At 41.9% G+C, this 60,948-nt stretch overlaps 2 protein-coding genes and 1 non-coding gene across 9 annotated transcripts; all 3 read right to left on the bottom strand.

The window, feature by feature from the left end:
• Positions 1-4,429: 4,429 nt before the first annotated feature.
• On the bottom strand, positions 4,430-4,884 carry LOC133058489 (peptidyl-prolyl cis-trans isomerase NIMA-interacting 4-like). The gene has a single exon (XM_061145191.1). It carries the CDS (start codon positions 4,843-4,845, stop codon positions 4,450-4,452), a length of 396 nt encoding a protein of 131 aa, XP_061001174.1. The 5' UTR covers positions 4,846-4,884; the 3' UTR covers positions 4,430-4,449.
• Positions 4,885-18,390: 13,506 nt separating this feature from the next.
• LOC133058744 (placenta-specific gene 8 protein-like) lies at positions 18,391-49,895 on the bottom strand. 7 transcript variants are annotated; one of them, XM_061145643.1, is made up of 7 exons: positions 49,765-49,793; positions 48,934-49,016; positions 48,236-48,295; positions 29,674-29,802; positions 27,067-27,191; positions 20,749-20,863; positions 18,391-18,602 (listed from the first exon to the last, which is right to left on the bottom strand). In XM_061145643.1, the coding sequence occupies exons 3-6, from the start codon at positions 48,285-48,287 to the stop codon at positions 20,759-20,761; spliced, it is 411 nt and encodes a 136-aa protein (XP_061001626.1). In that variant the 5' UTR covers positions 48,288-48,295; positions 48,934-49,016; positions 49,765-49,793; the 3' UTR covers positions 18,391-18,602; positions 20,749-20,758. The 7 variants fall into 7 exon arrangements, with proteins under 7 accessions (XP_061001626.1, XP_061001629.1, XP_061001630.1 ...); XM_061145646.1 differs by lacking the exons at positions 48,236-48,295; positions 48,934-49,016; positions 49,765-49,793 and adding exons at positions 45,495-45,592; positions 46,383-46,454; XM_061145647.1 differs by lacking the exons at positions 48,236-48,295; positions 48,934-49,016 and having other exon boundaries at positions 49,765-49,895.
• On the bottom strand, positions 18,775-18,847 carry TRNAG-UCC (transfer RNA glycine (anticodon UCC)). Its single transcript has one exon. It is a non-coding gene; the product is annotated as a tRNA-Gly (tRNA).
• Positions 49,896-60,948: the final 11,053 nt, after the last annotated feature.

Raw genomic sequence — 60,948 nt, 5'->3', positions numbered from 1 at the left:
AAAGAAGGAATTTGAGAACAATTTCAGATGCTAATGATAGCAAATTATAGTAACCACTTAAGAACCTGACAACTGCAAAATTGTCGCAAGAAAAATTGTAAATGTATACTTTCAAAAACATTTTCATTTTTCTTCAAAGTGAACTTTTTTTTTATTCAGTGGCTAAGTTGTGTCCAAATCTTTTGCGACTCCATGGACTGTAGTCTGCCAGGTTCCTCTGTCCATGGAATTTTCCATGCAGGAATACTGGAGTGGGGCGCCATTTCCTTCTCCAGGGGATCTTCCTGACCCAGGGATTGAAACTGCATCTCCTGCATTGGCAGGTGGATTCTTTACCACTGAGTCACTAGTGAAGATCATACAAATAACTGAACTTTTTCAAATAATACAGAAGGTTTTCATAACCAGAGAAGTAGCAGTTTTCTGTTCCACCCTTCAGTTGATGCAATCTTGTTCCATAGAGCAAAATCATGTTAACTCAATCATTTTTTGTTTCTGTTTTTAGTTTTCTGGGGCTTATCTTCATATCTCTCATAAATATACTACTCTTTATTAGTTAATAATTTTAGACATTATCTCTGACTTGCTGTATGATAGAGGATTACACATTCTCAGTGTCCCTTTTCTCTCCACTCTCGATATAGCACTGGTACTATTTTAAATTTCTTTGTTAATTCCTTCATAACTTTATTTTAAAATTATTTATTAATGGCTGTGGTTGAACTGAGGCGTTGGAGAAGACTCCTGAGAGTCCTTTGGACTGCAAGGAGATCCAACCAGTCCATCTTAAAGGAAATCAGTCCTGAATATTCACTGGAAGGACTGATGTTGAAGCTGAAACTCCAATACTTTGGCCACCTGATGCAAAGAACTGACTCATTTCAAAAGACCCTGATGCTGGGAAAGATTGAGGGCGGGAGGAGAAGGGGATGACAGAGGATGAGATGGTTGAATGGCATCACCGACTCAATGGACATGAACTTGGGCAAACTCTGGGAGATATTGAGAGCCAGGGAAGCCTGGCGTGCTGCAGTCCATGGGGTCCCAAAGAGTAGGACACGACTGAGCGGCTGAGCTGATGATGATGATGATGATGTGGTGGGTCTTCTTTGCTGCATGCGGGTTTTTTCTAGTTGCAGCAAGTGGGGGCTCTTCTCTTGTGGTACATGGGCAACGTGGTGGCTCCTCTTGTTGTGGAGCATGGGCTCTAGGGTGCATGGACTTCAGCAGTTGTGGCACATGGGCTCAGTAGTTGTGGCACACAGGCTTAGTTGCCCCTTGGCATGTGAAATCTTCCTGGACCAGGGATTGAAACTGTGACCCCTGCATCAGCAGGCAGATTCTCAACCTCTGGACCACCAGGAAAGTCCTTCCTTTATGATTTTAAATGCTGTATATAGACCTTTGTTTTTGGTTTTCTCTACTTGTGACCGTATTTCCCAATTTTGCCTTTTGTGAGATGAGTCATGCCACTACCATGCCATCCTGCCTTCCTTCCCATTCCTGCTCCCCAGCTTCTGTCCTTTCTGTTTTTACTTTTCCATTTTTGAAACTGATACAACTTACATCCCGTTTTGTGCCCATAATTAAGAAATGTGTATATTGCCCAACTGTTGTATCTAAATAGTTTTTTTTAAAGCAATATTAATATTACTATGACTATATGACTTTTTGAAGGCCAGAGCCAAACTTCATTTTCCTTTACACATTTAATGCACCCTTATTAATTGTTGGACTCTTTTGTAGTTGCTGTGCAATTACTTAGTTCTCATGACAATTCTATAAAGACAGACTATAATTAACCTCATATTATGAGTTTTGAAACTGCCAGGCAGAAAAGTTAAGCAACTAGCAAAAAGTCACAGAGTCAGTTAACTGAAGAGTCAGGATTTTTTTTCCTCTGAAGTTTCAATTCCTGTATTTCTTATGCACTTTAATCACCTTCTCAATGCCAGTTTCAAATCTTGGGAATTCTGTTGGACCTGGAAGGGCTCCTTCCTAAAACCCTCCATCTTCTTGTTCCAATTTGGACCAGTTGTTCTCTTCTGTTCTTGTTGTTCAGTTGCTAAGTCACGCTGACTCTTTGCGACCCCATGGACTGCAGCTTGCCAGGCTTCCCTGTCCTTCACCATCTCCCAGAGTTTGTTCAAACTCATGTCGATTGAGTCAGTGATGCCATCCAACCATCTCATCCTCTGTTGCCCCCTTCTCCTCCTGCCTTCAATCTTTCCCAGCATCAGGGTCTTTTCTAGTGAGTCGGCTCTTTGAGTCAAGTGGCCAGGGTATTGGAGTTTCAGCTTCAGCATCAATCCTTTCAATGAATAGTCAAGGCTGATTTCCTTTAGAATTGATTGGTTCAATCTCTTTGCAGTCCAAGGGACTCTCAAGAGTCTTTTCCAGCACCACAGTTCGAAAGCATCAGTTCTTTGGTGTGTTTCTATTTACTCAAATCTTTCCTTTATTTCTTCTCAGGAGGTTTCAGATTCTAAGTCATCCTTTTTCGTGGTTCACGCTCTCATTTAGCTCGATCACACTGAATGGGACTTCCTAAGACAAGAAGTATGGGAAGTTCATTTTTTGAGTCTTTCTACATCTGGAATTTTTTTTTCTTCCTTCATACCTCATAGTTCAATTAGACTTATAACTACATTTGAAATAAATTTCCCTTAGAAATCGAAGCTGCAGGAGCTCTGAGGATAAAATATGAAGAATAGTCCTCTTGAAGGTGCAAGTCAATGAGTGGGTGAGCCAGGAGAGGACCCCCTCATATAACCTCACCCCACTAATGCACAGCTCCATCCCCTCCCCCCCAGCACGGATACTTGACAGCATCTGCGCCAGCACTTCATTAGTTTGTCTCCTGGGCTGTTTTCCATTTGCTCTATCCATCTTTGTCTTCTCTTCCCAAACTAAATACTACGCCCCTCGAGGGTAGGGACCAGATCCTTTATTTCTTTATATCTCTGTCCGTACTTAAAACAATATGGACACATCTGAGCTATATGTGCCTTGTCATGGTGAGTTGAAGAAACCAGAGATGGAGCAAGAGAGAAAACACATCCTCTAATGGGAACAAGTCACAAATGAAAAATAGAAACTGCAGCTTTGCTTTGTATGGTACGAGCTGCCCAAGATGGAACTGTTAAATACATGGAGAATGTAACTGAGCTATTTATGGGAAAAAGTGAAGTGAAAATGAAAGTCACAGTCATGTCCGACTCTTGGACCCCATGGACTATACAGTCCATGGATTTCTCTAGGCCAGAATACTGGAAAAGACATGCAATAAATTATCACATTATAAATTAAAAGAAAATTCCTATATGAAGGAGGAATGAGATGCAAGGAGAGACAGAAGCCAAAGGAGGCAAGAAAGAAGAAGGAAAAGAAAGAGAGAAAAACAGAAAGCAGAAAATAAGATGGCAGATTCCCCCTCCCTCAGTTGTATTACTCACTTTAAATACCTCAATTAGAACAGAAAAAGATGAGATCAGATGTTTAAAATAAACAGATAAACCTAGCCACACATTCTCATCAAAATTTGCAGCAACATAATACACAGAGAGTTTAAAAGTCAAGTGATAGATAAAATCTACCAGGCAACTAGCCAAAAGCAAGATAGTATCATTTTAGTACTATGAGACAAATAATATTATAATGCAGTGAAAGTAGGTAAACCTCAGAGGTCAGCACCCACATGGGTGAGCTCAAAAACACATGGAAAAAGCACGTCAAAAGGATACACATGGTAGGAAGATATTTATAGAAATTTCACATAATGAATGTGTGTTTTATAGTACATATTTCCAAACCAAAATTTATATCGGTCACCAAAATACACATCAGTTCAATTCAGTCGCTCAGTCGTGTCTGACTCTTTGTGACCCCGTGGGCTGCAGCACACCAGGCTTCCCTGTCCGTCACCAACTCCCGGAGCTTGCTCAAACTCATGTCCACTGAGTCGGTGATGCCAACCGAGCATCTCATCCTCTGTCGTCCCCTTCTCATCCGGCCTTCAATCTTTCCCAGCATCAGGGGCTTTTCCAGTGAGTCAGTTCTTCTCATCAGGTGGTGCATCTTCACTTCAGCTCCAAAATATTGGAGCTTCAGCTTCAACATCAGTCCTTCCGTGCTTCCTAGGACTGCTTTCCAAGGGACTCTCAAGAGTCTTTTCCAACACCACAGTTCAAAAGCATCAATTCTTTGGTGCTCAGTTTTCCTTGTGGTCCAACTCACATACGTGGTGAAATTATAATAGAAATCAAGAAAATGATTAGTGCAAAATTCAGATTGCCTCTGGTGGGGAAAGAAAGAGCAGGACCATGGTGGGGCTGGCAGGTGTGCCCCAAGGACTGGTTTATAGTGTCTTCAGTGAAGTGGAAGATTCATGAGTGTTCATTTATTATTATTTTATTTTTTTATTTTTTATTTTTTGTCTTTCATACAATTTTATTTTCTCCCTTCAACCATTATAATATGATACCCAAATTTTGTCTTTACTGGAGGGTCTATAAACACAGCCTTATCCAGCACACTTATAGGCAAGGCGAATGCTGCTTCTTGAAATGGTCCCACCATGGACCCTCTGGTCATCCAACCCAAGTCACCCCCTTGCCTGGCTTTATCTTCACTATATTGTGCAGCCACTTCATTGAATTTCATTCCAGACTTTAACTTTTCCATGGCTTCCAAGATTTTTCCATGTTTTTCACACAGAATGTGTCTAACCTTTACTGCACTGCCACCACCTTTGGGACCCTGAGCCTTCTTCTCAGAACTCTCACTCCCAGAAGCTGCTTTTCCTTTTCCCCCTTTTCCAGAACCGCTTTTTCCTTTCGGTGGCATTTCCAGAATCTGCCGTTGAACTCTCAACTGCTTAGGTTGCCGCACCTATTATTATTTTAAAGCCAAGTTTGTATGTTATATGCACTCTTGTCTATAAATATCCTTTGGAATTTTGAAGGCATTGCTCCATGGTCGTCTTCTATTTGATGTGACTGAGATGTCAAGCTAGTATTTATTCTTTGGAAGCAACGTGTCTTTGGAAACTTTTAGAATTTTCTTTTTTACGCTTATGTTTCTGAAGTTTTATAACTTCAGGTGTCTAGCCGTAGCTATTCCCCCTTTCATTGTGCTGGGTCCTGCGTGGGGTCCTTTCACTCTAAAAACTCATTCCTTCAGGACTAGGAAAATCTCATGTTATTTCATTCAGCTATTGCTTCTGATGACAGCGCATGTCTTAATTCCATCTCCCATTGTTTTCAATATTTCTGACACAGTCTTCAGGATTTTATAGGAAAGAGCATTTCCCACCACTCTTTAGCTTCTTAGAAGACAAGCATTCTAGAATATAGCTTCCTTTAGTTTTTCTTCAACTACCATTTTCTCATCTACTCTAAGTCTAGAAATTCATTGAACTCTCTTCTTTTTTATGATGACCCTCTTCCCAGTTTCTTGATTTTAACTGTAAGTCTCCAGGAATTTTTTTAAATTAATTAATTTATTTTAATTGGAGGCTAATTACTTTACAATACTGTAGTGGTTTTGCCATACCTTGACATGAATCAGCCAGGGGTGTACATGTGTCCCCATCCTGAACCCCCCTCCCCCCTCCCTCCCCATCCCATCCCTCAGGGTCATCCCAGTGCACCAGCCCTGAGCACCCTGTCTCATGCATCACACCTCCAGGAATATCTTTTAAATGCTTGTTTGTTGACTCTTCAGCACACAACTCTGTCAGTTTTTCTGAGATGCAGAGAGAAAACCGAACCAATGGGAGAGGATTGACTAGAGCTAATGGAACTGAAGTCCGAGCCTGGATGAAATCATATCTGCACACCTGAATGAGTGCCCCAAAATACCCTTTACTCACTAACTCCATAATCTAGGACAGAGAAGTTGATTCTCTTATCTGTGCTTTAGTTTCAAATAGAGGTAATAATACTAGATATGTTGTTGTTGTTGTTCAGTCACTAAGTCGTCTCCAACTCTTTGCAATCCCATGGCCCATAGCCCGCTAGGCTCCTCTATCCATGGGATTCTCCCAGCAAGAATACTGGAGTGGGTAGTCATTCCCTTCTCCAGGGAATCTTCCCAACTCAGGGATCGAATCCAGGTCTCCTGCATTGAAGGAGGATTCTTTATCATCTGAGCTATCAGGAAAGCCCCACCATATTTTGATGAAGACCAAGAGAGGCCACATGTGGGTGCTCTAGGCAACACTCACAAGGCCCTCAGTCAACAAGCCAGCATCAACCACCAGATATGTGAATACATGAACTTCAAATGGTCCCAAATCCTGGCCTTAGAGTCTTTCAACTAAAGATCAGATATGATGGAGCAAAGATAAACTGTTCATGTTGATTCTGCCTGAATTCCTGACTCATAGAAACCACGAGGTAGAATACATGATGATTGTTGTTTTAAACCAGTAAGTATAAGAAAATTTTGTGCATGAATAGGTAACTAATACAATGCACAAAGCTGTTTATGAGGATTTTTTCCTTTTTGTAGAAAGATGTGAGAAGTTGGAATGATGATGAATATAGTCATATTTATGATCTGCAAAAAAAAGAAATCTCAATACTTTTTTTTTGATGTTGATGAATGGAGTGATATTTTAAAATTATCATCTAGTAAGGTGCTTTAAAAAGCCAAAAGCAGAGTAGCTGTCATAAACATAACTAACACTCATGGACAGCAAGGAGATCCAACCAGCCCATCCTAAAGGAAATTGGTCCTAAATATTCATTGGAAGGACTGATGTTGAAGCTGAAACTCCAATACTTTGGCCACCTGATGCAAAGAATGGGCTCATTTGAAAAGACGCTGATGCTGGGAAACATTGAGGGAGGAAGGAGAAGGGGATGACAGAGGATGAGATGGTTGGATGGCCTCACCGACTCAATGGACATGAGTTTGAGTAAGCTCTGGGAGTTGGTGATGGACAGGGAGGCCTGGAGTGCTGCACTCCATGGGGTCGCAAAGAGTTGGACGTGACTGAGTGACTGAACTGAACTGAACACTCATGTAATATACCCAAGACTTAAGAGCTCAGAAATTGGAGTAAACTGGGATGTTAAAGCCTACAGAATGGCTTCACAGCTGACACTAGTTAAAGAACTTGCCTGCCAATGCAGGAGATGTAAAAGACGTGGGTTCAATCCCTGGGTTGCAAAGATCCCCTGGAGGTGGGCATGGCACCCACTCCAATATTCTTGCCTGGAGAATCTCATGAACAGAGAAGCCTGGTGAGTTATAGTCCATGGGGTCATGAAGAGTCAGACATGACTAAAGGGACTTAGCCTGCAAAGCCTACAGATAATATGAGACTAAGTACAGAGCAGAGCCAAGCTTCCATTGACCCAATAAGCAGCAATATTCACACTTTGGTGTGTCTCCGGGTCACCAGTAAGTGTGCTGGAAGTGCAGCTTCCCTCTCCCCACCCCCACCCGCCCTGCTTACCCCTCTGAGTATTTTCTTGTGAGGTGGGGTTTGGGAAATCAGGATTTCTGCAGTCTTCATGCAGGTTAACTACAGACAGCGCAACTTCATCCTATATTGGAAAACCTGTTTGAATTCTGGCAGTGCAGATAGCTTAGGCCGAGGCAGCCGTGACCAGGCTGGGCTCCTGTCTGAGCCCTTGAGAGCAGATGCCATGCCCCCTGTCCACAGAACACACTCAGGGGACATTGGCTGAGCAGAGAGGAGCCCATCACTGTGGGCGCTCCTAGAATGGGGCATTCCCTCCAGTTTCATAGGGTGACTGGCCCCTTGCCCGTGCTGCCAAAGCAAATCCTTCCATTCCAGAGAAATCACTCATTTGAGAGTCTCATAAGACATTTCTGCTTTGTTTTCTTTTGTTTTTAATGAATAGAGATGGGAGAACTTACAGGGAGTGAGCAGTACGTGTGTGTTAGTCGCTCAGTTGTGTCCGACTCTGTAGCTTGCCAGCTCCCATCTCCGTCCATGGGATTTTCCAGGCAGGAATACTGGAGTAGATTGCAATTTCCTTCTTCAGGGCGTCTTCCCCACCCAGGCATTGAACCTGGGTCTCCAGCATTGCAGGCAGACTCTTTACTGTCTGAACCAGTGAGCAGAGATCTAGAGAAAGTACAAAGGGAAACAGTTCTGTACAGAAATTGTTCTAGAAGTTATTTACTCATTCTATAATACCAGATTTGCATTTAAGCTCCATGATAATAGAGTCTTCTTCTTCCTTTTTTTTTTTTTAACCTACCATGTCCTAGAGCGTCAAATAATGCTTGGCAAATGACAAGAATGATAACAAAGGCAATTAACTTTTCTTGGGCACCAGGAAATCAACACTGAATATTCCCTGGAAGCTCTGATGCTGAAGCTGAAGCTCCAGTACTTTTGCCACCTGATGCCAAGAGCTGACTAGCTCTAATCCTAGCTTTCACTGGAAAAGACCCTAATGCTGGGAAAGATGGAAGGCAGGAGGAGAAGGGGGCGACAGAGGATGAGATGGTTGGATGGCATTACCAATGAACATGAGTTAGAGCAAGCTCCGGGAGATAATGAAGGACAGGAAAGCCTGGTGTGCTGCAGTTCACGGGATTGCAAAGGGTCGGACATGACTTAGCAATTGAACAACAACCACATGTTAGATACGCTTTTAAGCACTTTATATATATTTTCTCATTATATCTTTACATCAGCCCTGTGAAGTAGGTACTAATATTATCCTCATTTTGTAAGTTCAAAAACTGAGGTACAGAGAGGCACGTCATAGGCACTCTGCAAAGACTTGCTGAATGAATTATCTGTGGAGTGCTTCCTGCATGCCAAGCTATCTGCGAAGCTCTAAGGAGGGTAAAGAAATGAAGACAGGATCCTTTCTGTGTGATTCCTGATCACACTGCTGGGAAGGTGGACAGAACCTGCCTCCCTCCATCCCCTGCCTCCCACCCTGCCAAGAATGATATTCTTGGCTGAAACTCTGAGAAAGCAATGCAGGTCAGCACGTCTTTAAAAAATGACCCAAGGTTGAGATGACAGCCATATCCTGTAAAATGCCAGAATGATGATAGTTTATTTCTAAGGAAATGCAGATAACTAAACAATCAATCTTTTGCAAGTGATTGTTCAGTAGAGTGGGCCCTTGGGACTTGACAGTGAGCCACGCCTCTAAAGCTGAGTTCATTTTAGGGACCCAAGGGACATTTTCTTTGGTTTAGTCCTCTCGTTGTCTCCCTCCTACCTTCTCCCCTTGCTCCATTCATTTTTCTGGGCTTTATCACCCTCAACATGTAGAGAGGAATGATCCAGCACTTTCATTCCCCCAAGATGTTTACCCTTCCATAGTCAGCTCCAGGGGAAATCATTTGCTATCCTTTCCCAGCCTCCTTCAAAATGAGAGAAACTCTCCAGAAGGTCTCTGTGTGCGTGCTATGTTGCTTCAGTGGTGTCCGACTCTTTGCAACCTTAGGGCTGTAGCCCTCCAGGCTCCTCTGCCCAGGGGATTCTCTAGGCAAGAATACCAGAGTGGGTTGCCATTTCCTTCGCCAGGGGATCTTCCCAACCCAGGGATCGAACCCATGTCTCTTTATGTCTTCTGGGTTGGCAGGCATATTCTTTACCACTGGCACTACCTGCTCAATCTGAGTGTCTGCATATTATTTGGTTTCTCACTTTTGAAACACTCTCCTTTTCTGTCTTCCTTGGTTTTACTCTCTTTACACAAGCTGTTCCTTCTGAGTTTTGCTAACCTTTCCTTTTGTTTTTAGATTTTTTTTTTTTTGATGTGGACCATTTTGAAAGTCTTTATTGAATTTATCACAATATTGCTTCTGTTTTATATTTTGGCTTCTTGGCCTCAAGGTGTGTGGGATCTGAGTTCCCTGACCAGGGATCAAGCCCACACCCCCTACATTGGAAGGTGAAGTCTGCCAAGGAAGTCCCTAACCTTTCCTTTTCCAACTGATTTCCAATCTTGGAGTTCTTCAGTGCTGGCCCTCAACCCTCTTCTTCTCTTTTTGCTTTCTTGCTGAACTCATTCATCCCCATGGATTCAAGTGTCATGGAATCCTAAATTTGTGTTTCTCCTCTGAGCCTCTCCTTTGACTGACAAATTCTTGACATCTGCTCTCTTGACTCGCCTTGGACGTTTCACTTCAAACTTAACAAGTCCCCAAAGAGCTTGCAGTGTTCTTGTTCTTGAAACTCTTTCCCCACCCTACTCCAGTCTCTTCCATTTTGCTTAGTGGCTGCTTACGCTGGAAAACAAATTATCCTGAATTTCTTCCCTTTTTTTCACATCCCTCAGTTAAATCCATTAGCGTTTAGCTTTTCTTGATTGTGCCTTTCAGAGTTTGGACCTACATGCTTTTGAAAGCTGGAAACCTTGAAAAATGGCTGTTTTTTAGCTGCCAGAAATTTGTATTTTTGCTGTCAGTAAAAATTGCAAATTTATGAGAAAGGGTCCTCTTTTGTCCTGGAAGAAATACTTCTGTTTTCAGTTTTAGGGGAAAGAAAATCATTTCTTGGTTTGAGCAAATCATCAGAGGTTTTAAATGTATTAATGTATCTTCATCAGACACATCTGGAGGAATGAGAAGAAGATAAATGGTTTGGTTTTAAATGTAAGTAACCAAACAGTTGATCAAACAAGTCAATCTTTAGGGAAATCAACCCTGAATACTCATTGGAAGGACTGATGCTGAAGCTGAAGCTCCAGTTCTTCGACCACCTGATGAGAAGAGCCAACTCGTAGGAAGAGACCCTGATGCTGGGAAAGATTGAGGGCAGAAGGAGAAGAGGGTGTCAGAGGATGAGATGGCTGGATGGCATCACCGATGCAGTGGACCTGAACTTGGGCAAACTTTAGGTGACGGTGAGGGACAGGGAGGCCTGGCATGCTGCAGTCCATGGGGCCTCAAAGCATCTCACATGACTGGGCGACCGAACAGCAACAACCAAACGGTATTGTCTGAAACTGAACATGCCAAATAGGACGTGGCTCACCCACCAAATAGGGAGTGCTACCCCACCCGCCATTCCTGGGTTGTTCTAGGCCACACTGAAAGATTCCGTACTCATTATATCTGGAAGGAGAAAAACAACTCAGTTAAAAAATGGGCAGAGAACTTGAATAGACTTTTTTTTTTTTTCAAAGAAGACACACAGATGGCCCACAGGCACGTGAGGAGATGCTCCACATCATTAATCATCAGGAACATCTCAACCAAAACCATGATGAGATATCACCTCACACCCATCAGAACAGTCAAAAAGATAGGAAACAATAAGTTTGGGAGAGGATGTGGAGAAAAGAAAACCTTCACGCACAGTTGGTGGGACTGTAACTTGGGTATAGTTTCAGTTTTACAGGATGGAAAGAGTCCTGGAGGTGGGCGATTGTGATGGCTGCAGCACGATGTGAATGCACTTAATACCGCTGAACTGAGCACTTTAAAATGGTAAATTTTATGTTGTGTGTTTTACCTCAGTAAAAAATATGGGAAAAAATGACTGGTAACAGATTTAGAACCTGCTCTGCTCTGCTAAGTCACGTCAGTCGTGTCCGACTCTGTGTGACCCCATGGATGGCAGCCCACCAGGCTCCCCCGTCCCTGGGATTCTCCAGGCAAGAACACTGGAGTGGGTTGCCATTTCCTTCTCCAATGCATGAAAGTGAAAAGTGAAAGTGAAGTCGCTCAGTCGTGTCTGACTCTTAGCGACCCCATGGACTGCAGCCCACCAGGCTCCTCCGTCCATGGGATTTTCCAGGCAAGAGTACTGGAGTGGGGTGCCATTGCCTTCTCCGTTAGAACCTGCTGCCACGTGGAAATTTGTGGCATAATGGAACTGAACTTCTAGCTCTGAAGCAGAAGTTCTATGAAAGCCTGAGGCAGAAGAAACTGAGTGAGGACAAAACTCGGGGATCACCGGCATCAGGTTCTAAGAGTATCTGGACCAGGCTCCAGTTCAGAAGTTTTTAGGGGTATTCTGTACTAAGAGAGTACTGCAAAAATACCTCCTCCAGGAGAAGACCCCCAACAATTTGGAGCAGAAAGCAGCCGCTGTAAAATTAAAACCTCGACATTCTGGAGAGGGTGGAGAAAATTAGACTGATTAATGGGAGGATGAGATTGTGGGAAATGCAGAAAATGACTTGTTATAGAAGGACAGGGAAGCCTGACGTGCTGCAGTCCATGGGATCGCAGAGTGGCGGACACGATTCAGCCACTGAGGAACAATATTGTGTTATGCCCTGTTCCTAGGATAGGGTAGGATAGGATAGGATAGGATAGGATAGGATAGGATAGGATAGGATAGGATAGAATAGGAGTAGAATAGAATAGGAGTAGAATAGAATAGAGGTTTTGTCCCTACAGAGAGAACCAGATTGCCAGGACACAGGACTCAGAGCAGAAACGGAAAAGAAAACTAAAGTGGAGAGGGCTGAGGAAGGAAGCAGAGGGTAAAACAGCGTACCCCAGCTCAGAACTTCAACCCCAGCGCTGTAAACATGGTCTTTACCTGAGTTACCACATTTGGGCTCCTTCAATGACTGTTGACTGGCAAGCATACTGGTCTCACAGCAGAGGGACAACCTGCATCAGAAAAACTTTCGGTCCTTTTTCCTAGAGACTGTCATACAGAGTGAGGTAAGTCAGAGAGAGAAAAACCCATATTGCATATTAACACATATATCTGGAATCTAGAAAAAGGGTACAGATGAGCCTATTTGCAAAGGAGAAATAGAGACACAGATGCAGAAGACAAATGTATGGACACCAAGGGGAAAGGGAGTGGGTGGGAGAAATTGGGAGATTGGGATTGACATAACACTTACCGTGTATAAAGCAGATAACTGAGAAGAACCTATTGGACAGCACAGGGAATTGTCCTTAATGCTCTGTGGTGACTGGAATGGAAAGGAAATCCAAAACAGAGGAGATATATATATATACAATATGGCTGATTCATTTTGGTGTATAGTAGAAACTAACTGTAAAGCAACTATATTTCAATAAAAATTAAAGAAAAAGAAAACTTGTCATCCTTTAAAAAATTCAGACTCCTGGATCCCACCATAGATCTGAATGAGAATCTCTGGAAGAATAGGTCATTGTTGTAAGCTTCAACCACATTTATGCTCTGAAGTCTTTTCAATGTCACCAGGAAGACTTAGCCGGTACTATGGAATTTATGCCATCATAACTGACAACCCGGGCTGGGCAGCATGCCATCGCTTTGCCTCAGCCCTCCAAGAGGAACTTTACTGAGAACAGATGGACGGCAGCTCTAATCCAAGACACACGACATGGAGCACTTCAAGGCATCTGTGGCAGATTGCATTTTCCCAAATGGCTGCAATAGTAGCTCTGTCTCTTACGTTCTTCAAGCACTTTGCCACACTCCGTTAAGAGTTAGAGGAAGAGTTCCCAACCTCCAGGATCTAATGCCTGATGAGAAGAGGTGGAACTGATGTAATAATAATAGAAACAAAGTGCACGCTAACTAATACACTGGAATCATCCCCAAACCATCCCCCCACCTCCATCCATGGAAAAATTAGTGTTGGTCGCTCAGTTGTGTCCAACTCTTGGCCACCCCATGGACTGTAGACCACCAGGCTCCTCCATCCATGGGATTTTTCCAGGCAAGAATACTGGAGTGGGTAGCAATTCCCTCCTCCAGGGGATCTTCCTGACCCAGGGATTGAACCCACGTCTCTTTATGTCTTCTCCATTAGCAGGCAGGTTCTTTACCAACTGAACCACCAAGGAAGCCCCTGCTGTCTCTCACAAAACCAGTCCCTGGTACCAAAAAGGTTGGGGACCGCCAAGTTAGGGTCTGGGGTTCTTTCAATAAGAAGTTGTTCTTGTTTTCCCTGGATGCAATAAACTTTCTTTAAAAAAAAAAAAAAGTAAGAATCTGTGTCCCCTTTCTCTTGAAACCAGGAGGACCTTTGCCACTTCCTCAATAAAGAGAGTTCAGCAGAAGTGAAGCTGTGTGACTCCTTAAACTAGATCATAAAAATGTCACTCACTTCCGTATGGTTTTCTCAAGATGCTTGCCCTGGACACCCAACAGCCCCACGGTGAGACAATCCGAGCAGCCGGTGGTGTGGCTAACATGGAGAGGAACCCAAGCCCTTAGACTCAAGCTGAACCACAGCCAAGAGGCAACACTGTTTCCCAGCCCTGTTTGAGCTTTCCCAGTTCACACTGTGTGAGCAGAAGCCAAGTATCCTACCCAAAGTATGAAAGTCACTCAGTCGTGTCTGACTCTTTTCGACTCTCTGGACTGTAGCCCACCAGGCGCCTCTGTCTACAGAATTCTCTAGGCAAGAATACCGGAGTGAGTAGCCATTTCCTTCTCCAGGGGATCTTCCCGACCCAGGGATTGAACCCAAGTCTCCTGCATTGGCAGGTGAATTCTTTACAATCTGAGCCACCAGGGAAACACCAAAGTATAAACTTCAAAAAAAATTAATTTATTTATTTTTGGCTGCATTGGGTCTTGGTTGCTGCACGTGGGTTTTCTCTAGACATGGCTAGCAAGGGCTGACTCTCTTGTCGCTGTGTGCAGGCTTCTTGTGGTGGTGGCTTCTCTTGCGGAGCACAGGCTCAGTAGCCTTGTGGCATGTGGGATCCTCCCAGACCAAGAGTTGAACCTGTGTGCTCTGCATTGGCAGGCGAATTCCTATCCACTGCACCACCAGGGAAGTCCCACAAATTGTTGACTCTTGAGTAGAAGAAATGGCTGTTGTTTAAGCCACTGAGCAGCAACAGCTGACTCTGATAGAGCAACCACGGCAGATAGAATGTGTGGATAATCATGACATACCCTGGAAAAGCGAAATGAATTCTCTTCTGCTGTCTTTGGCTTTGTCAATTTGTAAATCTTCTATTAACACTTGTCTTCTCCCCAACCTCAACCTCCTCTGAGGAGTTGCTCCTTCTTGTCTCTAGCAATTTGCTTCTAGCATGATGTAGCATTTAAGGAGTTTTTGATTTAAGGAGGTTTCCCTGGTGACTCAGATGGTAATCTGCTTGCAATGCAGAAGACCAGGGTTTGATTCCTGGGTCAGGAAGATTCCTTGGAGAAGTCGATGGCTACCCACTCTAGTATTCTAGTCCCAGGGACAGAGGAGCCTGGTGGGTTACAGTCCATGGTGGTCACAAAGAGTCAGCCACGACTGAGCAACTAACACACACAGGAACTGGCCTGGTATGAGGGAGCCTTAGCCACTGGGAATGTATGGGAGACAGCATAATATCAAGAGTGGGGAACTGAGACTACTAAAAACTGTCATCAGCTACATCAAAGATTTTTAAAAAACATTTTAATCTATCATAATTTTAAAGTAATTTAAAAATAAGCTACATGGGAAGCACATTATTTTGCTCAATAGCAGAATTCCACACCGATGCCAATCAACCCTGAGTGTTATTGGAAGGACTGATGCTGAGGTTCCAATACTTTGGCCACCTGATGCAAAGAGTCAGGTCATTGGAAAAGACTCTGATGCTGGAAAAGATTGAAGGCAGGAGGAGAAGGGGGTGACAGAAGATGAGATGGTTGGATGGCATCACTGACTCAATGGACATGAGTTTGAGAAATCTCCAGGAAGATAGTGAAGGACAGGGAAGCCTGGTGTGCTGCAGTCCATGGGGTCGCAAAGAATTGAACACAGCTAAGCGACTGAACAACAGCAAGACCCATTCTGCATCTCTGGGGCTGTGGTTTCTGGGACTAGAAAGCTGAGATGGAACTAAATTGCTCTGCATCAGAAAGGTATGTGGGCTTCACCCCCATGGTCACTGCAGCATATTTACAGTAGCCAATACATGGAAACAACAAGACAGATAAATGGATAAAGAGAATCTGTGTGTGTGTGTGTAAACATGTACACTTAAAGGCATTATGCTCAGTGAAATAAGTCAGACAGAGAAAGACAAATATCATATGATCTCACATACTTGTGGAATCTAAAAAACCAAACCAAATCAAAACCCAAAACACCCAAATTCATAGATATAGAGAACAGATTTGTGGTTGCCAGAGGTGGGAGGTGGGCAAATGAGGGTGGTCCTAAGATACAAACTTCTAGTGAATAAGTCATGGGGATACAAAGTACAACATGCTGACTATAGTCAATGACATTGTACTGCCTATTTTTGATATTTACTAATATGAGAAATCTTTCATAATTTGTGGTTAAGCCATAAAACAAAACAATTTATAAAATAGTATGCACACAACCCCATATTTTCATAAGGAAAATGACTAGGAAAAAACTCCAAATAGTTCCATTTTGCATAAATGTCTTATCTGATTACAATTCTTGCCACTTTTTATACCTTTGAACCTAATCTAGTGACTTCTTGACACAATATTTTCCATGTGCTGGGTGAGTAAGAAGGAAATTAGGACAAATATGATCTGTCTCTGTTTTCATGATGCTTATCAATTACCATCGATGCAGGTGTTAAACCAAAACACAGAAAGATGAAGAGTGCTAGGAAGGCAAAAGACAGGGTATTGTATAAGTTTATAGTAGCAATCCTCGGAAGCCTGAACACTAGGGCCAATTTTTAAAGTTTTATTTATTAATTTTTGGCTGCACTGGGTCGTTGTTTCTGCGTGTGGGTTTTCTCTAGCTGTGGCGAGCAGGGACTACTCTCTAGTTGTGATGCGTGGGCTTCTTACTGAAGTGGCTCCTCTTGTTGCAGAACACAGGGTCCATTTCGCGCGGGCTCAGTACAGCTACTGTGCATGAGATTCCTTGCCCCGTGGCCTGTGGAATCTTAGTTCCCTGACCGGGGATAGAACCTGTGTTCCTTGCATTGCAGGCGGATTCTTAGCTACTGGGCCACCAGGAAAGTCCTAGGGTTAATTTTTATAAGGAAAAAAAAAAAGACTTTTGTGTACTGTCATGAACAAAATAAGACTCAAAGTTCTGCTATTTGGACCCAGCACTGCCATTCTGTATATATTGGTGACCTTGTAAATGCCATTTCACTTTTCTTTATTGCATATTTGAAAGTTGCTGAGAGAGTAGATTTTGAAAGTTCTCATCACAAGAAAAAAATCTTGTAACTGTGTGGTGACGGATGTGAACTAGAATGACTGTGGTGACCATTTTGCAATATATACATGTGTCACGTTTTTATGTTGCATATCCAAGGACAGAGGAGCCTGGCAGGCTACAGTCCATGGTGTTGCAAGGAGTTGGACATGACTGAGTGACTGAGTGCACACACATACATACACACCCCTAATGCAATGTTGTATGTCAGCTCTATCTCAATTACAAAATGAAATAAAATGCCAAGTTAACTTGGAAAAAAAAGAAAAGAAAAATTAAGTGGAGTTCTTGTGGCTGGCTTGCTACCAGAGACGACTTGGGAGAGGACAGAAACATGCAATGGGAATTTTAATTAGGTGGTTTGTTGTGTGGTTTATGGTAGAAATCCTCCCTGTGTGTATAAAATCTACAGTAAACTCTGAATTGCTAGGCAATTAATTCCTGGAAATGATTTACTGTGAAGGCCTGCCAAAGGCAGATGAAACTCCCTGGGGGAGGAAACCGCACTTTCCTGGGGTGAGGGGCCTTGCAGGGTAACACCTGGTCTCCTGGTGCAAGGAAAATCCAAAATAACAAATGCCTTTTGACAACATTTAAAACACTTTTAATACTGGACATTTTCAAACTTATGTAAAGGTAGAAAAGTAGAATGAAGCATCTCTACATACTCATCATTCAACTTTGACATTTTGACAAACTTGGCTCATTTTTTAAAAGAAACCTATTGTGTGCTATGTGGCAGCCTGGATAAGAGGGCAGTTTGGGGGAGAATAGGTACATGTACATGTGTGGCTAAGTCCTTTTGCCTTTCCCCTGGTACCATCACAACATTGTTAATCAGCTAGGACAGGCTCAGTTGCTCAGTCGTGTCTGACTCTGAGACCCATGGACTGTAGCCCACCAGGCTACCCTGTCCATGGGATTATCACAGCAAGAATACTGGAGTGGGTTGCCATCTTCTCCTCCAGAGGATCTTCCCATTCCAGGGATCAAACCTGTGTCTCTTGTATCTCCCAAACTGGCAGGTGGATTCTTTACCATTGAGTCACCTGCATGAATGCTAAGTCACTCCAATTGTGTCTGAGTCTTTGCAATTCTATGGACTGTAGCCTGCCAGGCTCCTCTGTCCATGGGATTCTCTAGGCAAAAGTACAGGAGTGGGTTGCTGTGCCCTCCTCCAGGGGAACTTCCCAACCCAGGGATCAAACTGATGTCACCTGGGGAGCCCCTAATTGGCTATACCGTAATACAAACAATGACAACAACAAAAACAGAAGCATATGGGAATGTTAATTCCATGATGAAGTATTTAAAGACACAGGAATTGTTGAGGAAATTAATTTTTAATGGCAGTCATCTTAGAGAAGGGCACTGGAAACGTATTTCTTTCAAAGCAAATCAAAAATTTAAAATGTTTTGAAGCCATTTGAAGCCATATGATTAGCTGAATTAGTTTCTAAGATTTAGGATGAGATAGCACTGAATAGATGCAGTATTTCATTGAAGCATTTTCTTTCACTACCATGTGAATTTGACCTGTAGAAATCAGAAAAAGAAAGACCAAATCAATGAAAGAATTCCATCTTTACATTATCCTTGTTGCAAGTATCAAAACTTTCATTCCACTGCTATCTTACTGCCAAATTGCTACATATTTATTTATTTCTAAATATTTATTTATTTGGCCACATGGCATATGGAATCTTGGTTCCCCGAGCAGGGATTGAACCCACACCCTCTGCAATGGAAGTGCAGAGTCTTAACCACTGGACCTCCAGGGAAGCCCCCAAATTGCTACATATTTAAAATCTATATCAAATCATGACCCCTGGTTCAGTACAATTTACTCAGTTGGTCAAGAAATTCATTCAGGTTTTTCCATAAGATTTTATGAACATTTTGGTCAACCCAATATTTGAATGAGTCACAGCCACTAGCTAAGATTCAATGAGTCTCCTAGGTTAGAGCTTACTATGCTTCCTTGCTTGAAAGTTGCATCTATTTATTCACCCACAATAGTTATTAAGTGACTACTATGTCAGGTACCATTGCTATGTTGTTAGGTAAACCAACAGAATGCTTTGCAGATTGCCAGAGATAATTTCTCTTATCAAATGTCAGTGAATCATTATTTACACTAAGGCAAGAGACTCTAAAAGGCAGAGATCCCAGAACAATCTTTTTCATTAACTGGATGACTGGACCAGTAAATTGCCACATTCTATGTAGGGGACTACATACATATTCATTGGAAGGACTGATGCTGAAGCTGAAGCTCTAATAATTTGGCCACCTTCTGCGAAGAACTGACTCACTAGAAAAGACCTTGATTCTGGGCAAGATTGAAGGCAGGAGGAGAAGGGGACGACAGAGGATGACACGGTTGGATGACATCACCGACTTGATGGACATGGGTTTGAGCAAGCTCCAGGAGTTGGTGATGGACAGGGAGGCCTGGTGTGCTGCAGTCCATGGGGTCGCAGAGTCAGACACGACTGAGTGACTAAACTGAACTGATGTAGGGGACTAGGGTTACTTTGGCAAAATTCTGAATCGCATTGGTAACAAATGGCTTTAAAGAAACACCACTGCTTTGGAAGAGAAACAATAGTTGAGTCTCAGGAGGCAGGGGTACAAGGAGGTAAAAGAAGAAGAAAACTCACCGTGTTGACTCTGCTTGTAAATGGGTTAAGCACATCAGTCATTGAGGAAAGCAGTCAGAAGACAAATACTAAGATACTAAGATGGCACTAAAAGAAATGAGCTAAAATGTTCATGAAGAGGACATAATTTTGTGCTGCATGTGGCAAAAGAGCTGAGAGAGAGACAGATTGTGCCCATGTCAACTGTTCGCACAGATGAATGCAGTGTCCTGATCAAACGCTCTCGAAGACCTCTCAGGAGAATGGACTTTTAGAGAATAGCCTTTTCCAGGTGAAAATAAAACTTGGATGATGAATTCCATGGGACTGGCAGTAACAGACGGAAAGATAGGACTGAGTAAGCCATCATCCTCTTGCCTAAGAAAAATAGGAAGAACTAAGAAGATTAAAAATGTGACCAGGAGAGCTTAGGAAACTAGGCATATGAGCAGTTGCCCAGCTTTGACAATATCACCGCCGAAAAGGCAGAACTCTTCTTCCTAAATGGGAGCTTTGGGCATTTTGGATAACTGGTTGAATTGTCCACACTTCATTCATAGAGCCTAAGGTAGCTTTGTGGTGTTGACAAGAACATATCACCAGATACATTACATCATCACGGTTAGTGTGACATCTCAGTGGGTTACTGTTGACAGCACTGGACCTGAGATGTAGGCTTTGGGCAATGAATGTTCTGTCGTACACATATCTCTGCTACCTTCAATCATGATGCTGTGAAGATACACATGGAGGATATGTGGCACGTTTATCTGGTACATCATACGGCCACTCCACCTGTGGCAGACATCCTAACAAATCCCAGAATTCTTTCCCATCCAATCAGGGCTAGCCCTCTCTACCCAGGCTCTCTGGGAAGCTGAGTCCCAACTGATTGGTGCAGGCTGGCCATTGAAAATCATCTGCCCTCCCTTTGTCAAGGGCCATCTCATGGATCTGTGAGATAGAGAACCAAAGAAATCAAAGATACCTTTGAGAATTTCTTTTGCTACTCACAAATCAAAGAAGTCCCGCCAACTTACCAAGTATCTTTTATAAAGCATTCATTGCTTTTCTCTTTTCAATATCTCGCTTGAGTTGGCAAAGGGCACAGTGTGGTAAAAATGCCAGACACAGGAAATCTTTACAAATGGATCCCTGTTAGAAAACAAACAAATGGATCAACAGGTAGCCCATGAATAGTCACACAATTCCCTGCACTTGTTTCACTTTTCAAACTTCTTTAAAACATGCATTTTATGTCACTTGTTTATCATGTTATCTCTATTTTTCTTTTTATAAAAAAGTCATTTATTTATTCATTTATTTTTGGCTGTGCTGGGTCTTCGTCGTTGCGCAGGCTTTTCTTTAGTTGCGGTGAGCGGGGGCTACTCTCCAGTTGTGCAGGCTTCTCATTTCAGTGGCTTCTCTTGTTGCAGAGCATGGGCTCTGGATGTGTGTGCTTCAATAGTTTCGGCTCCTGGGCTCTAGAGCACAGGCTCAATAGTTGTGACGTGCTGGCTGAGTTGCTCCATGGCATGTGGGATCTTTCCAGATCAGGGATAGAACCCATGTCTCCTGCATTGGCATATGGATTCTTTACCACTGAGCCATCAGGGAAGCCCATCTCTATTTTTTTGATGACTAAGTGAAGTTAACTGACTCACTAACTAAATCACACAAACTGGTGGCAGTGACTGGTCTTTCTCAAGCCAGTACCCTTTTCATCATAACCTACCATTTCAAATGATCTGCAGGTTACAGTCATAGCCACGGTTCTCTATTATCTGTTCTGCAAGAGTTCTCTTTTTTTTTTCCTTTTTAAAAACCTTTTGATTTACTTACTAATTTTACTGATGTGGAATGAGTCCCTTTAAAGCCAGCTGTGTAATGCACCAATTTTTCCAACTGACTGTGAGTATAGTGCTAGATCACACCTCACCCTGTACCCCTCGAATCATTTTCACTGACATCTCTCATGTTCTGCAAGGGAAGCAGTCCATAGTAAGAGAGGATATATACATTATGGGCAAAAGAAGAAATTAGAGAATGAAGAGTGTCTAGAAAAACTGTAGAAAGAACTGCTTTGCAGAGTTTTGAAGGCCCTCTCCACGGGAGGTGCAGTTGGGTCTTCGATGACCTGTGGGTAGAGATGCCTTACGAGGGACTCCTGCTCTGTACGTCAGCACTGGGTGACCCGAGGGGTCTAATCTGATGAGCAGGTCACGTGACTGTGTGTCTTGACTGACTGAAGTATTTTGCACTCCACTTTTGGATAGCACTTATTTTTTAAAATGTTGAATTTAGTACAATTCCCAATTTCCTGTGTGAACAGAGAGATGGAGAGAGAGAGAGAGAAGGAAAGAGAAAGAGAGTAGATTTAGCCTATAAAGTTTGGGAGTTCCTAAGTGGTGAGAAAAGTGATTCAATTTTCATAAACTTTTTTCATTGCTATAGTGATTTTGATTTTCAAATAACAGAGAAAGTGTGTGGAATAAAGACTGAACAACAAGATAACCATGTTAGAAATCTAATGTTGTGTCCCTCATCAAATAGAGGAACAGATACTCAGTTTGAAGACAATTTGGTCCCTTGGCCATTTCTTTTTCCCTGGAAAATCATCCAAACCCTTTAACCCTTCTCCAAAGTGCTTGTTTTTTTTCCATGCTTCAGTTCATTGTTTTTATTCATCTTTTAAGCCTTCATTAAACCAACATTTATTTAATATACATAATATGTTATTAATATAAAAAAGAAAATATTCAACAAGGATGTAACTACTTTTCTGTTCCAGCATGTCTATACCTGTCTTTATCTCAGGAAGTTTGTAGGAGAAAAAAGTCCCACTATTATTTGCTGAGAAACCTAGGGAAACCTTTAGAAAACACACCCTAATTCTAAGTCTGTTTCATATACAGATATAGAGAATATTGAGAAGAAAAAAAGCATTCCTTTTTCAAATGAGAGGACATGAACTACAGGTTTACACCATGCTGAAGTTAGCAAGGGACATAAATGCTTTGGCCAGAACAGCTTCTTGGGAAATGGTACCAGAAACAAAGATTTTTGCATTCATCACTCTGTTTGGAAAAGGGGACTGGCGCTTCACTTGTTTGGAAGCTGTTAAAAAAAAAAAAAGAAATCTGGTCATGAGCACTGGTTACAGAATCACTAAGCAAATGAATGGGTTGTGGTACATGACTCAATACACATGGACTTGGGAAGACAAGATGGTCAAGTGGGAAAAAACTAGGCCTGACTGTAAGTCAGAATAAATTTGAGCCCATGGGGTGGGGTGAATTGAGAGAGTGGCATAGATGTATATACACTGCCATGTATAAAATAGCTAGTGGGAACCTGCTGTATACACTGGGAGCTCCGCTCAGTGCTCTGTGATGACCTAGAGACGTGGGATGAAGCAGGGTGGGTGGGAGGTCCAAGAGGGAGGGATTTTATATATATATATACATAGAACTGATTCACGTTGCTGTACATAAATGAATACCACATTGTAAATTTTGTTTACATTTCAATTTTAAAAAATAAAGTAATAATTAAAAAAAAAAAACCAAAAAACTTGAGCCCAAATTTCAGCATTTCCATGTTCTATGACCTTAAGGCTTTCTTATTCCTGCTTTTCATGTCCATGATGTAGAGATATCACTGCCTGCACCACAAAGCATTTGTAAGTAGTATATGAGCAAATATATGTCTGAGCAGTATTCCAGCACATAGGAGTTCAACCTGTGGTTGATTCTTCTGTTTCTCCTCTGCTGTGGGGGTTGTGGCCCCAGCCAAGGGGATGCTCTCTTGCCTGTGTCCATGAAGGGAGGGGCAGGTCAGAGAGGCTGTGTTGGGGCAGCTTTATAAATGTTTGCATAGATGTAAAGGGGAAACAAGCAGAGAACCTGAACTACACAAATCAGTCCTAGGGTTTATTAGCCATTTTAGAGGTCTGTTCTAAGAAAGAAGACTAGAGATAACACTGTCTATAAATACACTTATATAATAGACAGCAAGAAAACATAGAATCCTAGACCCTAGGAAGATCTTAGAAATCATCTTGCACAACTTTTTCATGAAAGATAAGAAAATTGATGCTAACAAATGACTTGTCAGAGAGCCCCAAAGTGAGCTATTTCCTGAGCTGTTTCCAGAAACTTATCTCCGGAATTCAGCTAAGCACTCCTTCCTCTACCCCCTTAGGGACCACTTTGAGAATCTCACTCCCATATACACAACCACATACACCCAGGTACACAACTATGTTCACAACTACATACACCCAGCACTCAGCGTGTGGTTTGGGGAAGTTTATGGAACAGTCCCGAAGTTAAGAACCCTGGAGTTAAGTTCTGCTGCCTTCTGAGGGATGTAAATGAGGACACAGGGACTGCTGAGAGAGTCAGGCAGCTGAGCAAGCCCGCGGGAGGGATGCAGGCTGCCCAGAGACAGCTGAGCTAAGAACAGAAAGTTACAATAGTTACTCACTGAGCACATATTACTTGCCAGACCCTGTGCCAAGGCCTTTCCCTGCATTTTCTCCTGTGGCTCTTAACTACACCACCTTAGGGGAGGTATCATCCTTACCATTTTATCAGAGAGCCAAGGCTTAGGGAGATGAATTGTTATTGGTCACCATGAGTGAGAAGCTAAGTTTTCAGGAATACAAGTATGTCATGTCACTTCTGTGTTTAAAAGGATTTTAATCGCTTTCCAGCTCACTTAAAATGAAAGCCAGATTTCCTAAAACGGTCTGCAAGGCCCTGGAAGGTCTAACTCTTGGTAATGCTCTGATATAATCTTCTTCTATTACCACTCCCCATCTCCCACCCCACCTCCAGTCTTTCCACCTCTCTGGCTGCTTGCTATGTCTAGGACATTCCAGGTAAGCTCTACTTCAGGACCTTGGCTCTAGCTCATTCCTCTGCCTGGACCTTTCCCAGATGAGCCATCCTCTCATCCTTTTAGGTCTTTATTTTCTCCCCCATCCAAGTACTAACCAGGCCCGACACTGCTTAGCTACCGAGGTCAGAAGAGACTGAGAATATCTAGTGTGGTACAGGCATAGACTAGGTCTTTACCTTCTTACTGAGTCTGTCCTGATAACGCAATTTAAAATTAGAACCTTTCAACACTAAATTCCTCTTCCTTGTTTCATTTTCCTCTATTGTACATATCACCAACCTATACATTATATTCTTACTTATTCTTAGTTATATTGTAACAGTTTTCTTCCATTAGTGTCTAAGCTCTCCCGTTGACAACCATCACAGTAATAACTGATGGAGGCAAGAATCTATCACGGATGTTACAACTAGTGGGTGAAAGTTTGATTTACATCTCTCTACAAGATCCGTATCCATTATAAAGGGGAAAATAGCAACTTTGTGGTGGAGAATCTTGACAGACACTATCTTAACTAAGGAATCAAAGTGAACATTACACACAATGAGATAACTTGATGTCATGTGATGCAAGGCGAACACAGCCTCACTTTTATAGAGTTGATGCCCAAAGTGTACAACCAAAGTCTTATCATAAGGAAACATTTGACAAACCAAATTGAGGGATAGTCTACGAAATAACTGATCTGTATTCATTTAAAAAAAAAAAAAAAAAAGACTGAGAAAATCTTCCATATTATAGAAGACAACTGAATGACTTCTTTCAGTTCCAGTGGCCCCAGTTCATCTTAACCCTCCCAGCCCCTGCATGATTGCAATTTTCCATTGACAGAATCACTTGCCCGGCTCTGCCTGCTTTCATCGTTAGATCTCCCTTCAGATTATTCCCAACCCACACCCTCTAATACTGTCCACGGGTGCTCTGTGTCTCAAGTGATATGGGCACACACACCCATGTTACCCTATCTTCTTCTTCAAGAGAGGGCAAACAGTTGGCTTAACTCCTCAGCATCTCTATCTCATCACTGCAGCTTTGCCACCGCTCCCTTGAGGCAGTTCTAGGGACAGACAGATGCCACAGACATCTCCAATCAACCCCCAGGGGCCCTTACTCAGCTCAGCTGAGGGCAGAATTTCACATTTTTGTTGCCCTGGATAGTCCAAAAAGAAAGTAAAGGCCAGGGGTTGGCAGAAGCTGGTCCAGACAACTGATTTTTTTTTTTCATCTAAAGAAAGTTATCGGGATAATTGGTAAAGTTTAAATAACACCCATGGATTAGCTAATAGTACTGTATCAATGTTAAATTCCTTTTGATAATCGTATTGTGATAAAATAAGAGAATATTCTTGTTTTTAAGAAATACACACTGAAATAGAGATAATAGGGTATCAAGTTTTTAATTTACTCTCAAATGATTCAGGAAAAAAAATAGAATAGATAAATAGAGATAAGAAAGAGAGAAAATCAATCAAATCTGGTACTTTTTAAATATTGGGGGAATCTGGGTGAAGATAGTTTAGGAAGTCTTTGTACCACTTCTGTGACTTTTTTTCTTCTGTGACTTTTAAGTCTGAAATTATGTTAAAATAAAAATCTCAAAAAATTGAAGTGAGCTCCATGAAGACAGAAATTTTTATTTCCTTTGTTCATTGGTGTGTCTTTAGCATCTGTCCTTCGTATGTTCTGCATATTCAATAAATCCCCGTTGAATGAATGAACAATAGCTTAGGACTTAACAAGGTTCTAGGTGCTCAATAATACCTTTTGAGTGAATGAACACTGTTTTACGAGTTATCAGTGAGGTAACTGGCTCAAAAATGTGCCAGCTCCGTGGGGATCTGTATACACCCATTTTTCACCTAAGGCTTTCTAAGCAACAGCCACCCACCCTGCAGAGTCCACTGTCTGGCTCTGAGTAAATCCAGGAGAGACTCTGTGCTGACCTTCATCCCTCACCTGCTCATCTCCAGCAGCTTTATCAGAGACACATCTATTGCATCAATAAAAAGTTTTATTGTGAATTATCCCAAGGGATAGATAAATAGTCTCTGTAAATCATTTGAAAAGTGTAAGATGTGGGGGTAAGGGATAGTTATGGAGTTCGAGAAGGTCATGTACACACTGCTATATCCAAAATGGAAAGCCAACAAGGACCCACTGTACAGCACGTGGAACTCTGCTCAATGTTATGTGGCAGCCTGGATGTAATGGATACATTTATGTGTATGGCTGAGTCCGTTCGCTGGACACCTGAAATTGTCACAATATTGTTTATCACCTATACCCCAAGACAAAATAAAAAGTTTAAAGGAAAAATGTTTAGGATGGCAGTGGAGAAAAGACTAGGGTCAAGTCATGATGATGAGGAGGGCAGTCATGGAGATGTGGTCAGACTGAAGGAAGGCTGTTGGGCTGTCTGGGTGACTATTTCATGGTGGACGTGGGTGACTCACCGGGATGCCGTATCGGGTCCGATACATTGTCCTCATGGCGACACTTGATCCGCACAGGCAGAATTCGTTCATGTCAGAGGCGATCTGACACGAGAGGCACAGGGGACAGAAGGCTCCACAGAGACCTGAGTGCAGGGTGAAACCACAGAGGAATCAGTCAAGACTGTAAGGAGATTGACTTAATCATACCTCTTCCAAGGGCTTCCCGGTGGCTCCGTGGTAAAGAACCCGCCTGCCAATGCAGGAGACATAAGAGATATGGGTCCGATCACTGGGTTGGGAAGATCCCCTAGAGGAGGGCAAGGCAACCCACTCCAGTATTCTTGCCTGGAGAATCCCATGGATGGAGGAACCTGGCGAGCTACAGTCCATGGAGTCGCAGAGTCAACACAACTGAGCACACCACTTTCAAGAAAATACATACTCAGGAAATGGCCTTAATGGACAGTTGGTGAAAACAATGGGGTCACCTGGCTCTTTATGTCTTGCTTCTAGATCCCGCACACACTGGGGAAATTTGCTCGTCATATGCCAGATCAGATTTAACTGCAAGACGCCTGCCTTGCCAGGATGGGAGGGGAGTTTGGGGGATGCATGTATACATATGGCTGAGTCCCTTCGCTGTTCACCTGAAAACTATCACAACATTGTTTGTTAATTGGCCATACCCCAATACAAAATAAAAAGTTTAGAAAAAACATTGCTTTAAAAAAAAATTGCTAACTTCTCCCCTGACAACCTTAACTCATTAAATCATCAAAATAGTCACTCCCCCAAAAAAAGTTCCTGCCTTGTTGATCTGAGCATGTCCAAATTATCTTTCTTCCTTATCCTTGTTTATATTTGGAGCACTGGCATAGGAAGTTTGTGGCGTCTGAATGTCTGAGAAACCCTCTGAAAGCTGTGGGAGGGTACTTAGGATCAGAAAACATTGAGTAAAGAAATCATTGGAAAACTGAGATAAGCAGTAGGAAACAGATTCTAGACGGTCATTCTGGCAAAGAGTAAAATTCTATTATTGTTATGAGGATCGAAGCAAGTAAAAGTTAAGGGATATTGACATAAAAACTTAAAAAGCATACTGAACTTTCACTTTCAAGAGTCTGTGTGAGACAAAAAAGGACCTGAGAAAATAGAGACAAACAGGAAACTGTTCTCAAACGTGCTGAGTTCAAGCTTATTTTGAAAAACTTATTTTAGGGTGGAGGTTTGTCATGGCTGTACCCTGGATGAGATAAGAAAACTCTTATTTTTTGATTGATGGCTTTCAGCAAAAGGCTGTCTCCACAGAACTTGGAACTTCCATCATATACACACACATAAAAGAGGCTCTTTCTCAAGACAGTGGAAAGACTAGCCCCACAGAGAATGTCTACATCCCTTTGGGCAATAGACTGGGAAACAAGGAAATTGTCTTACACCAAAGCGTGTTTGGTACTGTGAAAGAGTTTAAGGTTAGGAAAACTAAAAACCTGAAAGCTTCCTGAAATGGACCGACCACAAGATTCATAAGAATAGTGAAAACTGGGAACACAGACTCAGCCCTGTAGGGAAAGGAGAAGATTGGAGAAACACATTAAGAACACAGGGATGCTAATGAGGTGGGAAATATAAAGCCAGATGATCGATCTGGATAAGGATAATAAATTCAAGGCAGGCAGACAAAATGAATGAATAAAACAGGTTGAAAAAAACACAAACTAGCCAACAGTGGATGATGGACATGAATATGGCAAACTGTAGAGTGAAGGTCCCTTTGAATAGGGTTAACTAATGGGGTTAGAAGACTCTTAAGAGTCCCCTGGACTGCAAGATCAAACCATTCAATCCTAAAGGAAATCAGTCCTGAATATTCATTGGAAGGACTAACGCTGAAGCTGAAGCTCCAGAACTGTGGCCACCTGATGCGAAGAGCTGACTCATTGGAAAAGACCCTAAGGCTGGGAAAGATTGAAGGCGGGAGGAGAAGGGGGTGGCAGAGGCTGAGATGGTTGCATAGCATCACGAACTCAATGGACATGAGTTTGAGCAAACTCCGGGAGATAGTGAAGGACAGGGAAGCCTGGTGTGCTGCAGTCCATGGGGTCCCAAAGAGTTGGACACGACTTGGCGACTAAACAACAACAACAAAAAGTCAGCTTGGCAGCAGCTGACTTCTGCCGGTTGAGAATGAGGACTCCTCTTTCCAGATTTTCCAAATTTTCAAGAGAAGCTGGAAATCTAGATTGGAAAGCTACATTTTTTATGTGAAATCTGATCTGAGAGGGGCAGGCACCTGGTCTTGTGGCATGCAGGATCTTAGTTCCCTGACCCGGGCTCCCTGTCCTGGAAGCGAGGAGTCCTAACCACTGGACTGCCAAGGAAGTCCATGGCATCTGACTTTTATATGGTTTCTATGGTTTTGAAGTTAATACAGCAAGAGGGGTCATTATGTACAGGACAAACGAAACGCATCCAGTAGTGAAGTCTGCCCAGGCGTTCCACCTTGTGACCTCTGATCTCTACAATCACACATGGATCTCAGTGAGAGGATAAGCGAGCGGTTTCTGTTATGGCAGCGACGGCATGGTTGTAGCCCGGGAGAAAGCAACGGCTACGTTTACTTACAGATCCCTATGTCATCAAAGCAGTCAAAGGTGCCGGTTTGCCAGTCACTAGACGCCGAGACCACCGAGCCATAACCTGGCTGCGAGACAACTGGGTTCATTTTCAAGACTGAGTTCAAAAGGGTACTGCCTGTGAAAACAAAACCAAGAAATTATTTAACACCTAACTGTATTGGTTGGATATAACATAGATATCAATTCAGAAAGCATTTCACTGCACCTCCTTTGGTTGGAGTCAGTCACATTCAACCAACTTAGCATCACATTTCCAGACTATTTCTGATATTTGAGAATTAAAAATATAAAAGATAGAAAGGCAACATAAAGGAGAATGGATGAGGATTCCATTTTCAGGTTGTCTGGTTGTGTATGTGTGTGTGTGTGTTTGTGTGTTTTCCCCATTCACCAAGTCCTCTTTTATCAGCAAGATGATTTTTTTTGTGTGTGCTGTTTTCAAGACAACTATTTTGCATTTGAAGTATTTTTATTTAATGGTCATTATAATCAGTTTTTACAAAGCAAGTTCACAGGCATTCTCTCAGTTGCTCTTCTGTAAAAGTAAAAGTTGTTTACTTCTCCATAAAATTGGTGTTATGAAAGCAGGTGTTTCTGGCTAATGTCAGCATTAGCAAACTGATTACTAGTGGTATCCTGATAGCCAAAGTTTACCTGGAAAAAGATTAATTTCTCTTTGTGAAGGTTTCTCCGAAAAAAAGAGGCTTTAAGTCCCACAGAAAAACCCAGTGGTTGCAAAACCACTAGGAAATGGTGTCCCTCCCATACTTCTCACATTTCATCCAGTGATCAAGTTAAGTCTTGTGAGCTGTTACCCAGTAAGAACTCTCAAGAGAGAGAATGTCTTTGATTTCATTCATGACTAATGGGAAAACTTTCTCTTTTCTTGTATTGAATCTAACTATGCTGTGCTCGGTACTTTCTAATTTTATTTTTTAGTATTTATTTATTTCTTCGGCTGTGCTGGGTTTAGTTGAGGCCCACAGGATCTTTGATCTTCGTCGCAGCATACAGAATTTTTAGCTGCAGCATGTGGGATCTAGTGCCCTGGCCAGGGATCGAACCTGGGACCGCTGCCTTGGGAGGGAGGAGTTTTAGCCACTGGATCACCAGGGAAGTCCGCGTGCTCTGTGGTTTGGTCCCGGGTCACTTTCAATACTTCCCTTGACTAGTTGGAGGGCAGCCTCTACTCACATTTCCCATCGCTTTACTCCCTTCAGTCTTCCTCCGCTGTGTTGCTAAGGAAGCCTCCAGTCCAAGATTCTACTGCTGTGGTTCCCAGTCCTGACTGTGCACCCATGTTCATGCTCGTGCTTGGTTAAAAATACAGATAGATGCAGTAGATATGCAATAGGATATTGCTGAGCTAATGAGCAGAGAGGTGATGGTGAAGTCATGAGGATGGATAGTATTCCCTTGTCTAACCAAGTGAATTTAAATTCGTGAAGGGTAAGACACAAACTTTTCAGTTTTTATGTAGAAGTGTTTTGTATTTCTCATTATAAAGGAGTCTTATTAATTAAAATCTTCTACATAGAAGTTATTTTCCACGGGTTTGTTTACAAACCAGGCTTAGAAAATCGCTGTCACCTTGTTAGCTAACATTTGTGATATAACTTATTTAAATACAATAGAAAACTTACTTATAACCGGCAACGTTTTCTTTTATTTTTTAAAAAATTTGCTATGGGTAAGAACCAGTTGAGGGGGTTTTAAAATTATAATCCCTAGAAATTTGGATTTAATTTAAAAAGTCTAGAAAGGGATTGAGGAATCTATGTATTCAATAAGTATCAAAGTGCTTCTTAAGGGAGAAGGGCTGATAAAAAGATGCAAGAGTGGTGAAGGGGACCAGCTGTTTTGGTGCCTAATCTGACTGCTTTTAAATCTACATCATATTTGTTTGACTGCTTTTCCAACCACTGATTCTTCTGAGAACCAAATCAAACAGAGGATAAGAAGAGAAAGGAATAATTCTTTCAAAATCTTTTTATCCAGCAAGTCCGGCCTTATTTTGATATTGGGTGTAGGTGCAAAGCCAGAGGGGAGATATCAGAACTTTGAATAAGGAGGAGAAATGGAGAAGAGAACTCATCAGGTAGGACTCTCCGGTAGTGAAATAGAAGACCTAAAACTGCAGAGACACTTGCACAGCACCGGAAGGACAGGTATAATAATTCACAGAGGAAGTGGTGGCATTTATTTTCAATCAAAACAAGTCTGTTCTAGAAAGAGGCTCACAGAATTAGAGAACGAATTTATGGTTGCCCAGGGGGTAGGGTGGGGGGAGGAGGAAAGGTGGGTGAAAGGACAGTTAGGGAGCTGGGGATGGACACGTACACACAGTGATATTTAAAATGGGTAACAAATAAGGTCCTCCTGTATAGCACAGGGAACTCTGCTCAATGTTACCATGGCAACCTGGAAGGAGGGGAGTTTGGGGGAGAATGGATACATGTATATGTATGGCTGAGTCCCTTCTCCCTTCACCTGAAACTATCATAACAAAAGTGTACCAAAAAATAAAGCAAAAAAACAAGTTTGTTCTGGGAATCTCTTTGACCCCACGAAGGGTGTAAGATAAACACCTGACCCAGGGACCTGAGCTGAAGTCCAAACATATGATCTGGGAACAGGTTTCTTGTTTTTTTTTTTTTTTAATCATTTGTTCTGGAAAAACTTAGGAAGGCTGACTGGAGAGCGTGTGACTCTTGTGTAGGCAAGATAGTAGACATTCTAGACAGTGAAAATAATGTGAGGAAACACCCAGGAGGCAAAAAGAGTGTGGAAGGCATGAGGAACAGTGAAGACATTTGCTTTTTGGAGCAGGAAACAGGGTCAGAGTGCACGACAGGTGTACTTCAGGGTCTTTCTTATACTCGAAACAGACACTGCTAATCAATCCTGGAATGTTCCTGTTGGACGTATCTTCACAAGACAGGGTATCAGAGGATCCTACTGTTTGATCAGAGTTGGCACATGATACTTAAGAAATAGTTACAAGTAAGAGTAAGTTGTATAGGTAATGTGTGATTCAGCTCTGAATGTTACAGATATATCCCTGACCTCAAGAAAGAATTATCCATTACTTTAAAAATTATTTACTGGGAAAATCAGTATAGTTAACATATACAGAAAGCTGCTTCTGCTATTGGGTGTGTATATACCATTAAAGAAAGAGCAATGTACCAGTAAGACTATGTTCTTGACAGAAACTGCTTTATAATAAAAACCAGTGTTTTGGTTATCAGTATAGGTAACCAAAATCAGTCTAGCCAATATATCAAAAAGGAAAACTGTCCTTAAGTACTTCTCTAGAGACCGCAAAGCTAAAAATTACTCCAGGGCAAAAACTATATCTTAAATATTCTTCTAGTGCTTCATATATTTGTTGTGTTGAGTCGTTTAGAGTAAGGATAAAATTTGCTGTGTTTGATTTTTTTTCCCATTTATTTTTATTAGTTGGAGGCTAATTACTTTACAACAGTGTTTGATTTTTTTAAAAAAAAAAGAGCGAATAATATCCTAAATAAGAAATATTGATAAAGAAAAAAAGCAAACCTGGAATGGGCAAATGCTACCATTGCTATATATGAAAACATTTGTCCTGGTATGTATTGTGTGCCTATTAATTCAATTCCTAGTCTAACACAGGGACTCATGCCACTTGCTTTAAAATCCCTAAATTCCCTTTCTTAAATTAAAATTTTTAGAAAAAGTGAAAGTATTAGCTTCTCAGTCATGTCCAACTCTTTGCGACCCCATGGACTGTAGTCCACCAGGCTCCTCTGTCCATAGAATTCTCTAGGCAAAAATACTGGAGTGGGTTGCCATACCCTTCTCCAGGGAATTTTCCCAACCCAGGAATCGAACCTGGGTCTCCTGCATTGCAGGCAGATTCTTTACAGTATGAGCTACCAGGGAAGAGGTATATTTTAAAAACACCCTACAATATATGTGTGTATGGATGTGTATGTGTGCATATATGTGCTTATTTACAGATTTTGCACTTCTGAATATCAGGGATAGAGCTTCACTGAGGGGCAACAGAGATCAGTGATTCTTAAATTATGATGTGCTCAGGACTCACCAAGGTGTCCTTTCAGAAAGCAGATCCTTATTCAGTTGATCCAGAGTGAGACCCAACATTTGCCTTTTTAACAAGCTCATGGCTGGTGTCAATGCTATTGGCATCTGGCCCACACTTTGACTAGCCCAGGCCTAGATCATGGTTAGGAACTGGTGGAGACAAATGAACCTGGTTTCAAATCTATTTTCCACACTCTCTGTGTTCTCAGACAATTAAACTAAATTCTCTGAGCCTCAGTTTTAGCACCTTTAAAATGAGTATAATCTGACTTTCTTCTTTGTTGTGTTAATGTGATGAGACTATGTCTATTAAGCCCCGTGTTCCCTGTGTGTCAGTGACCTGACATTGTCTGTTTTACACTAAATATGGCCAAGTAGCAGTGTCTATGCATGACTTATTGATACAGAAAAGCACCTGGGATCAATGGGTTTGAAGTCAGAAAGCTTGGATTTTATTCATTGCTAGTGTTTGGGAAGTTCACATAAGAATACATACATGAAGACATTTTGAAACCTGCAAATCACCATACAGATGGGAGAGCGTCTAAGTGCCAGCGAACATTGATGGAAAAAATCTGAATGTGATATGTTGCCAATACGACCATAGCTTATGCTTATAGAGAGTGCTATGCTTCCCATGTTTGGTTCCTACTTAACACTGGTCTATATTTAATATTCACAGCAGGTCAGAGCACTCAGGGGATTAGGCTGTTAAGACTCTTTTCACTGCAGACAAGAATACTGAAGCAAAGAGGGTAAGCGCCAAGGCCAAGGAAAAATCATGATCGTTAGTTGAACTTCTTTAATTTATACATGAGAAAAAGTAGCTTGTCTCAAAGATTGCATGTTGGCTCTACCTCCTCTTCTTAGTCTCTTCAGGGAAAAGATATGGGGAGCATCTTATGGGAAATGTTATAGGAACCAAAAGATGAGAAAATGGACCGAGAAGCATGAAGAAGCATGACCTTAACCAGGCCGTGGACTCTGGCCCTAGGCTCCATCTCTCCCAGTGACTAGCTACATGACCTTGGGTGAGTTACTTCACCTCTCTGTGCCTCAGTTTCCTCATCTGTGAAATGGGGATATCAATAGTACCCCAGTTACAAAGTTGTCACGAAGATTAAATGAGTTGATGTTTGAAAAGTCCTTTGAGGGAATCTTGGCAGAGTAAATACTTCATGAATGTTAGTTAAATAAAAACAGTGGTACTTGGCCCTGGAGGAAACAATACTTCCCCCATCCCATACTTCTTTTATACTTGTAGGAATTGTAAAGTGTGTGTAGTTCTCCCACAAGGCTACAGAAGAAAGAGCACTGATAGAGGAAACGGAAAATAAGCCACACAGAAAATAAGCCCTGGTGGTCCAGTGGCTAAAAGCACATGCTCCCAAAGTAAGGGGCCCAGGTTTGATCCCCGGTCAGGGAACTAGATCCCACACGCTGCAACTAAAAAGATCTCATGACCCTCAACTAAGACCTGGCACAGCCAAATGAATAAATAAATATTTTTAAAAATTGGTCTTAAAAAGGGAAAGAAGCCACATGTCCAAAGTGACAGACTGGCAGGGCTGGGATTTGAATTCAGTTCTAAGGGATTCCAGAAACTTCATTCTTCTTCCCACTGACCTCTATCAATCAGGGACCAGTTGAAATGAACAAACCCTGTTCAGTTTTTTCCTAGAGGGTCCCTTCTCAGGTGAATTTTAGGGCCTCAGGAAGCTAGACAGTTTGTGACTACTTTTTTCCCTAATGTACACATGTACATATGTATGTATTTTTAATATCTTGAAACCAGTCAATGAAAACTTAACCTAGAGTATGCAGTACATGTGTAGAGAACTGGTTCTCAACCAGAGATGATTTCAACTCCTGGAGGACATTGGGCAACATCTGGAGACATTTGGGGTTGTCCCAACTTGGGGACAAGTGTGTAGAGGCCAAGGATATTTCTAAACATCCTGAAAGCACATTTATTTTTTTAAAGAAAAGAACTTTCCATCACCAAATGTGAATTGGGCTGAGGTGAGAAAGTGGTTTAGAAAATATCATCAACATCATGAAACATGAGCCTGGGGCAGCAACATGAGCCTGAAGCCTGTTGAATGCAGTCTCCTAGCAGACATGGACGAGCAGTCTTTGTGAGGAATGAAACCTTACTCATTGTTTCTGAATTCAAAAATGTTCAAAGTGGGGACTCCCCTGGGTTCCATCCCTGGTCTGGGAGCTAGATCCCATAAGCCACAACTAAGACCCTGTGCAGCCAAATAAATAAATATTTTTAAAAAATGTTCAAAATGCTCAGGATCAGGCCAGGATCCTGGTCCCCTCACAGGTTTGTTCACATCCTATTCTGTATGCTTCTTCTGTGTGGCAAGTCCTATTGGGACTTGCCTCCAAACCTGCCTCTTGTCTCTTCCTTCTGCTTATTGTTCCTAGTTGACAGTTTAACCTCTCCAGTTCTACTGTTTTTTTTTTTTTCTTTAAATAGCCCTTTAATTGAAATGCAATATAAAGTTGCTCAGTTGTGTCCTAATCTTTGTGACCACATGGACTGTAGCCTGCCAGGCTCCTCTGTCCATGAAATTCTCCAGGCCAGAATACTGGAGTGGGTAGCCGTTTCCTTCTCCAGGGTGTATATATATATATATATACAATAAAGGATAGAAATTGTAAACATGATTGATGAATTTTCATCAAGTGAATTCTTGAAACCACAACCTGAATCGAGAACTAGGACATCATAGAACCCCAGAAGCCCTCCTTACTCTCATAGGGGCTCTAACCCTCCACCCAGAGGCAACCTCTATCCTTTCTTCTAACATCAGAAGCTCATTTTACCTGTGTCTGAGCCTTATATTCATTGGATTATAAACATTATTTATTCTTCTAGTTCTTGCTTCTTTTGCTCATTGCTGTATAATATATCATTTTATAGACATACCACAATTTCTTGATCCATGCTTCCATTGTATTGTTTGCCATCTGGACTGTTACCAATAATACGATACTACTATGAACATTCTTGTACATATCTTTAGGTGAACTATGTATGCATCTCTGTTATATCTATATCTAGGAGTGGAATTGTTGGGTCCCAAGGTTTGTAAATAGTGCCAAACAGTATTCCAAAGTAGTGGCACTAATGTACACCTCCATCAGTAATGTATGAGAGTTCCAGTTGCTCCACATCCTAGCCCATATCGGGAAATGCCGCTATCTTTCTTTTTACTCATAGACTTCTAAAGAATCTGGGAAGCAGGCACCTAGGTTTAAAATTGAGAGAAACAGAAACTATGGTTAAATGATTAAATAGAGTCATCACATTTATGAAAAAAATACAGATTATTCAGTTAAATTTGAAAATTATGTCCCAAGCAATATTTGAGCTATACTAAAAAAAAAAAATATTTATTTGAAATTCAAATTTAACTGGGCATCCTATATTTTACAGGGTTGGAGGGTTGGAGAAGGATTTTGGTATGAGGTAATACCAGTGTAGGGGCAGTTACTGCTCCCCACACTTACAGGAATGGGAAGTGATGGAGGGGAGGTGAAAATAGTGGGCTTTTCTAGGTTGTGGAGTAGGCCCTTTTCTCCACAACCATCCTCCCCTACCCCCACCACCCCTGCCATAGTGTCCCAAAGGACAGTGGTTTATTTGATTTCTAGCTTGATTATTTAAGAGCATTTCCTCTGGGAATGTATAATTGTTTATTCATGGATAGAGGAAGGAAAACTGAAATTTCTTGAGCAGTTTCTATTGCCAGTTTCCATGTTTGGCAATCTGATGTGTGATATCGGATTCTAGCCTTGCAGCAATCTTGCTTCCTGTGTTGAAATCTGATACTTGGAGAAGTTAAGCGGCTCAGCCTGGTTCAATGCCAGGCGAGCTAAAGCCAAAGTCAGAGTTCTTCTATTCCACCAAGCCCTCTGTCTCGTGGAAGGAGTTTCATTGACTTGCCTGAGCCTCACATGGGCTCTATTTCTCTCAGCCAGTCTGATCTATCTTGATGGGGTCAGGTGAGATTGCTGCTTATCATTCATTCACTAGGGCTTCCCAGGGCTTGTCAGTCCCTTGATTTCCCCTCTTTTCTCCTCTGTCTACCTCCTTCTGGCTTTCAACTTCCTACCAGATCATTCCATGGGTTCTATGCCGCCCATTTCTGGAACAAGGAAGTTATATAAAGGCAGTTGAGAAGGCCTTGCTTCTGATCACTTTGAGATTTTGCAGCATTTAGCAACCCACAGCATGCCTGTCTTCTACTCCCTGGTCTAAGTCTACGTCCCACTCCATCCCCCCAGCTCCAATGTGTCTTAAGCAGAATTCTGCAGCCTCCACGTCACACTGGACCAGTTATACTGTTAACCAGAAAATGGCATCCCCAAACGCCAGTTTGGCCGTGTTAGGATTACAGTTGTGTGTGTGTGTATTAGTTGCTCAGTCGTGTCCGACTCTCTGTGACCCTATGGACTGTATCCCACCAGGCTCCTCTGTCCATGGGATTCTCCAGGCAAGAATACTGGAGTGGGTTGCCAGTTCTTTCTCCAGGGGATCTTCCCTGACCCAGGGCTTGAGCCCGGGTCTCCCACATTGCAGGCAGATTCTTTACTGCCTGAGCCACCAGGGAAGTTATTTTGAGCTGATTATTTTGAGAAACAGCAGACTCGGGAGAAGATAGGAAACCGAGTAGAAGTCATGCTTTAGGGGAAATGTATATTTAGAAAGAAGATCACCATTTGTAAGGTGGTCTCCCTGTCCTACCAAGAAAAGAAGAATGACTGTAATAAGAAAGAAATCATAAGAAACTCTTGGATGGACCAGGCCCTTTTCTGCACAACAAATCTTATTTTTGTTGACCTGGCCTCCTCCCCATAACTGGTCCATTCCCAGCTTCTCTTTTGCTTTTAGCAGAAGATGATATTTAAGCCTGAAGTCTAAGCCACTGCTGACAGTTACAGTTTTCCTTCTTTTCTCCCATGTATGTGCGATATAGGTGTTAATCAACTTCTGCCTTTTCTCTTTATCTTTTGTTACAGGGCCCCAGCTGAGGAGATAGATGGTTAGAGGGAAAATTATTCTTCTCCCCCTACAGTGTCATTTCTTTTCTTTAAAAAATTTTTTGGCTGTGCTGCATGGCATGTGGAATTCTAGTTCCCTGACCAAGGATTGAACCTATGCCCCCTGCATCAGAAGCAGAGTCTTAACCACTGGACTGTGATGTTAGGAGACAGAGGAGGAAATGGTCCCTTTTGGTTTATAGACTGGGAGTGAAGAGAGATGAGGTCACATCACTTTCTGACCTCCAACTCCCTGTAGCTGGCCCCAGAAACCATCAACCCCTGCACCTAGGAAGACATCTCCTTTCTTGATCTTTTCCAGCACCCAGACCTCCACGGCAGGCCTGAGTCTGCATCTGGAGCCAATTATCTGGATCTCATAATTCCCTGTTGTTGTATCCTAGTAGGATGCTGCCTAATGTCCCACCTATTATGTAATTTCTGAAATCTTAGCCAGAACAATGAGAACTCTTAGTCATAAGGAAATTTAAAAATGATTATGCGTAGTTGATGGTATGGCATTTTCTAATGGAAGCTAAATCTTTTTATTTTTAAAAGGTCACTCGAAAACATTTCTCCTCATGGTTAAAGTGGTGCTCATGCCTGCTAATGCTTAAATGAGGAGCCCTCTTGTATTTTTTTTTTTTAATTGGAGGATAATTGCTTTACAATGTGTTGGTTTCTGCCTGACAACAATGTGGATCAGCCTTAGGTACACATATGTCCCCTTCCTCTTGAGCTTCCCTCAACTCCCCTCTCTGTCCCATCCACCTCTTGTGTTCTTGATAGTGCAAGACTGGGAAATTTTTGGACACCAGGAAAGTTCAGTTACCCTCCTTTCATCCAGACGGTGAAGGGGACTTGGCTCACTAAAGCCTTTAATTTGGGGACAGGGTAGAGAATAATGATCACTTGATAAAGTGATCCATGCCCCCTGCTGTCATCCTACCATTATTAATCTCTTTGGTGACCTAATTCATTAAGCTTCTTCTCTACTTTTATCTTATAAGTTATGAAGGGCTGTCAGGCATACATGATTCTAGGGAATGATTGCCTTTTCACAGCCAAACCCCGTAAGCCTGCCCTCAGAAGCTCTTTACAGCACAACACACCCTGTTTTCCTAGTCCTTCCCTGACCCTTTCCTTCCCGTATCTGGTCAGCTTCCTCACCACTCTGCAAGCTTTCCATCTGTTCCATTCCTGCTGTGAGTTCATGCCTCCACTTTCTCTATTGACCAGTCAACATCTCATCTCAAACACTACCTCCTCCAGGAAGCCACTCCAAATCCTCCAAGTTGGGTTTGCCTCGCTCCCTCCTTTCAACTTCCTCAACAACACTTTGGTGGTGTGTTGAAGAGCCCCCTGGACTTGGGGGTCAGGATGCTGGGCTCTAACCATAGCTCTAACCATCGATACTTGGCTACTTCTGCGCCTTTTCTCTAAATGATGATGATAGTACCTTCACTTCCTTCTCCCCAGAGTCATTAGGAGAACTACAGTGGCTATAATAACTTCAGATATGAGCTACATCTAATTATGCATATTCTGAAAACTTCCTTTTTCTTTTTTGGCTAATTTTTGGTTTTTCTGAGCGTAGTCAGTGGGTTTCAATGATCTTTGTGTCCCTCAAAGACAGTGGCCTCTACGTAGCTTAGAAATTACTAAGTTCTTGGTGGGGTTCAGGACCCAATACCCTAAAATATGACACCTTGGCATACTGAAGCTGAAGGAGTTTGCAGGCGTGTTAAGTCGCTTCAGTTGTGTCCGACTCTTTGCGACCTCATGGGCCATAGCTCACCAGGCTCCTCAGTCCATGGGATTCTCCAGGCAAGAATACTAGAGTGGGTAGCCGTTTCCTTCTCCAGGGCATCTTCCCAACCCAGGGATTGAACCTGGGTCTCCTGAGTCTCCTGCACTGGCAGACGGGTTCTTTACCACTAGTACCACCTTCGGGGACGCCCCTGAAGGGGTTTGAGAAAATAGCAAAAGCAGGAAGGTCTCTCCCTTCACCTGTCTTCCCAGAAAGCAAGAGGTAAGTCTCTCAGGAGAAAGGTACCTCCCTGAGCCGGAAGGAAGGCAGACATCCTTAGCACCAGAGATGGAATTTAGGGCTTAGGATAAGCAAACCTTGTGACTTTTTCACCATTTAGTACCCCTCGGGCAAACCCTCTCATCTTGTCGACTCCACAAATTTATGGTTTCTTGGTCTAAAAGTATAAACGTTTCCTGATATGGTCACTTCTTTGAGTCTTTAATTTTCTTGCAAAAGTTCCCATGTACATTTAATAACATTTGCCTGCATTTCCCCTATCAAACTTAGTTTAATTTTCAGACCCAGCCAGGGACCCTAAGAGGGTTGAGGAGAGCTTTTCTTCCACTACATATTCAGTATTAAGTTTATTGATTCATTTATACCAGTGAGTTTCAATCAGGGGACATTTGGCAATGTCATTTTGGTTGTCACAGCTCAGGGTAGGAGGACGGCTTATTGGCACCCGGTAGGTAGAGGCCAGGAAGGCTCTTCCTCTGTCTCTGTCCCTTCCCTTCTCTTCCACTTCATACCCATTCCCACAAACAAGAAATTATTTGTCTCACTAGCGTCAAGGCTGAGAAATTTTGATTCATAGTCTTGCCCTGTTTTTAAAAAGATTTGAACCATCTACTAAATTACATACAAAACGAGACTCAAAAAAAAAGAGATCAGGGAAAATAAAGCCTGGAGTAAATTTGGCACTAGTTTTAAGGTTCCTGTCCAGTACTTGGTATGGGCTGAAAATTAGTCTCTGAGCTTCCCACTAAGCAAAGCAAAGAGGGAATACAAACATTTAGGAGATTGATCACGTCCATAAAATAAAAAGAGATTGAGACCTAGACAGATTTCTCAATTTCCTCAAAAAGGAGATGATACATAAAATGCAGTGGCCAAAGCCTATCTCAATAGTTTTACAATAGAAAGAGCAGTGACTTTCCCGAACCTATTCCCTAATACAAGGTCATAGCACAATTCTGGGGTAGAATCAGTAAAAGCAAGACGCTAAAATGATCTCATCTGAGTATCTACCTCTCTGATAATCTAGGATGATTCAAGATTAAAAATCAGATTTTTTTAGATTGTTCAGTGAAAAACATGGATGGATATTCTTGAATATTCCTCCATGGGCAGTATTTTCACCACCTGGGGTTTGATAAGACTTGTGCTGCACTGAGGCTAAATTAGAAGTCTTTGGCATGAATCTGAGTTCAGATACCCAGCGAGGGCTGCCTATTACACAGCAACAGGTGTGAGGAAAAGGCATATAAAGCAAATGTAGTGTTATAAAAACTAAAAGATGCAAACAGGACAGGCACCTGAATAGAAGTGTGGAGGTGAGTTGATGGCCATCCTAATTCAACATGGAGATAAGCTAAAGGCATACCTGCAGGAAAGTCTGTGTTTTCCTTAGAAATCCATTCTATTAATAAAACTACTTTAGCAAGTGACCAGTGGGGAAGCTTAGAAAGGAGACTTGGCCAACACGGGCTACGACTGGTATTTAAATATCTATTTAAAACAAGCTGGTGTTTTATTGAGCAGTACATCTTGAGCACACACCAATGAATCACATCTGGCTGTACAACTGATCAAAGTCCAAGTTCTACAGCAGAGAGCTGGAAAACTTTTACACCGGGTGTTACCAAAACCCACCCATTGTGATGATAGAAGAAAGCAGTAAAGCGCTCATGGAGTCTCATTTTAGGTAATGTGACTTCCTGGTTGGGCTTCCCTGGTGGCTCAGTGGTAAAGAATCCAACGGCCAATGCAGGAGACACAGATTCGATCCCTGATTTGGGAAGATCACCTGGAGAAGGAAATGACAACCCACTCCAGTATACTTGCTTGAGAAATCCCACAGACAGAGGAGCCTGGCAGGCTACAGTCTATGGGGTCTCAGAAGAGTCAACATGATTTAGCGACTAAACAACAACAGCAAACTTCCTGGTCAATGCTACGAAGACAGAAATTACAATATGGACCCTTAGATTATATAATAAGTTGACCACTTGGCTTCATTCTGATTCTGGTCCCATTGGTCTAAGTGAAGGAGGCTTTGGAGTTGATATTTTTAAAGCTTCCTAGGTGATTCCAGCGTACAGGGCGGGCTGAGAATTGAATTATCATAATTATTAAAGGACATCTATCCAAAACGATGATTTGAGTACTGAAGGAATGGAACGTAAGTCTTTTTACACAAAAATAAAACACACATTTCCCCTCTAATTTCAAATGTCCCCTCCCACTTAATTTTTCACCCAAAATATGTATAATTTTAAAAACTTAGTTCAAATAGTACAATCAATGAAGATAAATCTAAATGTCAAAAATCTAAATTTTTGACAAAAATGTCAAAAGAAAATATTTCTTTTAAATCCAGCATACAAGGCTAACCACTATTTTTTTTAGGGGGGCACACAGCATGAGGGATATTTAGTTCCCTGACCAGGATCAAACCTGTACCCTGGCAGTGAAAGCAGGGAGTCTTAACCACTGGACTGCCAGGGAAGTCCAAAGATTAACTACTGTTGACATCTGTGATGTCTGTGCTTCCATTTAATCCAACAAAAATTTGTTTTGTGTGTGTAGGAACACATTTGAATGAGTTTACTCCCAAATGTGGCAGTAAAACATTTTTCCTACAGGGAAAAAAATGCTGTTTTCTTTTTTGTTATAACTGGGGAGTGAGCATTTATCTCTTTTAAAATTGGGATCCAATCATTGGGCTTTAGCTCAGAATTATTATCTAATTAGTTAAAACTTCTACGTGACTCTTGAGTTGATATAAAGGAACAGAAAGAGTCTTTCCAAGAAAGAGTTTGAGTTCTTCCAGCTCATCCCCCAATTTATTTCTGTCTGCAGAATTAAAGGCTGAAATATTATTGGTTCAGTGAATGAATCCTTGAGTTAGAAGTTTTAAGTCATATGCAGCTATGAAAACTCAACTAAACTCAGATTCCTCCCTTAGGCAATTATTTTCCCAGACTCATGTCTTGCTTTTATTCTATCTGTTGTCTCTTCACCTCTTTCTTGGAAATCTTTGTCTCCAGTAGGAACTCAGCAGGGGAGAATCCCAGAAAGAGAAAAGGGGGTCACCAGCTCCTGGACTTGCAGAGGGCTTGTCTCCACCCATGTTTGGAATATCTATTATCTGGTCTTATCAGCATAGCAAACCTGTAACTTGGCTAAAAGAACCAGAAGACCTAAGAAGTACAGGACTGTAATTTAAAACTTGTTGCAACTTAAATTAGAACTGGAATCATCTGTCCTTTGAGTCACGTGGGTTGAAGATCACTTATAGCTAATAGCTCCATTCACTTCAGCACAAACATCTTGAAGCGACCTAGCTGATTTTTTAAAAAGTCTTTTTTGGTCAACAGTCAACTTTGCTAAATAATTTTAGATTTTGTGCTATTAGCAAGGGATGGGGTTGTGGGGGGGTGGCGGTGGGAAGAGCCCTTCACCCCACTCAGTGCCCACAAATTGCATTGGTGACGGAAGAAAAGAGGGTTAAGATAGTGCTGGTCATTAGCCATAAAATCAAAGGTCAAAATTACAGAATGGTGAATTTGGGTGGTGTCCATAATCCAAGGGCTTCCCTGATGGCTCAGTGGTAAAGAATCTACCTGCCAATGCAGGGGACACAGGTTCGATCCCTGGGTTGGGAAGATCCCCTAGAGAAGTTTAAGAGTAATTTTAAGTGCTAATTTCTCAATAAAGCTGATGGCTAAACAATGATGCTTGCTCAGTACTCTTGACTTCCTCTGCATTTTGCTAATACATGGAAGTGCACTGGGGCGGTTCTTCCGATGGATTGCTTTGGATGGCTTCGAAAGAGCTAAAGCAAGCATATCCTCAGGGCAGCAATAAAGTTGGGGCGATAAAGTGAAATAAAATACAGGAGAAATATTTATTCTCCTTCCTCAAATAAAGGTAATCTTTGAGGGAAATAATCACAATTATGCTGGACTTGTTTACATATGGAGGAATGTAGATGAACAGCATGTCACACTTTTTTCAGTGTGTTTAAGACCTCATTACTGACTCAATGGGCATGAGTCTGAGTAAACCCTGGGAGATGGTGAGGGACAGAGAAGCCTTTGGTTTAGGTGGGCTGCAGTCCAGGAGGTTGCAGAGTCAGACATGACTGAGTGGCTGAACAACAAAAGGCCTCTCTGAGGGCCTGGTGGCTCAGACAGTAAAGAATCTGCCTGCAATGCAGGAGACCTGGGCTCAGTCCCTGGGTCCGGAAGATCCCTGGGAGAAGGGAATGGCAACCCACTCCAGTATTCTTGCCTAGAGAATTCTATCGACAGAGGAGCCTGGCGGGCTATAGTCCATGAGGTCACAAACAGTCAGACACGACTGTGTGACTAAGACACACACACACAAGGCCTCTCAAGGCTTCCCAGGTGACTCAAATGGTAAAGAATCTGCCTGCCAATGCAAGAGAAGCAGGAGATGCAGTTTTGATTCCTGGGCTGGGAAGATGCCCAGAAAAAGGAAATGGTAACCTGCTCCAGTATTCTTGCCTGTAGAATTCCATGGACAGACGAGTCTGGTGGGCTACAGTCCATGGGGTCACAAAGATTCAGACATGACTGTGTGGCTGAGTATGAGCATCTGACCTGATACTTTAAGATCAGCTGTTTTCAGGTCCCTCGCCTCTACTGGAGTCTGAGGTCTATGAATTCTGGCCACTCATCTTTTTATCCTAACACGATACCTGGAACAGAGTATAGGCTCAATGAACAAATGTACAAATACAGAAACAGTAAGTCTCATACGCACAATATCAAAGTCTCTAGACCAGACATCCATCTAGATGTCATGCCTTTTATTAACCATCTTTAAGAAATAAAAAAGAAAAAAAAAAACTTTTCTCCCTGACCCCTTTCTTTAAATCATACACGTGAGAAGAGTTAATCATTCCCTCAACAGTGAAAACACTAAGATCTGCCTTGGTAATATTGCCCATAATAACAACAATGCAAATCAGGGAAGGTGACAAATGGCCAGACTGTGATGATCTCAAAAATTTGTTTTTGTTATATAAAAACAGAGAGAATTAACTTCAGATCGCAAAGTAGTAACAAACGGCAAAATCTAGCAACGGTAATTTCCACAGCAAATCTTGAAACTAATTATAAAATAACAAAGTTTCTAGAAGGAATTTAGAATAATCTGCTTAAACACAAGAGTCTTAATTTCTTCTTTATAACTAAGAATATTTTTTCACTTAAAAAATGTCTTTTCATTTTTAAGAAACAGTCTATACACAGGATCTTATGAATTGCCCCTGTCAAATTTAATTTAAAAGACAATTACATGTTGCAGACATGTAGGTTTTAACAAAAATTCACCTATTATTCAATTCTGCCTTATCGTATATTAGTTATATGATGAGAATTTACTGGCTCAATAATTGATTATTTTTAAAATAATTTTCTTTTGAAAGAGGATGAAAGAGAAAGACAAGAAGTTGGCAACATTAAAGTTATTGCAAAAATACTCACCACACACAGGCTGACTACAGAGGACGACAGCAGCTCAGATAAGCAGGAAAAACCTCTGGAACACGACCGTTTTGTTGTGCAGCCCAGGGCTGTCATCAGTTAAGGCGGGGTTGGAGGGGGGTGTGGAAAGTTAGGAGATGGGACTGGAGGAAAGAAAGCAAGCCTGTCTTTACTGCTTGGGGTGGGGTGGGGTGGTCAGTGTTTCTCCGCTTAAGAAAGCGGACACTCCGTTTCATCTGATTCCATTTATTTTATGTGACATTTGCCTGATAATACTGCTTCCTTAGACAGCAAGATTTATCTATGATTGGGCAACAGCACATCTTATGAAGGTCCAAGTTTTATTTATTCAGAATTTCTAGAATTCATCTATTTCCTAAGGCATTTAAGTGTCTTGACACATGTTTAAAAGTGAGAATTGAGCAGCTGGCCTTATGATTCAAAAATGCTAAAGACATGTTAGATTTCCTTCTTGTCAGGTTGTTTTCTAAGCTAAAGCGCTGTATGGCCAATGAGAGACAAGAGAATATATTGAAGGTTAGGGGTGCAGAGAGGGACAGTGGCAATTTTGGAGCCACCCATCTGGTGCTGGTGTGGAGCCTGGAGTCTAGAAGGCAAGACTGTCGTCATGGAGATCATTGCAGGGACAATTTCATACAAAGAGAAGGTGCAGGGTTTCCCTGGTGGCTCAGCAGTAAAGACTCTGCCTGCAAAGCAGGAGACTCAGGTTCCATCCCTGGGTCAGGAAGATCCCCTGGAGAACAGCATGGCTACCCACTTGAGTATTCTTGCCTGCAAAATGTCATGGACAGAGGACCCTGGTGGGCTATAATCCACGGGGTCGCAAAGAGTTGGACATGACTTAGTGACTAAACAACAACAATAATGCAGGATGCAGAGGACCAAAGCAAGGATGGAAAACAGAAGCGTAGCTTTAACGGAAACCACCATTCCTATTGTTTAATCACAACAGGAATGGGCAGTTCTTAGAGAACGGGCACAGCGATGAGAGAGGAGCTGAATCACTTCATGAATCAGTAGATAGGTACACAGATACGCAATACTGAATACGAAAACTTCAACTGTTTCCTGGTTGCTGATTTAAAGTGTGTTCATTTAGTGGAGGTTAAAACATAATCCTTTTCGATGTAACTCTTAACTTGTAGAGTTTTTCCCATGAGTTTGAATATAAAACTTCAATGAGTCATATCACTGAAACTACTTTACGTTCTCCTTGGTTAGCTGTGTGTACAGAAGTTGTTCTTGGAGGTGGAAGATAAGGGGAAAGGAGTACCTGGGCACTCGCTGATTTTAGGGAGACCTTCAGCAAGTCTACTGATATTCATACATACCACTGAGTAGAAAACCCAGGTATCAGCACAATCGATATGATCTTATTGTAGAAGACTAGAGTGTGAGCCAAAACCATGGCACTCAGCCAAAACGGGCAGTGACATCATTCCTGTCCTAGGAGAGTTTATGATCTGGGAAGTGAGACACACCGTATGGCCCATATAGAAAATATCCTTCCCTGGTGGCTCAGTGGTAAAGAATCTGCCCGCCTGTGCAGGAGACGCAGGTCCAACCCTGGGTCAGGAAGATCTCCTGGAGAAGGAAATGGCAACCCACTCCAGTATCCAAAAAAAAAAAAGAAAGAAATATTCTTTTGTTGCTTCTTTAGTTCAGTTCAGTTCAGACTATCAGTTGTGTCCAACTCTTTGGGACCCCATGGACTGCAGCACGCCAGGCTTCCCTGTTCTTCACTATCTCCCAGAGTTTGCTCAAACTCATGTCCATTGAGTTGGTGATGCCATCCAACCATCTCGTCCTCCATCACCCCCTTCTCCTCCTACCTTCAATCTTTCCCAGCATCAGGGTCTTTCCCAATGAGTTGACTCTTCGCATCAGGTGGCCTAAGTAGTAGAATTTCAGCTTCAGCATCACTCCTTCCAATGAATATTCAGAGTTGATTTCCTTTAGAATTGACTGATTTGATCTCCCTGCTGTCCAAGGGACTCCCAAGAGTCAAAGCAACAGGTCATCAAGTTCTAGGCCACTTATTCTGTGGATCTTTGGCAAATCTCTTAATAAAAAAGGGCTGTAATGTATTAAATCAGCATGTGCTTAAAGCACAAAATCATTTCAACTAATGTGTCATATATCTTCATCATTTGACATTCATAGCAACTGTCATTGTTACTACAATAATAAAAATAAGGAAACTGAGTCCAGAGAAGTCAAGTAGTTTCCAAGGGCCCTACAGCAGCTAATCTGAAAGGGTGGAATGTGAATTCAGGCTTATCTGACATAAAAGTCTGTATTTTTCCACTATGACTCTCAACTGTAAAACAGTGGTGAAAACATCCACATCACAGGGCCCTGGGGAGGATTAAATAAGATAATAGGGGAGAGCCTAGATACATGGAGGATATGCAATAGAGTCGCGTTCCCCTCCCCTGTCACCCCTACTCTTTCTCAGGATGAAGCCCCTTTTTTAAGGTTCTTTCAAAGCCCTCTGTGTACCCCTCTCCTCCACAGTAGGATATCTCACCTGCCCCATTCCCCAGCTGGACGCTGAGCCCTTTGAAGGACAGGGGGAGGCCTCTGTCACTGGCATGAGTGAAGCTCAGGGACCTGTGGGATCACATTAAAATATCTTTAGAGTTATGGTCTGAGCCAGCCACAGGAGTCACAGTAGTAAAGAATCCACCTGCCAATTCAGGAGAACATGGGTTCAATCCCTGGGTCAGGAAGATCCCCTGGTGGAGGAGATGGCAACCCACTCCATCATTCTTGCCTGGAAAATCCCAGGGACAGAGGATCCTGGTGGGCTATAGTCCATGGGATCACAGAGTTGGACATGACTGAACACTCACTCACTCACTCACTGAGCCAGTCACACAGAAATAGGAAAAGAATCACCCAGGGATTAATTGAATTCCATCAAATAGGGAAGGAGCCAGGATTTGGGAACTTCATGCATTCTGCCCATTTATACCAACTGAGCATTTTTAAAAGGGACCCACCAGGTCATCTGTGATTGGGGTTAAATCAGGCCCCCCAGGTTCTATATTCTAGTCTCTGATCCTTTTATTCGTTCACTCAACAAACATATACGTATATACTGAGTCCTTCCTATACAACAGGGCTGTGTGAGGTACCAGCGATATAAGAGCAACAAACAGGTTTCCTGCTCTCAAGATGCCCATTTGGTTTTATCCTAGTAAACAAGAAAGAGGAAAGAAAAACACACGCAAACTCAAACAAACCCCAAGTCAGCATCCAAGTGAATAAAACTGCTGTGTATTGTTCTAAGGGTTGCAAAGACAGTCATCAAGGGGCTGTGGTTCTGAAAGAGGGAGTCGGGGAAGGCAAGACCTACCTCAGACAGGATGGGCAGGGGAGACCTCCCTGGAGCAGACACCTGAGGAGGATGAGGAGGTGGCTGTGTGGATGGGTGGGAGGAGCATCCCAAGAGAGGGCCAAAGTCCCGGCGTGAGCTCGGTGGATTTGAGGAAGTGAAAGGAGCATCTGAAGAAGTAGGAAGTGTTCAGATGGTCTAAGTGAGGAGTCCTGGAATGGCGGCAGACAGAGGTTTATAGGACTATTCAGGAAAGACTCCACAGGGACTTCTGTGATGGTCCAGTGGTTAAGATGCCGAGTTCCCACTGCAGGGGGTGTGGATTCGATCCCTGGTCAGGGATCCTATGTGCTGTGTGGCCAAACATTTAAAAAATTAAAAACAAAAACAACAGGAAAGACTCCGTGAAGAACTATATATATATATTAAAATTTGTTTATTTATTTATGACTGTGCTGGGTCTTCATTACTGTGTAGGCTTTCTCTAGCTGCAGCAAGCAGGGGCTACTCCCTAGCTGTGGTGCATGGGCTTCTCATTGCAGTGGCTTTTCTTGTTGCACAGCACGGGACCTAGGGTGCTTGGGCTTCAGCATTTGCAGTGTACAGGCCTAGTTGACCTGCAGCATGTGGAATCTTCCCGGACCAGGACTTGAACCCCTGTCCCCTGCATTGGCAGAAAGCCTCTTAAGCACTAGACCACTAGGGAAGTCCAGGAACTATATTTTCAAGGAGACAGACATGTGAACAGGTGTGTGTGTGTGTGTGTGTGTGTGTGTGTGTGTGTGTGTGTGTGTGTGTGAACTCCTGCTGAGAAAATCACCAGGCCACTTTTTTTTTGTTTGTTTTTTTGTCTTTCTTTAATCAAAAGATGTAGCATGGCTCCAACCTGGCTGGTGTTGCTCTTCTCTTTGCAAACAGGTTCCACAAGCTTTGGGGCTTAGAACGTGGAGATTTAGTGGTTGACGACAAATTCTCTGCGAAAAGTGATCAGGTTGGGTATTGACTAGACTGCTTTGGAGAGTCATTGCCATTTTCCAAAAGGACAAGTAGCCACTGGCCTGTGTCATATGGGCACTGCCTGGGGTGGAGTTCTATAACTATTGCTTCTGGGGTTAGCCACTGAGTAAATGTTTATCAAGACAGTCTGGCACAGGGGTGCCCAGTATGGCTTTTGGAGTGAGAATCGCTGCTGGCTCACAGTGTGACCTTGGTCTAGTTAGTCACCATCTCTGTACTTCAAATTCTTCATAGGGTCACTGTTGGGATTAAATAGTGAACATGTCCTAACCGTCTGAGCTTCCCTGGTGGCTCAGTGGTAAAGAATCCGCCTGCCAATGCAGGAGACTTGGGTTCGATCCCTGAGTCAGATCCCTGAAGAAGGAAATGGCAACCCACTCCAGTATTCTTGCTGGGAAATCCCATGGACAGAGGAGCCTGGTGGGCTACAGTCAGAAGGGTCACAAGGGTCAGACTTGACTTTGTGACTAAAGTCATGTAGTCATACCACTACTACCTAGCAGTCTCTTAGTATTCAGCAAATACTGCTTTTTTGCCCCCTCTCCCTTGAATTAAAGAAGTGGAGAAAAGGAATAATGAAAAGAAATTTAAGAAGTAGAATCCGCAGATTTGCTATATGGAATGTGGACAGTGAGACAGCAAAATTGAAATGGACCTCAAGTTTCTATCCTGGGGCACCGCTTGGCAGTTGTATTGTTTAAGACTCTTTCTGACTCCAGTCACAGAATATTAACAGTAAATATTAAGTGTTAGTCATGGGCTTCTCTCATAGCTCAGTTGGTAAAGAATCTGCTTGCAATGCAGGAGACCCGGGTTCTATTTCTGGGTCAGGAAAATCCCCTGAAGAAGGAAATGGCTACCCACTCCAGTATTCTTGCCTGGAGAATTCCATGGATAGAGGAGCCTGGCAGACTACAGTTCATGGAGTTGCAAAAGTCGAACATGAGGTGGATTCTTTAGTGTCTGAGCCACAGGGAGCCCAGGAATCCTGGAGTGGGTAGCCTGTCCCTTCTCCAGGGGATCTTCATGACCCAGGGATTAAACTGGGGTCTCCCGAATTGCAGGTGGATTCTTTACTGCCCGAGCTACCAGAGAAGACCACATTAAGCAAAAAAGGAAATTTATTGCCTCATATCTGAAAAATCTTCAGTGCAACTGGTTTTGGGACCAGCTTGCTCCAGGTCCAACCCTGTGATCGGGGCCCAGCGGTCTTAGTTCTGCTCTGCTTCAGGCCAACTTCATTCCTTCTCAAACTTCACATGAAGGTACAGGAGCCACCAATAGCTCCAGGCTTGTCCTCTCACATCGTCTATAATAAATAGGTAAATAATAACAGTAGTTAACACCCACATTTGCTTATACAAAAAAGAGTAGGGCAACTACTCTTTTTACATATATTGACAATTGTAATTTTCACAAGAATAATGTAGGTAGGAAAAACTCTCTAGAAGCCAGTGAAAAAGAATTCACTTTTGGGGGAGGAGCCAAGATGGCGGAGGAATAGGACGGGGAGACCACTTTCTCCCCTACAAATTCATCGAAAGAACAACTTTACGCTGAGCAAACGTCACAAAACAACTTCTGATCGCTAGCTCAGGTCATCAGGCACCCAGAAAAGCAGCCCATTGTCTTTGAAAGGAGGTAGGACAAAATATAAAAGATAAAAAGAGAGACAAAAGAGCTAAGGACGGAGATCCGTCCCGGGAAAGGAGTCTTAATAGAGGAAGTTTCCAAACACCAGGAAACCCTCGCACTGTTGGGTCTGGGGGAAGTTTTTAAATCTCGGAGGGCAACCTAACTGGGAGGGGAAAAATAAATAGAACCCACAGATTACGTGCCTAAAAGCAACTCCCAGCAGAAAAGTACCCCAGACGCCCTCATCTGCCACCAGCAAGTGGGGGTGGAACGGAGAGGAGCGGGCGGCATTGCTTAGGGTAAGGACTGGGCCTGAGTGCCCTGAGGGCGATCGGAGGGAGCTTGTGTGAGTTACCAACTTAAACTGTGGGATAGCAAGAGAGAGAGAGAGAAAATTAACTGGCCCGAACACACTGCCGGCCGTTTGCAGAACAAAGGGACCGAGCAAGTCCAGAGAAGAGCTCGCAGGCTGTGGACCGACCCAGCCCCACCGGAGGCTGGAGGCAGGGGGGAGGCGAAAGGGGCAGGCTCGGCCCCAAGGACCGCATCCCCTCCCGCACTGCAAATAGGCCTCCAGTTTCTAACCAAAGACCTCCTGAGATTCTGGATGGTCGACATCCGCCGGGAGGGTCGCCGCGAGACACAGGGCGCAGGCACCCGACCGGCGCGGGCGGGGACTGGGGCTGGGGACCCGGAGGGCAGAAGGCGCACGCACCCGACAGGCGCGGGTGGAAACTGAGACTGGGACCGCGGAAGGGAGTGGGCGCGCTGCACCCAGCGAGAGTGCGCCCGTCAAGCTCCTGGCTGCCTGAGCCTCCCGGACGGGGAAGGCACAAAACTCAGGCACAGCTTTTTGTTCCGCGCTTCTGTGGAACACCCGAGGGCTGGAACCGCGCGCAGCGCAGGGCACGCTCCATATAGAGCAGCCGGGAGCCTGAGCAGCATAGACGGGGAAAGCAGTGCCAGCCCCTGCCCGCAGTGCAACGGAACTAGCAACCTGAATAAGAGTCCACCTCCGCCCGCCTGTGTCAGGGCAGAAATTAGGCACTGAAGAGACCGGCAAACAGAAGTCAAATAAACAAAGGGAACCGCTTCAGAAGTGACCAGTGCAACAGATTAAAATCCCTGTAGGTAACACCGACTACACCGGAAGGAGCCTGTAGATATCGAGAAGTGTAAGCTGGAACGAGGAGCTATCTGAAACTGAGCCGAACCCACACTGACCACAGCAGCTCTAGAGAAATTCCTAGATATATTTTTACTTTTTTTTTAATTAAAAATTTTTTTCCTTTTCTTTTATTTTTTTATTCTTTCTCTTTTATTCTCTTTTAAAATTCCCTATTACTCCCCCATTACTCCTTAACTTTCATTTTCATAGATTTTTACAATTTTTTTAATTAGGAAAAAATTTTTTTCTCTCTTTTTTTTTCTTTTTTTCTTTTTCTCTTATTCCCTTTTAAAGTCGTCTATTACTCCTCTACTACTCCTTAATTTTCATTTTCATTTCACTATAACCTTGCAAAAAAAAAGAGAGAAGCCCTATTTTTAAACCGAACTTCATATATATTTCTAAAATTTTTTGTGTTTTTGTTTTTAATATTATATTTTTAAGAGTCTAACCTCTACTCTAGATTTTTAATCTTTGTTTTTCAGTATGTGATATAAATTTTGGACATTTAAGAATCCAATATTCAGCTCCCATTTCTATTCAGGAGTGTGTTGATTACTCTCTCCCACTTCTGACTCTCTGTTTTTTACCTCAGAACACCTCTATTTCCTCCTCTCTCCTTCTCTTCCCAATCCAATTCTGTGAATCTTTGTGGGTGTCTGGGCTACGGAGAACACTCTGGGAACAGACAGCTGCGTAGATCTGTCTCTCTCCTCTTGAGTCCCCCTTTTTTCTCCTCCTGCTCATCTCTATCTCCCTCCTCCCTCTCCTCTTCTTTATGTAACTCTGTGAACCTCTCTGGGTGTCCCTAACGGGGGAGAATCTTTTCACCATTAACTTAGAAGTTTTATTGTCAGTGCTGTATAGTTGGATAAGTCTCAAGACTACTGGAAGAATAAAACTGAAATCCAGAGGCAGGAGACTTAAGCCCAAAACCTGAGAACACCAGAAAACTCCTGACTACATGGAACATTAAGTAATAAGAGACCGTCCAAAAGCCTCCATACCTACACTGAAACCAACCACCACCCAAGAGCCAGTAAGTTTCAGAGCAAGACATACCACACAAATTCTCCAGCAATGCAGGAACATAGCCCTGAGCGTCAACATACAGGCTGCCCAAAGTCACACCTAACACATAGACCCATCTCAAAACTCATTACTGGGCACTCCATTGCACTCCAGAGAGAAGAAATCTAGTTCCATGCACCAGAATACCGACACAAGCTTCCCTAACCAGGAAACCTTGACAAGCCAATCGTCCAACCCCACCCACTGGGTAAAACCTCCACAACAAAAAGGAACCACAGACCTCTAGAATACAGAAAGCCCACTCCAGACACAGCAATCTAAACAAGATGAAAAGGCAGAGAAATACCCAACAGGTAAAGCAACATGAAAAATGCCCACCAAGTCAAACAAAAGAGGAGGAGATAGGGAATCTACCTGAAAAAGAATTTAGAATAATGATAATAAAAATGATCCAAAATCTTGAAAACAAAATGGAGTTACAAATAAATAGCCTGGAGACAAAGATTGAGAAGATGCAAGAAATGTTTAATAAAGACCTAGAAGAAATAAAAAAGAGTCAATTAAAAATGAATAATGCAATAAATGAGATCAAAAACACTCTGGAGGGAACCAAGAGTAGAATAACGGAGACAGAAGATAGGATAAGTGAGGTAGAAGATAAAATGGTGGAAATAAATGAAGCAGAGAGGAAAAAAGAAAAAAGAATCAAAAGAAATGAGGACAACCTCAGGGACCTCTGGGACAATGTGAAACGCCCCAACATTCGAATCATAGGAGTCCCAGAAGAAGAAGACAAAAAGAAAGGCCATGAGAAAATACTCGAGGAGATAATAGCTGAAAACTTCCCTAAAATGGGGAAGGAAATAGCCACCCAAGTCCAAGAAACGCAGAGAGTCCCAAACAGGATAAACCCAAGACGAAACACCCCAAGACACATATTTATCAAATTAACAAAGATCAAACACAAAGAACAAATATTAAAAGCAGCAAGGGAGAAACAACAAATAACACACAAAGGGATTCCCATAAGGATAACAGCTGATCTATCAGTAGAAACCCTCCAGGCCAGAAGGGAATGTCAGGACATACTGAAAGTAATGAAAGAGAATAACCTACAACCTAGATTACTGTATCCAGCAAGGATCTCATTCAGATATGAAGGAGAATTCAAAAGCTTTACAGACAAGCAAAAGCTGAGAGAATTCAGCACCACCAAACCAGCTCTTCAACAAATGCTAAAGGATCTTCTCTACAGGAAACACAGAAAAGTTGTATAAATGTGAACCCAAAACAACAAAGTAAATGGCAACGGGACCACACCTATCAATAATTACCTTAAATGTAAATGGGTTGAATGCCCCAACCAAAAGACAAAGACTGGCTGAATGGACACAAAAACAAGATCCCTATATATGCTGTCTACAAGAGACCCACCTCAAAACAAGAGACACATACAGACTAAAAGTGAAGGGCTAGAAAAAAATATTTCACGCAAATGGAGACCAAAAGAAAGCAGGAGTCGCAATACTCATATCAGATAAAATAGACTTTCAAATAAAGGATGTGAAAAGAGACAAAGAAGGACACTACATAATGATCAAAGGATCAATCCAAGAAGAAGATATAACAATTATAAATATATATGCACCCAACATAGGAGCACCACAATATGTAAGGCAAATGTTAACGAGTATGAAAGAGGAAATTAATAGTAACACAATAATAGTGGGAGACTTTAATACCCCACTCACAACTATGGATAGATCAACTAAACAGAAAATTAACAAGGAAACACAAACTTTAAATGACACAATGGACCAGCTAGACCTAATTGATATCTATAGGACATTTCACCCCAAAACAATCAACTTCACCTTTTTCTCAAGTGCACATGGAACCTTCTCCAGAATAGATCACATCCTGGGCCATAGATCTAGTCTTGGAAAATTCAAAAAAATTGAAATCTTTCCAGTCATCTTTTCTGACCACAGTGCAGTAAGATTAGATCTCAATTACAGGAAAAAAATTGTTAAAACTTCAAACATATGGAGGCTAAATAACACGCTTCTGAATAACCAACAAATCATAGAAGAAATCAAAAAAGAAATCAAAATATGCATAGAAATGAATGAAAATGAAAACACAACAACCCAAAACCCATGGGACACTGTAAAAGAAGTGCTAAGGGGAAGGTTCATAGCATTACAGGCTTACCTCAAGAAACAAGAAAAAAGTCAAATAAATAACCTAACTCTACACCTAAAGCAATTAGAGAAGGAAGAAATGAAGAACGCCAGGGTTAGTAGAAGGAAAGAAACCTTAAAAATTAGGGCAGAAATAAATGCAAGAGAAACTAAAGAGACCATAGCAAAAATCAACAAAGCTAAAAGCTGGTTTTTTGAAAAAATAAACAAAATTGACAAACCATCAGCAAGACTCATTAAGAAACAAAGAGAGAAGAACCAAATTAACAAAATTAGAAATGAAAATGGAGAGATCACAACAGACAACACTGAAATACAAAGGATCATAAGAGACTACGACCAGCAGCTCTATGCCAATAAAATGGACAACTTGGAAGAAATGGACAAATTCTTAGAAAAGTATCTTTCCAAAACTGAACCAGGAAGAAATAGAAGATCTTAACAGACCCATCACAAGCAAGGAAATCGAAACTGTAATCAGAAATCTTCCAGCAAACAAAAGCCCAGGACCAGATGGCTTCACAGCTGAATTCTACCAAAAATTTAGAGAAGAGCTAACACCTATCTTACTCAAACTCTTCCAGAAAATTGCAGAAGAAGGTAAACTTCCAAACTCATTCTATGAGGCCACCACACCTTAATTCCAAAACCAGACAAAGATGCCACAAAAAAAGAAAACTATGGGCCAATATCACTGATGAACATAGATGCAAAATCCTTAACAAAATTCTAGCAAACAGAATCCAACAACATATTAAAGAAATCATACACCATGACCAAGTGGGCTTTATCCCAGGAATGCAAGGATTCTTTAATATCCACAAATCAATCAATGTAATACACCACATTAACAAATTGAAAGATAAAAACCATATGATTATCTCAATAGATGCAGAGAAAGCCTTTGACAAAATTCAACACCCATTTATGATTAAAACTCTCCAGAAAGCAGGAATAGAAGGAACATACCTCAACATAATAAAAGCTATATATGACAAACCCACAGCAAGCATTACCCTCAATGGTGAAAAATTGAAAGCATTTCCCCTGAAATCAGGAACAACACAAGGGTGCCCACTCTCACCACTACTATTCAACATAGTGTTGGAAGTTTTGGCCATAGCAATCAGAGCAGAAAAAGAAGTAAAAGGAATCTAGATAGGAAAAGAAGAAGTGAAACTCTCGCTGTTTGCAGATGACATGATCCTCTACATAGAAAACCCTAAAGATTCTACCAGAAAATTACTAGAGCTAATCAATGAATATAGTAAAGTTGCAGGATATAAAATTAACACACAGAAATCCCTTGCATTCCTATATACTAACAATGAAAAAACAGAAAGAGAAATTAAGGAAACAATACCATTCACCATTGCAACAAAAAAAATAAAATACATAGGAGTATATCTACCTAAAGAAACAAAAGACCTATACATAGAAAACTATAAAACACTGGTGAAAGAAATCAAAGAGGACACAAACAGATGGAGAAACGTACTGTGTTCATGGATTGGAAGAATCAATATTGTCAAAGTGGCTATACTACCCAAAGCAATCTATAGATTCAATGCAATCCCTATCAAGCTACCAACGGTATTTTTCACAGAACTAGAACAAATAATTTCACAATTTGTATGGAAATACAAAAAACCTCAAATAGCCAAAGTAATCTTGAGAAAGAAGAATGGAACTGGAGGAATCAACCTGCCTGACTTCAGACTCTACCACAAAGCCACAGTCATCAGGACAGTATGGTACTGGCACAAAGACAGAAATATAGATCAATGGAACAGAATAGAAAGCCCAGAGATAAATCCATGAACCTATGGACACCTTATCTTCAACAAAGGAGGCAAGGATATACAATGGAAAAAAAGACAACCTCTTTAACAAGTGGTGCTGGGAAAACTGGTCAACCACTTGTAAAAGAATGAAACTAGAACACTTTCTAACACCATACACAAAAAAACTCAAAATGGATCAAAGATTTAAATGTACGAACAGAAACTATAAAACTCCTAGAGGAGAACATAGGCAAAACACTCTCCGACATAAATCACAGCAGGATCCTCTATGACCCACCTCCCAGAATATTGGAAATAAAAGCAAAACTAAACAAATGGGACCTAATGAAACTTAAAAGCTTTTGCACAATAAAGTAAACCATAAGCAAGGTGAAAAGACAGCCCTCAGATTGGGAGAAAATAATAGCAAATGAAGAAACAGACAAAGGATTAATCTCAAAAATATACAAGCAACTCCTGAAGCTCAATTCCAGAAAAATAAATGACCCAATCAATCAAAAAATGGGCCAAAGAACTAAACTGACATTTCTCCAAAGAAGACATACAGATGGCTAACAAACACATGAAAAGATGCTCAACATCACTCATCATCAGAGAAATGCAAATCAAAACCACCATGAGGTACCATTACACGCCAGTCAGGATGGCTGCTATCCAAAAGTCTACAAGCAATAAATGCTGGAGAGGGTGTGGAGAAAAGGGAACCCTCTTACACTGTTGGTGGGAATGCAAACTAGTACAGCCACTATGGAGAACAGTGTGGAGATTCCTTAAAAAACTGGAAATAGAACTGCCATATGACCCAGCAATCCCACTTCTGGGCATACACACTGAGGAAACCAGATCTGAAAGAGACACGTGCACCCCAATGTTCATTGCAGCACTGTTTATAATAGCCAGGACATGGAAGCAACCTAGATGCCCATCAGCAGATGAATGGATAAGGAAGCTGTGGTACATATACACCATGGAATATTACTCAGCCATTAAAAAGAATTCATTTGAATCAGTTCTAATGAGATGGATGAAACTGGAGCCCATTATACAGAGTGAAGTAAGCCAGAAAGATAAAGACCAATACAATATACTGACATATATATGGAATTTAGAAACATGGTAACGATAACCCTATATGCAAAACAGAAAAAGAGACACAGATATACAGAACAGACTTTTGAACTCTGTGGGAGAAGGCAAGGGTGGGATGTTTCAAGAGAACAGCATCGAAACATGTATATTATCTATAGTGAAACAGATCATCAGCCCAGGTTGGATGCATGAGACAAGTGCTCGGGGCTGGTGCACTGGGAAGACCCAGAGGAATCGGGTGGAGAGGGAGGTGGGAGGGGGGATCGGGATGGGGAATACATGTAACTCCATGGCTGATTCATGTCAATGTATGACAAAACCCACTACAATATTGTAAAGTAATTAGCCTCCAACTAATTAAAAAAAAAAAAAAGAATCCACTTTTATTGAAAGTAATGGGACCCTTAAAACAGTACTGAAAGGAACACTTAGAGCTCTAAAATGCCTTCACAATTTAAAAGTAAAACCAAAAAAAAAGGAACTAAATATTCATCTTAAAAAAGTTAGAAAAAGAAAACACGAAATTGAAATCAATCAACAAAGGTAAAAGTTGAAATTAATGATATAGAAAAAATAATAGATTAAAATAGTATTAGTAAGGACGAATTAGAATCTGCTGGAAATAACTCCAAAAGTTAGTGAATAGACTAATAAACTATATATAAAACAGACAAAAAATGCACAAAGTTGACGAGGTCAAAAAAAAAGAAGAAAATAAAAGAGGTTAACAATGAGAAAAAAGTCATGACCATAGGTAGGTGAGAAATTTTAAAATTTGAGAGACTCATTATAGGCAACTCTACAGCAATGATTATGAAAGCCTACAGAAATGTGTGATATCCTGGCAAAAACACAAGCTATTAAAATAGACCCAAGAAGACAGGAAAAAAAAAAAAAAAACCAGAATAATGATTATGTGCTTGGAGGTCAATACTGAAAAGATTCTAGGGCCCGATGGCCTCAGAGTTGGGCTTTAATCTACCTCTAAATGTCTGATAATTCCAGTGCTAAGTAATTTAGACCTTCGCTACTCAAAGTGTGTTCATGGACTGGTAGTATTAGTATCACCTGGGAGCTGGTTATAAATGGAAATTCAGCCACTCCTCCAAGCCACTGAAAAGTCTTTTAAAATGATGTTTTCTGTCAATGTAATTTTAACACCAAAATTTAAGAAAGAAAAAAATGTATAGATTATTTTTAATTATAATTATAGATTAATATCACTGATGATTTAGAGAGGACAATTATAGAAGAC

Source organism: Dama dama, chromosome 6, assembly GCF_033118175.1.
Source record: "Dama dama isolate Ldn47 chromosome 6, ASM3311817v1, whole genome shotgun sequence".
Classification (NCBI taxonomy): domain Eukaryota; kingdom Metazoa; phylum Chordata; class Mammalia; order Artiodactyla; family Cervidae; genus Dama; species Dama dama.
The sequence above is the reverse complement of the archived record's forward strand: the minus strand, read 5'-3'. Positions and strand labels throughout refer to the sequence as shown.

What these genes read in the sequence shown, in the direction of transcription:
- LOC133058489 (XM_061145191.1), bottom strand. Translation starts at nt 4,845, where the DNA reads ATGCCACCGAAAGGAAAAAGCGGTTCTGGAAAAGGGGGAAAAGGAAAA.
- LOC133058744 (XM_061145642.1), bottom strand. Translation starts at nt 48,323, where the DNA reads ATGCTGAAGCTGAAATTCTACTACTTAGGCCACCTGATGCGAAGAGTC. An exon ending in GATGCTGGGAAAGATTGAAG is followed by an intron (nt 29,803 to 48,235) that starts GTAGGAGGAGAA and finishes TTGTTTTCACAG; the next exon opens with GCAGTACCCTTTTGAACTCA. An exon ending in GGACCCGATACGGCATCCCG is followed by an intron (nt 20,864 to 27,066) that starts GTGAGTCACCCA and finishes GTTTTCTAACAG; the next exon opens with GGATCCATTTGTAAAGATTT.